Here is a 72,089-nt window from a genome sequence, read left to right as displayed (position 1 = left end):
GAACCGAGGAATAGAAGCCGAAAGAGGCAAGAATTTTCTCCCAGATTGGACAAAGAGAGCCTTCCCCTAGAAACTAGTGCCCTGAATTCAGACCTCTAGCCTCCCAAACTGTGAGAAAGCAGCCCTTGTGGTACAGTGGTTAAGTGCTCAGCTGCTAACCTAAAGGTTGGTGGTTCGAACCCACCAGCCTCCTGAGGAGAAAGATGTGGCAGTCTGCTTCCATAAAGATAAAAAAAAAAAACCCGGGCCGTCAAGTTGATTCCAACTAATGGCTATCCTATGAGACAGAGTAGAGCTGCCCCCATGGGGTTTCCAGTGCTGTAATCTTTACGAAAGCAAACTGCCATGTCTTTCTCCAGATGAGTGGCTGGTGACTTCGAACCACTGACTTTCAGTTAGCAGCCAATAACTTAATCACTGGGTACAGCCTTGGAAACCCTATGGGGCAGTGCTACTCTGTCCTACAGGGTCACTCTGAGTCGGGATTGACTCGACGGCAATGAATTTTTTTAAACTGTGAGAAAAAATAAACTTCTGTTTGCTAAACCCACCCACTTGTGCAGAGGCTCATCTAAGGTATGCAGGTATGGCACATGCCCTGGGCACCACTTGAAAGGGAGGGGGCACCACTGAGCAGTTTTGATTAACCATTTCAGTTTCCATTGCCAGCTGTGAGAGATTATTCAGCAAGTTAAAACTAATACTTTCATTTTTGAGATCCTCTGTGGATCAAGGCAGACTGTGTGATCTTGCTCTGCTGAGTGTAGAAAGAGAAGAAACTGAAAAAAATGACTTTGAGCACATCATAGACCAACTTTCATCAATGAAAGCAAGGAAGGTGCAGTTGCAATATTCATGTAGTGCCATAATGTGTTAAGTAAAAGGTGAATGAGCTTAACTTGTGTTTCGAGCTGATATTATGGTAAAATTATCTAAAAGATGGGTGTCAGATGTGTGGACAGGGACGCAATTTCTGTGCTTGCCATAAGCGCCATTTTCTGTAGATATGCCTCGGTACTTGTGGTATTTCTGTTACAGCAGCACTCATAACTAAGTTCTTCTGGTTACTTCATACTGTGTTTACCCTCAGTCTAAGGTCAACTGTTGAATTTAGCCTTTATGGTCTATGGAAGATCAAAGTCCTTTCTTGATGGGCAACAAATCAGCCCCTTCAGGCTTCTGGCAAAAACTGCTCTCCTGAAAGCCACAAGTTCAGTCAAATAGGCAGGAGTCCCCAAAACTGTTACTCTCAGTCCCCAGCTTTCATAAGACACCCTGTTTGGGCAACTACCACCCAACCCTAAGATAGCTCTCCTGTCCTCAACATTGAAAACGCTGGTTTCTAGTCTGTGGTCATTTCTCATCACTAATTATTTTTGTGAGAAGGACTTGTTTTTTTTAATTTCCCTTCCCCTAGAAAATAGAAAGGAGAGTCTTTGCGCCCTTCCCTACTGGATGTTCAGCTACAACATCTTGGTATGGTACAGTGTTCAATCCAGAGACAATACTGCTGCCTGACTGACAAACTGGCCAAAACCACTGAGAAAACAGATAAGGGCATGTTGAATTTCTTTTGTTGTTCTTTTTAATTATTATTGAGCCATAACATTGTATTATACAAATAAGTATCACGGACAATTTTCAGGGGGCACACTGAAATAATTTGTACTTCAACAGTTTATGCTTAAAGGTCTTAAACAGCCAAATTCTAACTGTTGCTCGTCGACTTCTAAATGAGGATCATGTATGTCTAATGGGTTTCAAAAGCAAAATATGGTAGCTTGTGCTAGTGATGTTCATGCTAATCCACAATACTTAGCACCCTCCCCTTCAGTAAATTTCGATTGGAAGACAGGAGAAAAGCTGAACTCTCCATTTTCATGACAAATAAATATTAACTAGCAAATGCCTGAATTTCCATGACACAATAGCACCCCCCATCCCATTCCCTTTCTATGGTTCTGATCTCTTGATGTGGAATAAAGCAAGTCAGCTGGAATGCTTTAATATAACTAAAAATGATAAACAGAACGGCAAAGAGGTGAAAGAGAAACAAGAAACCAAGGATTCCCCAACAATAAATTTCAGAGTCAGAACTATAACATCAGGAAAGGGAACACCCTGTTGAATAGTGCAAGATGGGACTGCCCTCCCCATGTTGTTATTTGTAGCAGGTATTCGGGGGGAGGACTCCACAGATTCAGACCACAACTGAATGACCAAGCCAATGCCATGATCAACTGCTACTCCCAGCCAGGTATCCTGAAAACTAAGTTCTAGCTAAATCATACTCCCGTGTCTTCTCTCAGTCACGGTGAAACAGTAAGAATATTGTGAGGAACTGAAAGCAATGGATTGGTCCTACCGATCCAGGAGATTGCTAATGCCCCTTGGAGAGGCTGGTGGTACATATATGGCTTAGTCCATACTGGGGGCGCTGTTTTCCTGCATAGTCTTCATTATCCAATCAATGTAGTTCTTCACCTTTGTGTAGATCCCGTAAGTCCCACACTGGGGGCCCCAGGATGTCAGGCCAGCTACATAGAATTTGGGGTCCTCTTCACTGGGGTCTTGCATAGCAAAGGCCCCACCACTGTCCCCTTCACAGCTATCAACCCCCTTCTCACCTCCAGCACAGATCATGTTATCAGTGAAAATGTACTTCCCTATATCCACTTTGGAATCTTTCCGCTTCACCTCCTGGCACTTTGCTAAGGAAGTTATGGGTAACCTTGCCTCTCAGAGTTGGATAACATGATTTCTAGACTCCGTTCGGCCCCAGCCTGAGATCAGTCCCAGGTATCCCACTGAGGGGCTATATTCTGGGGTAGTGCCTGGCAGACAGATGGGAGAGACAGTGGGTCCCATTTTCACTGGGTCTTTCAGCAGCACTAAGGCAATGTCATTGTCAAAATTCTTTCACTTTTCTGGGTCATCCAGGAATTCCCAGCCAGGATGAATAATCACACGCTCAGCAGTGAGCATCTGGGCATTTTCCAGAACTGAGGTATGCACTGATGTGGAGCCCATACATTACTGGGTCCTGGTTTCCCTCCATGACCTGAACGGTCGTCAGCACCCAGCGCTCGTCAATGAGAGCTCCACCAGCCCGTGGCTTTGGGAAGAAAACTTGCCAGGGGAAATTTTCAATCTTTGCTTCGGATCCTCCAAATATTCTCTGTATTCCCACAAAGGTCTCACTGGGGACTCGGCAGACTAGGAAGGAAAAAGAACAAGATGGGGAGTGAGCAAGAAATAGATGTTGACCTCCTGTAATTCCTCAAATCACTTAAATACTTTTACCTGCCAGGGCAGCAGAGCTCTCTTGCAAGATATAGCCAGCCCTGCACTTGGCCACCCATCTCAGTACCTGACTCATCCTAACTCTACCTAAGGACCAAACATCGCACTTCAGCCAATGCCACAAGCAGGCTCATGGGAGAAGCTAGTTAAACCAAGGCAGTGTGAATAACTGCATCCAAATAAGCTAGTGCCTGACACTGTTGACAGCTTCACTCACAGTCCCTCTAGAGGTACATTCTATCCTCAGGTTCAGCACATGAGTCACATGAGCATATGGGAGCCAGTGCTGGGAAGACAGTCCCTGGCAGCCCTTTCCTCACACAGATAGTGGGAGAGGTAAGCATTCCACCTTCTTCTGACGCCCACACCAAAGGCCTCATCACCTTCTTTTCTGAGTCCAATTTGCAGCTGAGTCCCTCCTCCTAACCCACAGATCAGCCTAAGAGGAGGGCAAACACAGGTGCTTTTTCTTTCCCCTTGGCCTCTGCTCCCCTTTGACTGGGTCCAGGTATGATCCCTTTGGTACTACCAAATATAACTGACACAGAATTTTATTTCAGTTTAAATTGGCTTACCTAAATCCCTCACTAGTCAGCCCGAGTGGACTCTGCATTGAACATATGGGACTTGGACTCAGACAGACCTAGGTTCAAAGCCTGGTCCTGCCCCGTACTAAACTCTGAGTACTTGCTTTAATTCACTCATCTCTAAACTGGGACTAATAACACCTCACAGGGCCATTGCAAGGACTTGATGGAGATAATCAACACAACAAATTAACTCAATCCCTAGTTCTCAATAGTATTTTTGCTACTACCAGAATCATTACTACTCTGGCTTTCCCAGTGCCTTCTCCTGTTCAACTCTGATCTGCCTGCAACCCCTCATTTCCTTTATCCCTCCATGTCATGTTACCATGTAGATTTTAATATAATAACTAGGCTATTCAGCTAGCTTTGTTTCTGAGTGTTGACTCTTCACTCTTAACTTTCATGCCCTGTTCTTAGTAATCCTGCATCCCCTTACCACATCTACATTACCAGACCCACTAGCCCTGACTCTGACACCAACTGTCACTGGCTGACTTTCCTCTTTCCTCTCAGTAGGCCTGACTCAGTGTGGTTGAGGGAATTCCTCAGGGCCCTGGCAGACCCACATCCCAGTGCTATCTCTACTTCATCAAGGTGGACTCTGATAGGCACAGAACTGTTAACTCCTTTCCCAAGAGGATTACAGCTACTTTCAGAAGGTGACTACCCCACTCACTTGCACCTGGGGCTATGGTCTCTACCCAACCCTAAGCCCTGATTACCTGGAACACATTTCGGCAGCTCTGTGCCCAGCACCGCATTCACCCAGCTTCCATTACCACTGCAGTGATACTCCCCTGGAAAAGCACAAGAGATAATCAACACAACCACCACCACATTTCTCTCTTCCTGTCCACCCTTCCTTTCAGACCCTCAGCTCCTCTGAGATTTGAGTAGGTATCACCAAAGCAGCTAGAAAATAATCTTAAGGATATCTCCCAAAAAAATCTCTCTAGCTTCTATCCTGTCCCTGGAGAGGAAGGAAGAGTCTTCAAAGCAGAAGGAAGAAGAAATATGGTAGAAATTCAGAAAGTGCTATGCAAGTGGGAAAAATAAAATAAAGGGAAGTAAAGAGCAATGTAGTGGGATATATTGTGTCTCATCCAGCCCTTCATCTAGCACCACCGAGGCCTCTACATCAAGAAAGCCAAGTCATCACAGCACTACGGTGACTTGAACCTGGAAGTATTGCTCCTATGGCTTTCACATGAAATAATTTGTCAAAAGCTGGTGACTACATGAAATGGATGTTGTAGTGAGAATTCCTGCAGTAGCTGTGAGGCTGAGCTAGGTGATCACTATGACCCACTATAGGTGATCCCAGAGAAACCACTCTGCCCCATATGAAAACCGTATCCTTAGACTAAACCAAGAGGATGTCCCATCTTCCTCATTTCTCCCTGAACTCTCTCAAACCCAGAAAGATCATACTATTCACCTCCATCCCCACCACCTTCTCTCTTGCTTTCTTTCATCTAGTAAAAGAAACTTACCACTTCCTTCATTTTCCATGTGGTAATATGGCTCCTCACAAGTACAGTGAGTGACAGAACCAAATAAAGTACCTTCTGGATTTTGGGCTTTACCATTCCAAATGGGTTCAGGAGTACCACAGTCCACAGCTACAAGAGGAAGGTAGGAGAGTGATGGTCTAGATAACCACTCCCTGCCAGAAAGAGTCATGGGGCCAGTTCCACCCTCCCAGCCTTGTTCCTCACTCCTTCCCTATACCACAACCATAAGCACCTGTGGGATGATCTCCCCATATCATCCTCCCTTTGGCCATGACCTCCAACTGGCATCATTCACTTCCCCAGCGCACTGAGACTTGCCAGTTCAGATGGCCCCTTCAAAGTTACAAGGAGGAACCTGGTTCTCAGTGATTGGTAAAGGCCTCTGTAGAGGCCAGGAATGCATCCATATGGGGCTATGAACTCTACCAATCCCATAGTTCTCTCTTTGGAAGAAACATGCTAGTCTGGCTGACCTGGGACCAGATAAGAGCTGGGACTAGAGAAGCCCCAATGACTGGATTCCCTTCAAAAACCCAGCCCATTCTCTCAAGAGTATAAGAGGAAACCTTGCATTTGAATCATGATGTGCCTACCTTTCAATTCCCTTTGAAAGAAAAAAAGAATCCCCACTTCGAAGAGATACATAAGTTGACATTTCAGTTTCGAATTACTCCACTTTCCTTTGCTTTGACAAGTAGAATAGAAAGAGGTCGAGCTAACATTTCTCTGGAGAATAGACATCACCTTTAACTTAGAAGGGTAGACATGGGAATTAAACCAAAAATAGAAACTATCTCTGGCTTTAGACCACTGAGGAGTCCTCACCTTAGCAGAGTGACCCAAAGCACACAGGATCTGGGGTTAAATGACATCTTTGCCCCACCATATCAGCTACCCATCCCCATCCCCAAGATCTCCATCCCCAAGAAGATGGAAGCAGAAAGAGAATCCCAAGCTGGCCAAGGAGCTCCGTGGCTCACAAGGAAGGACTGAAGACCCTCAGCTGCTCTGCTTATGGAAAAAATGCTATACCTGGCTCAGACAAGGACATTAAGTAAACAATTGGAAAACCCCAGTATGCTCATCCTGACCTAAAGCCAAGGATTGAGAACCCTTAATGGTACTTTACCTCCACAACTTCAAACCCATCCAGACAGGTTATCTTCACCATATTTTTTAACACGTATTTTGCCTTCTCAGGCTCCCAGACAGAACTGGCAATGAATTCTTTAGAACAGGGGATTGCTTGGAGAGGACACAAGTTGAAGAAGAAAATAAATAAATAAATACTTAGTACTTGGAGAATCCCTACTCTATTTACATCATTCTCACACTTTCTAAAATATTTCAGCTGCTCTCAATCCTGATGCCTTACACTCCAATATGGCAGATGTCTAAAATAATATGGCATTACTAATGAAAAAAAAAACCACCCCCAAATTGTCTGTACTCCCAGGATTGAAGGGTTCCTAAAGATTATGTCATTACTAGCAACCACTGATAGGTTTAGAGCTTTCTGTGAAGATGTAACAAAGGTGAAAAGTAACAAAGTAAAGTATTTCAGGATTCATATCCATACAATAGTTTTGATTCTCCGTTGTCCAGAGACTTTGGTACCACCAACAAAACTGCAACTTCTAGGTTACTCACGATCTCCATGGTAACGAAGTTTCCAGCCCTTTTTTTGCCCTTCCTGGTCAGTTCAGAAGATGATATTAAGAGCATTACTCTTTGTTTCAATATTTAGTGGCCCAGTGAATCCACTACCACAGTCAGGACCAAATTGCCGATCTCCTGCAACAAATTGAAAGGAAACAAAAAGATAAAATCAGAAGAGAGGCAGAAAGATTAAAGGAAAGAGGCAAAAAGGAGGGGATAAAGTAACAGACATAATAGATGTAATACAAAATAAGAAGAACAAAAAAAAAGAAATGAAGGGGCAGAACAAAAGATAATTTTGTCTTCAAGGAGAAATCTCTTCATTCGAGTTAGGGAAAAAATTAATCATCCATCATGCACAACCAAACTGTCGGGACAGTTCCCGTCTGAATCCGCTGGCTCCACATCAAAATCTTCTCTCCGCACAGTCACCACCACTTGGAACCCCTCCTCCAACAAAATCTGGTATTCACACCTTGAGTTCTCTGGGTATGGACTGGGATAATTGGGACTTGCAATCTCCCCAATCAGTGTAGTGAATACGTCCCCACTGCAATTGACTAAGAGAGAAAAAAAGAAAGGCAGAATCAAATGTAGGATCAAGCAAAGGACTTCCCTATGATTCCTTCTCCCGTGAACTGACAGTCCTCCATTCAAACTAGCCTGGAATTCATACCCTGACTGGAGACCACATGCAATTACACGACTAATACATATGCGTAGAGATAGCCAATGCCCATTGGGTTTCCATTACTTTGCTTGCGGCAGGGCCTTTCAAGGTTGTGAACAGTCCCAGGTGGACTCTTCAAGGGCATCTATCTCTCTCCTCCAATAAACTAACTTTACCACCTACCCTTGTCTTTTTTTCCTCTTATGGTACCCCCTCAGCTTGTGGATAACTTATAATAGATGCCAAATCAAGGCTGGCACTAAAATGGAAGGGTGGATAAAGCCCTCACTGAGGCCTCAAGCCATTCTAAATCCCAGAGAATGTGCAGCCCTCTTGATGCCAGGCTCACCTCCACAAGTTTTCGTGTCATCATGGAGGAAGTATTCCGGAGGGCAGGAGCAGAAGTAACCACCAATGAAGTTGTTGCAGAAGTGGCTACAAGGGGCATCTGCAAAATCTGTGCACTCATTTATATCTACAGAGAGTAAAGAAAGATTGAGGTTGAGGACAAATATCTAGAAGGAAGAAGAAGGTTAAACCCAAAACTACACGGGTAAGAGAAAGTAAGAAAGACTTGTTGCTTAAAGACCTCAAGGAGGCATTCTTCAGGATGGTATTATTGTCTATTACTCTTACATAATAAGGTTCCAGAGTTGTGCCCTACCATTGCACAGCTACAAGGGAGCTCTCAACACCAGAGACCCTTGATCTTCCTCACATATAGAGCATTCCAGCTCCAGAGACCACACCGTGTAGACTAAATATAATGTCTTCTGAAGGGAGGAAAAATTAGTACATCTATTACTTTGTATGATGTTGGTCCCTCTGTCCAGTCTAAACAATGGTTTTATAAAATCTTCTAACTTCATTTTAATGTGGAAATAAGTATAGAAGCACATGGAATTTGAAGGTTTAAATGCCCTATATTGAATAGGTTTGAATAACATACATTGCCTCTGTGATTCTTGGCAAGTTATTTAACTTTTCTAGTCCTCACTTTCCTTACCTTTAAATGAAGACAATAATACCTACTTTGAAGGGTTGAGAAGGTTGTGTTAACATAGGTGAAAGTCCTAATATAATTCAAATACATAGCAGTCTTCAATTAATTAATATTTATTATCTATTAAGCCATTATAACCATCACCACTAAGATATGATCATATGTTTGAATTTCACAGATGTGATTCATGGAGGAAGCCAAGCCTAATCAACGGTTTGTAAGAATTATAAACCCAATCTTCATTCATTGCATGGCTCATTGTTTTTCCTGCTTCTAACATTTTAGCTGTATCAATAAGGTAGAGACAGAAGGTGATCCATACCTACGGCAACATAGTATGCAGCAAATCCAGTGAAACGCTCTTCATTGGAGAAGTCTGATTTAAAGATCACCTGGAGTTTATTGTATGGGACTTGGAACTCTTCCACAATTGGGGAGTTGCGATTCTTGCTGGTCCTCTGTCCACAGAGTATCCCTTCTTGAAGGCCTCCTGACATTATCTAAGAGAAGAGTCAAAAAGAAACTAAGGGGTCACTGACCTTCTGTTTAGGGTGATAGAAAAATCTGGAAACAGGTAATGGTGATGGTTGAACAACATGACAAACATAATTAACATTACTGAAGTTACATGTACAAAATGTTAAAATGGCGGATGTTTTGTTACACATATATTTACCACAATAAAAAAAAAAGGTGAAATGAAAAAGAAATTAGGAAAGGCTATATTTTCGTATGAAAGTCAGGAAAAAACGGATGGAGACAGAAGAACAACATTTACAACCTGAGGACTATTTCGCTCCGGTTCATCACATACCTGTGGCACTCCATCTATACCCCTCTCATCCCACCATCCTGGCCCTGGTTTCCCATTTCTAATCTTCATGTGCTCATAATATACCTGCACTGAGTCATATGCACAGTTCTCTGAGAGCTCTATGTCCAGATGGGTGAAGTAGAGATGAATCCCGTACCCTTGAGGAACTTCTATATCCCAAGATTTCTCTATCTCATTGGGATATGCCTGAGGATAGTTAGGAGACAGGATCTCCCCATACATGGTAGGCTCAGCATAAACCCATGCCAAAAGGGAAAACAGGACAATGCACCTGGAAAAAAAAAGCATAGAGAGGTGAGTGACCCCCACATCAGTGGCCTAGTGCAAAGCTCTAGCATTGGTCATAGGGAGAAGGGAGGGGAAAGGAGAAGGGCAGCCAATGGGCCCTGGAAGAGAATCTTAGGTTGAAATAAAGCCGAAGGCCTAAGTCAAACTAAAATCCAGGCTTCAAATCTGAAAATTTTTCTCAAGAAGATGAAGGGAATGGCATGCATGTACATGTCTGTAGGCCCGTGATCACTTACCACATCTCCGGCGATTTGTCTGACCGTGGGGAGTAGTACGTCTCTTGGTTCTGGTCCTCTGCACCTCTGAACTTTGGAGCTACAGAGGTGGTAGGCCTGCCTGTATTTCTCTAACAAACACAGGCACCTGCTTGGTGGGGGAGGGGTCACTGAGCTTCAGTGTCACCTTCATGAGAATAACACACAGGTTAAGCAGACCCACAACACTATACATCACCATAGGACACACCTATCCTCTCAAAATCTCGATGAAATTTCTAGACTAAAACTTATCTTCCCATTGCTTCTCTGGACCTTCTCCCATCTCTTCTTGTTCTCCAAGGGTGTGAGGACATTCTCCCAGTTTCCTCTTTCCTCTGCTCTCCTCCACCTCAACTCTATCAGCCTCTCTACCACCCTCATATGAAAATATTCCCATTTCCACCCTGATTTTCAGGAATCTTTGCCCATCATCACCAGCCATCAAGGACAGTTCTCCCTTCTTTCTTGGCATTGAGTCCCCATGTCACTTCAGACCAGCTCCCTTTATGCTGTTTATGATTGCATGTGTTTCTGATGATGCTCCCATGACCGCTGGTAGAGGAAGAAGCAGTGGCCTTGAGACAAAGGCTATGAGGGCAGAAGCACTGCCTCCCATTGAGACAGGTTTGGGTGGGGAAGGAGAAAAGGGGCAGCTGAATGGTGAGAAGCATAAAAGGAAACAAAAGATATTCTCCCAATTCCCTACATTAATGTTCCAGGGTTGTTTTTTCCCCCTTTACTGAAAAGACAAGAGATCTTCCCACAGTTCCTAGAAAAGTCTTGCCAAATGTTTCTAACCCAAAAAACGATGGCAGGTAGTGGGATGATGTGGGAGTGAGTGGGGTCAACAAAAGAGAAATAGGTTCTCTTCATTCTGTTTCCTTCTTTTCTGCCATCTTTGCCCCAAACCTTCCTATGTGAGGTTTCCTGACTCTTTTTCCTCCATCAAAGCTCTGGCTCTTCGTTTTTAAGGTTTTTACCTTCAGAAGCTGATGGGAGCAAGTGGGCCAGTGGGCATGCTGGGTGACCCTGCCGGCTCCCAGGACAGCAGTGCGGGGCTTGGACGCTCCCTCTGCAGGCACCTCCACCAGCCTCCCTGTTCTGGTTCTGTGCAGATGATTCTCTACCAGCTGGGCCTGTCTGAAATTCCCTGACCTAAACAGAGGGGGGGCTCGGAGACCATGACTTAGGGAAAGGGTAACTCAGCCTTGATCTTGGAGTTCCCTCCGCTTTTGAAACAAAAACTGCATCCTCCTGCCGGACTGGAGATCCCGCTATCCAGGCCTACAGGGGGAGGGAGAAAGGAGGAATGGGGAATTTCACTGATTGCCCAATGCTCTTTTTCAGCCAAGGGGTGTGTTACAGAGTTTTCAGGGAAGTCAGGTGATTTGTGGGAAAAGGAGGAGATTAATAACATGGGGAAGAAGTGAAAGCCAAAAACTCCAACCCTCTAGCTGTGTATGAATCATGATCTAAGGGACAGTAGTTATCAGAAATGGAGGTCGCCTCTGCCTTTAAAATAAATGTAATGGTTCGACAATGACTTAAACCTAGACCCAGGCTGTGTGGAATGATACTGTTTCCTCCTCCCAAAACACCCTTCAAATTTCCAAACATCTAAATTCTATCCACCAATCAAGCCCCAATACAGATACAAGCCACAGCCCTTATCCATAACCCTTGGGACCAGATGTGTTTTGAAATTCAGAATTTTACAGATTTTAAAAACACAGTACAGTGCACTAACTTAACATAGGTAGCACGCCCTATCCCCTTCAATTTCCTGCCCAAAGGCTGGGACAACACTCCGTAATCGAACATTAATATTTCTGCAGCAACTAACAACAACGACAAAGTTCCTGAAGGCAGGTTCATCTTTGTATTCTTCACCCTGCCTAGCAGTGTCATACATACAAATAAGACCATTTGTCATTCTTACTGGCTTCCCAGCATTTGAACATCTTTACCACGTTTGCGGAGTTGCTTGTTGCAGGAGTCTTGGGAGCAGAGCCCGACTCCCAGGAGAGAAGTTCCAGGTACGGGAAGCACATCCCTCACCTCTCTAGTAGCTCTAGATAGGGTTATGGACTCATGCTCCATTCATCAGAGGCTTCTTCCCAGGCTTTGAATTCAGAGGTAATGACACCAAGAAGCAGGGACCATGGAGACTCTGAGGCAGTGGTGATTGCAGCAAGATGGAGGAGAAGGTGATGCTCACGGGAGCACCCACTGAGTGAGCATCACAAGCTAGAGTGTCTAGAGCTCAGCAAAGGCAGAGGCAGAGACAGCAGGCCTGTTCTGACCATTCTGTGACGCTTCTCTCTTGGCACTCCAGCTCTCCTGGCATTTTTGTGAGTCATGTAGGATCTCATTAATAAATTCCTCTTCTGCTAAAATCAGCCTGAGTTGGTTTCTGTTGCTTGTGACTAAGAACAGTGGCTAACACAACCTGCTCAATGAATACCTGAGAAATGTTTGGTTGGATGAATGAGTCAAGGTGAGTTCAAACCATTGACTAACCGCTTTTAGTTGTAGGACTTTAAAAAAGTTGCTTAACCTCTCTGAGCTCCAGCTTCATCATATGTAAAATGGGAAAAATATCATCTACCGCAGGCACAGCCATCATTGTCAGTGCCTGTTGTTGCCGTGATTAAATGAGATAAAGTGTGTTAAGCATTCAACACATGTCTGGAACTCAGTAAGGCCTTAATAAATAAGAAAAAACATTAACTTCATCCCCAAACACCAGCAGCAGCAGTAGCAGCTGCATATCCCTCAGCAAGATCTTCAGAGCCTGCTTCCGTAGACAGTGAGAAAAAAAAAGAATACCTTACCATATTTTCCAGGGTTCCTCTTTTTCCTTCCAAGTTCAACACTGCCTGATTTTGCCAGAAAATTTAGAGTGACTCTCTCCTACACTCACCTGTGTTTCATGTTCCTTTCTCTAATTTTGTCATCAACATGAATATTGTATTTGTCTCTCTAAGTCTCAAGGTCACAAATTACCTTGTAATGGCGTCTCTGGGCCCCACCTCCTTCCCTGGTTCAGCAAGAACTCAGGTTAAGACCTTATACGGTGACAACCTTGTAAGAGCAGGTGGTGTGTAACATAGTCTGTCCAGTACCGTGGGGGTTCACAAAAAACGATGGTGCTTATTATCACCCTCAGAGTCTTCTGAACCCAGTTGATGTGGATAATGCTGATATTCAAACCAGGAACTATGACCTTGTCATGGATTGAATCGTGTCCCCCAAAAATATGTGTCAACTTGGTTAGGCCATGATTCCCAGTCTTGTGTGATTGTCCTCCATTTTGTGACTTTCCTATGTGTTATAAATCATAATCCCTGCTGTGGTTTAAGAGGGTTAGCATGGGATGCCACACTCTTGGTCAGGCCACATCCCTGATCCAATGTACAGGGAGTTTCCCTGGGGTATGGCCTGCACCTCCTTTTATCTTACAAGAGATAATAAGAAAGAGAAGCAAGCAGAGTGGGGGACCTTTTACTATCAAGAAAGCATGCCGGGAGCAGAGCATGTCCTTTGGATCCAGGGTTCCTGCACAGAGAAGCTCCTAGGCCAGGGGAAGATTGATGACAAGGACCTTCCTCCAGAGCCAACAGAGACAGAAAGCCTTCCCTTGGAGTTGATGCCCTGAATTTGGATTTCTAGCCTACTAGACTGTAAGACAATAAATTTCTCTTTGTTAAAGCCATCCTCTTGTGGCATTTCTGTTATAGCAGCACTAGATGACTAAGACAGACCTTATATGTTAATATTGAAAGTAACAAACACACATAAATATGTATATAAATGTGAATTGGACACTTTAGAAAATAATCAGGAATGTTGCTTAGAGTCATAATTATCATATTCACAATCTTAGCGTCTCTGGGGGCGCTGAATAAATAGCATCCCTCTTCCCTTTACAAGTTCCAGACAAATTGAGAAATAACGCGTTAGCAGATGAAGGGCAAAATATACCCTTAACAGTGATAAAGGCTAAAGCAGAGGAAGTAGCTTAGTGCAAAAGCCAAATTGGGGGGGGGGGGGGAGGGGGGTACTAAGTGATTCCCCAGAATAGACAGCGTTACCCTCAAGACAAAGGTAATGCTGGACCAGGGAGACCCCAAAACGAAGAAAATATGCTCCCTATGGACAATTCGTTCCCCAGAGGAACAAAGGCCAAGCTGAGGAAAGCAGGCCCAATTATTTTTCCCATCTTTATTGACTAGGATAAGTGACTCTACCTCCCCAGGACAAAGTGACTGATGGAATGCAGAGGGTCAGAAGTGTCACATCATGGAGCTCTCACCATCAGTCAGATGTATCGTAGTAGGAAGGACACATTTCTCCCTAGTGTTCCCAGCTTTTTCTTCTTTAACCTCTTAGGTTTGACAAGTAAGCATATGATCGACCCAGGCTGGACTGTCTGCTTAGGGAGGAGATCAGTGGCCTAAATCAGGTCATCCTGCTCCCGTGTTCACAAGGCTGCTCACCCAATGACTCACACTGCTCCTTTTGGGTGTCCTCTGGCACTGCTGGTCAACTAAAATCCCAAAGTAATTCTAAACAATACATTAATATTAAATATATTCTATACCCAAGGCTGAAAAGTCAACTCCCATTCCATTTTCCATCTGAAATTTTATTAAGCTATGTTATCTAAGACGGCTATCAGGCTCTGTAATGAGGTTAATGATGATATTAAGATACTCCAGTAACGAAATGCCTATAATAAAGAAAAAAAAAAAAGAGGTGACTCAAATCTGAACAACAACCAAAAAAAGCTATACCAATATCAAACCCCCAAATTAAAAGTTCAAATCCCATTGTTAAATAGATTTCAAAGACATTAAAACCGAAAAAAAAAAAAAAAAAAAGCAAATTGGTTACTGTCAAGTCAATTCTGATTCATAGCAGCCTTATAGGATTGAGTAGAACTGCCCCGTAGGGCTTCCAAAGAGCAGCTAGTGAATTCGATCTGCTGACCTTTTGGTTAGCAGCTGAGTTCTTTATCACTGAGCCACCAGGGCTCCATCCAAAAACATTAAGTTGAAAGTTACTGAAGTCTGAAATCAAATTATCTTTCCCTTAAGTCCAGATTCTAAAATTCTTAAAGTCCCAACACCGACATTCCCAATTTTTATTTAGTTCAGTCTCACCTAGAGAGTTTTCCATCCCTGGGTAGAGTCTTGGTTCATTCAGTAGCTGCAACCTGAGCTGGAATGGGTTAGTTCCTCCAATGCTTCACAGATTATTAGGGCAACTGTGGAAAGGAACAGTCCCTGCTGCACACCCCCTCCCCACCCCAAGCTCAGCGTCTCCCATGGATGTCTGGACTCCAGGAGAGTGAAACTTCCTCTTTAAATAAATGCCAGAATCTGACGGATAATGCAGAAAAACCTCCCCGGCCAGGAAAACCGAGGTGCCCTGTGCTGGGCCCTTCCCGATGCAGGACAGCAGGTCGCAGCACTAACAAGGACTTCAGAAATAAAACCAAATCCCCAAAAGTTTATGCACTTCCTGCACTTACATCCATGCGCTCCCCCCCACTTTCCCACCTTCTCCCTGCCCTCTTAAAACTCTGAGGACTGTTGCCTCTCCCTAAAACAAACAAGTCTGTTGCCGTCAAGTCGATTCCAACTCAAGGTGACCCCATGTGTATCAGATGAGAACTGTGTTCCCTAGGGTTTTCAATGACTGTAATCTTACAAAAATGATTGTGACCTTTCTTTCACTGCACCGCTGGGTGAATTTCAATGGCCAGCTCCTCCTCAGTTAATGTGAAACAAATGTCAACTGTGCATAGGCCCGGAAGTGGACTTAGAAGGTATAAGTGAGAACGGGAGGGGATGGGAAGAATGGAGACAGTGGGATAGCAATTTTTCTTTAAGCAGAAGCTCACATTTATTCCTGGCAACAACTGAAGGCTTGCTTGCCCAGCTCCTCAAGACTGAAAGGATCTGTGCCTGGTCAAAAATCCCAGGACAGAAACCTTCTCCATTAATCACACGGATTAAAGATGCCCCCAGAGCCAGGGTCTAGCATCATTTTCTGGAGCCATGATCTCATTCTTCTAACCGTCTGGTTTACAAAGACCATCTGGTCACAATTATAAATACATTTATTCCTTAACTATTAAAGTGATTCAAGAACACTGCAGAAATTTTACTAAATAGAGAAACATTGTTTTAACCATCCATAGCCTACACACTAACACCATCACAATTATTTTAGATTCTTCTCGTAGATGTTCCCTATATTTGTGAACATAGTATACTTACAATTTTGTAGCATGTTTCATTTTCTTAGCATCCCTGGATCTCAGACCTCTTACCTATGTTTGAGAGCCTAAACATTGAGCAGATACGGCTTTTGCCCTTTAGGGGGTCGCATCTGAGTAAGGGAAAGGGGGCCCAAGTAAATGGTTGAAGGATTAGAAATAAGATGACCAACTGGCCTGGTTTGCTTGGTACTGTCCTGGTCTTAGGGCAGAAAGTCCTGCATTCCAGGAAACCCCTCAGTCCAGGACAAACCTGGTTGATTGGCCACCCTATTGGAAACAAGCCCCTCCCCCAATTAAATCATTTAGATATCAAATTTTCATTTTAATTTATATAATGAACTTTCAGCTATACTTCTTCGCCTTATTTTTAAGAGTATATAGCTGTTCTTAAAAATTATTGAGAACCCCAAGGAGTTTTTGCTCATGTGAGTTAATCTATTAATATTCACTGTATTAGGATTAAAACTGAGAAAACGTTCAGGCACAAGGGTGCACAGGCTCACATTCCATGAGTCATAAGGTACATAACCTCTGGCAACATCACTGTTTACTTGTGAGAAAATGAGAGTGAAAAAAGCAAATAATATCTTAATATTACAATGAAAATAATTTTGACCTCATGCCCCCCCACCGCCCCCCCACAAAGGATCTCAAGGACCCCCCAGGGCTTCCCAGACCACACATTGAGAACTACTGCTCTGTAGAGAACTGCTGCCCCAGGCATTACAGTATACACCCTTTCCAATCTTCTTAGAGTTAATATTGTACCTACCCAAAAAAAACAAACCTGTTGCCATCAAGTCAGTTCCGACTCATGGCAACTCCATGTGTTACAGAGCAGAACTGCTTTCTTGACTGTAATCTCTACGGAAGCAGATGGCCAGGACTTTCTTCCACAGCACTGCTGGGTGGGTTTGAACAGCTAACCTTTAGGTTAGTAGATGAGCACAAACTCTCTGTGCTGCCCAGGGACCTTCCACTTCATGTAACGTGAAGGAAACTTGCAGCCATACGAGTCCCTTTAACACCTCCTCATCCTTTATGCTTAGGTTTCATCTGCATATGTTATAAATACCACAATACAACATTATAATTTTTGCTTTAAACAGTTACATGCATCTTAAAGACATTAAAAAAGAAAAAAAAAAGCATCATTTATATTTACCTACAGATTTACTCTGTCTCTTTATCCCGCATGCTAGATCTGCTCTTCCATCTGGTTTCATGTTCCTTCAGCCTGAAAAACTTCCCTTTACATTTCTGACAGTGCAGGTCTGCTTGTGACAAATTAGTATTCATTTATTTGAAAATGACTTTATTGCATCTTCACTCTTGAAGAATGTCTTCACAGGAAAAGCAATTCTGGGTTGACAACTTTTTTTTCTTCCAGCATTTTAAAGATGTTATTCCACTGTCTTCTGGCCTATTGTTTTGGATGAGAAAACAGTGACATATAAAATGTTATTCTCTGTATGCTCCGTGTCCTTTTTCTCTACCTGCTTTCGAAATTTTCTCTTTCATCTCTGGTTTTTAGAAGTTAGATTATGATGTGCCTACATGGGCTTTCTTATTTTCAAGTCTGCTTTGGGTTTACCGAGCTTCTTGAATCTGAAAATTTATGTCTTTCACCAAAGTTGGGAAATTTTAAACCATTATTTCTTCAAAATTTTTCTCTGCCTCATTCTCTCCATCCTCTTCTTCTGTACTTCAAGGACACATATATTAGAGTTTTAATATTGTCCCACGGTTCCCTGAGGTTTTTTTCTTTTCTTTTCTTTTCCCTCTGTTCTTCAGATTGGATATTTCTATTTATAGATCTTCAAGGTCAATGACTGTTCTGCCATCTCCATTCTTCTATTAAGCCCACCCAGTGAATTTTTGATTTCCTATATTGTATCTTCTAGTTCTAGAATTTCCATTTGGTTCTTTGCTATAGTTTCTATTTCTCTACTGCTGTTCCCTATCTTTTTTTTGCTTACTATGAGCACGTTTTTCTTACCTCTTCGAGGATAGTTAGAATAACTGCTTTAAAATCTTTGTGTGCTGCTAACTGCAAAGTCAGGGTCATCTTGGGGATGGTCTCTGTTGATAGTCTGTTCTCTTGAGAATAATTTGTGTTTTCCTGTTTCTTCAGGTTTTGAGTAATTTCGAATTGTATTCTAAACATTATGGGTATTGATACACTACAAAGACTATGGATTCTGTGATATTCCCCGAAAGATTTTTCTTTTTAAGCAGACAGTTAAATTGGTTTAACTCAAAACTGCAAACTATCTTGAGAAGAGCAGTAACTAAAATCTATTCTCAGTTCTTCTAGTCTTAGCTAGGCTACTTGGAGTCTGCCCAGTATACGCATGGTTCAGGAGAATGGGAGTAGAAATATCTGAGATACTCAAGTAGTTTATAACGTGGTTATGAGCCAGACAGCACACAATGAGAGAACAACATGCCTATAGAGCCTGGAGCTCAGGAAGGTGGTTCAGAGGCTCAGAGGTTAATATACCCTAACACCTACTTGTGCTCTCAGGCAAAGGTGAGCAAAAGCCTCCAGTGATGATGAAGCTATGGAAAGGGTTCTGGTCTCTTTCTAACCTGTCCCTTTCTCTACCTCCCTACCGCAAAATGCCAATGAGTGTTATCCCAGTGCTAGCCCTGAAGAGCTCCTGTGTCCACACCTGTGCCATAATTACTTGGGTGGTTCCATCTGCTGCTCCTGCCCCGGCTACAGGCTGCAGTGTAACAGCTACTCTTGCCTCCCTGCCAGCCAGAGAGGAGGTCCCTGTGCAAGGGAGGTGGTGCTGAAAACAAGACGGGGGCACACCTGTCCTGCCCTAGCCCCACAGGGGACTTTGGTGGCTCACCATACACGGAACCATTAGGCTACTTCTCCAGGCCCAAGTCCCCCAGAAGCTTCTTCCCTGACCCAACCACACCCCAGGCCCCAACACACATTGCAGCTACAAATGGGACCATGGTAAACAGAGAATGTTTGGGGTAACCAGGGCTTAGATTGGGGCCATGACCACAGCAATTGGTGATGGTGAATGGGGCTAGTGTAGGAGAGCGACCTTGTGCAGCACAGTCACCATATTGAAGCAGCTGCAAAGTATCTGCTAGGATGACCTGGGGCCCCAACCAGGGAACTTTTGAGAGGGAAAGGGGACACTATTAATAATTACTCCAGGGCAACCAGTGTAAACTGGGACTGGTACAGCCAAACTGAGACATAAGATCGCCCTTACAATGACTCAAAATGAGAAGAAACAGCTGCAAACATCCATTAATAATCAGAACCTGGAATGTACGAAGTATGAATCTAGGAAAATTGGAAATTTTCAAAAATGGAATGCATAAACATTGATATCCTAGGCATTAGTGAACTGAAATGGACTGGTATTGGCCGTTTTGAATCGGACAATCATATAGTCTAGTATGCTGAGAATGACAACTCGAAGAGGAATGGTGTTCCACTCATCATCAAAAAGAACATTTCAAGGTCTATCCTGAAGTACAACGCTGTCAGTGATAGGATAATATCCATACACCTACAAGGAAGACCAGTTAATACGACTATCATTCAAATTTACACACCAACCACTAGGGCCAAAGATGAAGAAATTGAAGATTTTTATTAGCTTCTGCAGTCTGAAATTGATTGAACATGCAATCAGGATACTTTGATAATTAGTGGTGATTTTAATGCGAAAGTTGGATACAAAGAAGAGGGATCGGTAGTTGGAAAACATGGCCTTGGTGATAGAAACAATGCTGCAGATAGAATGATAGAATTTTACAAGGCCAACAACTTCTTCATTGCAAATATCACCAACATAAATGACAACTATACACAAGGACCTTGCCAGATGGAACACAAAGGAATCAAATTGACTACATCTGTGGAAAAAGACTATGGAAAAGCTCAGTATCATCAGTCAGAACAAGGCCAGGGGCAAGTTCAAGCCGAAACTAAAGAAAATCAGAGCAAGTACACAAGAGCCAAAATATGACCTTGAGTATATCCCACCTGAATTTAGAGACCATCTCAAGAATAGATTTGATGCGTTGAACGTTAGTGACCGAAGACTAGACAAGTTGTGAAATGACATCAAGGACATCATACATGAAGAAAGCAAGAGGTCATTGAAAAGAATGGAAAGAAAGAAAAGACCAAGATGGATGTCAGAGGAGACTCTGCAACTTGCTCACAAACATCGACCACCTAAAGCAAAAGGAAGAAATGATGAAGTAAAAGAACTGAACAGAAGATTTCAAAGGGTGGCTCAAGGAGACAAAGTAAAATATTATAATGACATGTGCAAAGAACTGGAGATAGAAAATCAAAAGGGAAGAATACACGCAGTGTTTCTCAAGCTGAAAGAACTCAAGAAAAAATTCAAGCCTCGAGTTGCAATAGTGCAGGATTCTAAGGGGAAAATATTGAACAATGCAGAAAGCATCAAAAAAGGTGGAAGAAATACACAGAGTCATTATACCAAAAAGAATTAGTCAACATTCAACCATTTCAAGAGGTAACATATGATCAGGAACCAATGGTCCTGAAGGAAGAGGTTTAAGCCGCACTGAAGGCATTGGCAAAGAACAAGGCTCCAGGAACTGATGGACTATCAACTGAGTTGTTTCAACAAACGGATGCAGCACTGGAGGTGCTCACTAGTCTATGCCAAGAAATATGGAAGACAGTTTCCTGGTCAACTGACTATTCCCAAGAAAGGTGATCCAACCAAATGCGGAAATTATAGAACAATATCATTTATACCACACCCAAGTAAAATTTTGCTGAAGATCATTCAAAAAAGGCTGCAGCAGCATATCAACAGGGAACTGCCAGAAATTCAGGCCAGTTTCAGAAGAGGATGTGGAACCAGGGATATCATTGCTGATGTCAGATGGATCCTGGTTGAAAGCAGAGAATACCAGAAGGATGTTTACCTGTGTTTTATTGACTATGCAAAGGCATTCGACTTGTGGATCATAATAAATTACGGATAACATTGCAAAGAATAGGAATTCCATAACACTTAATTGTGCTCATGAGGAACTTTACATAGATCAAGAGGCAGTTGTTTGGAAAGAACAAGGGGTTACTGAGTGGTTTAAAGTCAGGAAAGGTGTGTGTCAGGGTTGTATCCTTTCACCATACCTATTCAACCTGTATGCTGAGCAAATAATCTGAGAAGCTGGACTATATGAAGAAGAACGGGACATCAGGATTGGAGGAAGACTCAATAACAACCTGCGTTATGCAGATAACACAAGCTTGCTTGCTGAAAGTGAAGAGGACTTGAAGCACTTACTAATGAAGATCAAAGACCACAGCCTTCAGTATGGATTGCAGCGCAACATAAAGAAAACAATAATCCTCACAACTGGACCAATGAGCAACATCATGATAAATGGAGAAAAGATTGAAGTTGTCAGGGATTTCACTTTACTTGGATACACAATCAGCTCCCGTGGAACCATCAGTCAAGAAACCAAACGATGCATTGCATTGGGCAAATCTGCTGCAAAGGACCTCTTTAAAGTATTGAAAAGTAAACATGTCACCTTGAAGATTAAGGTGCACCTGACCTAAGCCATGGTATATTCAATCACATCATATGCATGTGAAAGCTGGACAACGAATAAGGAAAGCCAAAGAAGAATTGATGCCTTTGAATTGTGTTGGCGAAGAATATTGGATATACCATGCACTGTCAGAAAAAAGCCAGAAGAACAAACAAATCTGTCTTGGATGAAGTACAATCAGAATGCTCCTTAGAAGCAAGGATGGCGAGACTGTGTCTTATATACTTTTGACATGTTGTCAGGAGGGATCAGTCCCTGGAGAAGGACATCATGCTTGGCAAAGTACAGGGTCAGTGGAAAAGAGGAAGACCCTCAACAAAGTGGATTGACACAGTAGCTGCAACAATGAGCTCAAGCATAATGATTGTGAGGATAGCGCAGGACCCGGCAGTTTTTCATTCTATTGTGCATAGGGTCTCTATGAGTCGGAACTGACTCAACAGCACCTAACAACAACAACAACAATGACCCTAAAGGGGTGTTCTGGAAAGTTTGGTAAAGTTATTTCCATCAAAGCTACAAGGAAAAAGAGAGTCATTAGCCCTTGTGGATAAGGCACTAACAGTCTTGCTAGACCTGTCGGAATCACTCAGGGAAATGACAATGATAAAGAGGTAAGAGCACTCCCTCCTCTAAGAATTTCTTAAAGCTAAGTTAGTTGGGGTAGGTAAAGTAAATACAGAAGTTTAACCTCAAGTATTGTTAGGGCTGATAGATAGGTTAGATTGTTGTATGATGAAGGAGGAACTATAGTGAAACATACTCACAGAGGCAAAGAATACAACATGGGGCACCTAAACCTTGTGATCCAGTATCTCACCCTCCCAAGGCAGATCTCTGGGGGCTCATGTTATGGCCCATCTTCTTCATGAGCAGCTCCACCAGGTCCTGGGCTTTTACCTACAGGTATCAGTAGGAGGCTCCCTCTTCTGGGACTCCATTTGCCCTCCTCCACCTGTTACAATTGGCAAGAAGTGGCCCAACTGGACCACTAAGGGCCATCAGGCTTCCCTACCCATGGGCCAAAGCAGTTCACAGTCAGCCATTTTACACACTCTGACACTCAAAGAGAAGACAGGACCTCAGAAATTGGCTATAATGCCAGATTTCCAACCTGGGGCAGATTACAAGACAGAACCATGCAGACCAGGAGCTAAGGGGAAGCTTCATGCCACAGGGCAGGTTCTACACGCCTTCACCCAGGGTCTCCCTCTCTCTGCCACCTCATTTGATGAAGCCGGGCCCTGGTGCCTCTACATGACTACCTTGCCTCTTTCCAGCAAGCACATGGCCTGCAAAGGAAGAGCAGAGACAATGACAACCAGGGACTAGAGAGAGATTGGTAGAGAACCAGAAGCATAAGGAAAAGGAAAGACAGTCTTTCAAATAGAGAAGTTTAAAAAAAATGGACTGTCATCATGGCCCCCATAGAAATCTCCCTCAGCTTCTCCAAGTAAAGGGTAGGTATTGGTGGGTAAGAGGTCTTCCTAGTCTTATAGTTGTCAAGCGTCTAAGACCAGGAAGTAGGTAAAAACTATCTCTAATATTTCAGTTCTCCCAGAGTCAAACAACAGGTAATGTCTACTCTAGAGATTTTAAAAAGGACATGCTGAAAATGGCTATATTCCCAGTAACTTTCTCCTGCTACTGGGGCCTTCCCCGGTCACAGCCCTGTTCCCTAGCTTGGGCCATGCCCAAGTGAAGGGACCTATTTCTCAATTATAGATGAAAAGCATTATGTATTCCACATCCCATTTGTTAACTTTCTCTTTTCTTTTGTATGATTTAAGCTTCTCAGGCCTGCTTTTTTTTTTCCACTCTGAGTACTCTGTAATGGAATTCTAGTGCTTGGTTTTTAAAAGCAAGCCCCGCAAATGCTAATGAAAGAGCTCTCGAGAAGATGAGAAAATACTCCCACTTATCCTACAGTTGCAGAGACTCAGACATGATTCTGGTTCATAAAGTTGATTTGGATGAAGTGGTGGATCAAGAAAATGTACAGCCCTGTTCTACAGTCCATTTATATCATCTACGGAAGTACAATTTGTACAAAGGAATCTTTTAAGACACTCCAAGGATTATTGCTATATGTCTAGTGAAATGCAACTTATAAATCCTAGAAGTCTGCAACTCTAGTTGGTTGTGGATAACTTATTACTCTGGAAATAATATTTAAATTAGCCTCTTCATTTTCCAAAAAGCATAAATATATGTGAGATTGTTGTCTGTTGGTTAGATCAGAAGAATACCTTTGGGATTCTCTTCTCCTTTCAAGCATAAAGGTAAAGTCTCATTACTCTATTTGTTTTTGTTTTTTTTAAGCAAAAAGTTTAAGAGTTTTGATTATTTGAATTAACGGGAGGAATCCCTGCCCAGGGAACTACTAGGAAAAACAGAAGCGAGCCATGTGGGAAGGGCTAGAAGGGAAAACAGGGAGGAAATGGTCAGAGCCTGAGTTCCATTGACTCCGGGGGATTTGGAATTTGACTGTGGCCTATGACATCCCTTCCCTGGGGATGACCATAAGGGGACAAAAGTTCTGATGATGAAAACATAGCTGGGATATTTGGGGTTCCCACCTCTACTGTGGCCCTAATACTAGGTGGAGGGGAAGGAATAAAAATTCCCCAGCCCAGTGCCAAAAAGGAAGCTACCTACTCAAGTCAGAGGCTCCACCAGGAAGATGGAGCAATATGAGACTTAGAGGATAGGAAACTGGCAGACCTAACACTTGCGTTAAGGAGAAAGCTGAAGGCAAGAGAACAAAGGCCTGGAGAAACGAAGGAAAGTGATAGAGGAAAGGGACAAGTAAGGAAGGTTAAGAAGAAGGAGGAGAACATGCCACCTGGGACCTGAGCAGTTTGCTGTGGGCCCAGAGTAGAGATTGCTTCATGAAATGGGGAAAAGAGGGCCTGCCTCCCAAGATCTTCTTTGAGCTAGTAGAAATAAAGATGGAGGGTGGAAGCTCTAGGAAGGTGAGGAACCCAAAGGAGTGGCACTCGAGCAGGATCCAGATCACTTGAGAGGGGGGTGACTGCAAGAATGCATAGAAGGAGCTGTTTATTGCTGTTATAGCATTACAAAATGTTACAGAAGCTCACCATTTCCTTTTAGTTTATTTTGTATCTTTAGACCTTCTCACTCTGTTATTACATAGCTATGATGCAACTGTATCCGTTTTGTCACATGTATGTGGTGGGGAAAGGATCCTGCAGGAGCAGGGGAAGAGGGAACAGTCAGGTTCCCAAAGGGTGGTGGCAGAAAAGTACTCAGCAAAGTGCTAGTGAGGTGGAGAGTAGAATGGTTAGGGTAGGGGGGAGGAAGATTGGACAGCATGTATTTTATGATCATGGGTTAGGGACTGTACTAGCCATCAGTGGAGGTGAGCAAACTAGCATAGTCCCTGCCTTAATGGAGTGCTCTGTCTGGTCTAGTGGACTGTTTGGGAGTGTCCCTAAGGGTTCCAAAGAGCCTCTTGAAAGAAGAGGTGGACAAAGGAGACCTAGAGTGAATGAGGAGCCAATAAGCATATGGCTGTGTTTGTAGTCAGTAGAAAGGAGAGAAAAAGGGTGAGTAGAACTATTTGATGAAGCCACTATCAGTTATGACTTCTGAGCCCCAAAAGTGTGCAGACTTTCTAGAGGGGGCTGGAGTCCACACCCAGGTCATGACCCTGTAGCCACCCTTGATACAGAATTCACCCCACACCTGCCTGCCCCTCACTCCTCTCCTCACCTTTCAAATCACAGCCACTGGGACTGCTTCAACCCAGTTCTGTGGACACCAGGGCTCCCCACTGGGCAGCCCTCCTGGTCAGAGGGAGTTTGTGTGCTCGGGAAGGTTTCAGCTGACCTTCCGCACAGACGCCTCCTTGGAGAACAGGACCACCTGCCCCCACAGGGGCTTCCTGACACTCTACGAAGCTGTGGGTGAGTGTTCCTCCTGAGGGTACAGGGTGGGCAACCTCTTCCCCCAGCCATGTTGTTGTTGTTAGGTGCCGGCGAGTCGGCTCTGATTCATAGCGACCCTATGCACAACAGAACGAAACACTGCCCTGTCCTGCGCCATCCTTACAATCGTTGTTATGCTAGAGCTCATTGTTGCAACCACTGTGTCAACCCACCTCGTTGGTCTTCCTCTTTTCTGTGGACCCTGTACTTTGCCAAGCATGATGTCCCTCTCCAGAGACTGATCCCTCCTGACAACATGTGCAAAGTATGTAAGATCCAGTCTCGCCATCCTTGCTTCTAAGGAGCATTCTGGTTGTACTTCATCCAAGACAGATTTATTCGTCCTTCTGGCAGTCCATGGTATATCCAATATTCTTCGCCAACACCACAATTCAAAGTCATCAATTCTTCTTCAGTCTTCCTTATTCATTGTCCAGCTTTCACATGCATATGATGCAATTGAAAATACCATGACTTGGGTCAGGCACACCTTAGTCTTCAAGGTGACATCTTTGCTCTTCATCACTTTAAAGAGGTCCTTTGCAGCAGATTTACCCAATGCAATGCGTCTTTTGATTTCTTGACTGCTGCTTCCATGGCTGTTGATTGTGGATCCAAGTAAAATGAAATCCTTGACAACTTCAATCTTTTCTCCGTTTATCATGATGTTGTTCATTGGTCCAGTTGTGAGGGTTTTTGTTTTCTTTATGTTGAGGTGCAATCCATACTGAAGGCTGTGTTCTTTGATCTTCATTAGTAAGTGCTTCAAGTCCTCTTCACTTTCAGCAAGCAAGCTTGTGTTATCTGCATAACGCAGGTTGTTATTGAGTCTTCCTCCAATCCTGATGTCCCGTTCTTCTTCATATAGTCCAGCTTCTCAGATTATTTGCTCAGCATACAGATTGAATAGGTACGGTGAAAGAATACAACCCTGGCACACACCCTTCCTGACTTTAAACCAATCAGTATCAACCTTGTTCTTTCCAAACAACTGCCTCTTGATCTATGTGAAGCTCCTCATGAGCACAATTAAGTGTTCTGGAATTCCCATTCTTCACAACATTATCCATAATTTGTTATGATCCACACAGTTGAATGCCTTTGCTTAGTCAATAAAACACAGGTAAACATCCTTCTGGTATTCTCTGCTTTCAACCAAGATCCATCTGACATCAGCAATGATATCCTTGGTTCCACGTCCTCTTCTGAAACCGGTCTGAATTTCTGGCAGTTCCCTGTGGATACACTGCTGCAGCTGTTTTTGAATGCTCTTCAGCAAAAATTTTACTTGCGTGTGATATTAATGATATTGTTCTATAATTTCCACATTCGGTTGGATCACCTGTCTTGGGAATAGGCATAAATATGGATCTCTTCCAGTCAGTTGGCCAGGAAGCTGTCTTCCATATTTCTTGGCATAGGCAAGTGAGCACCTCCAGAGCTGCATCTGTTTGTTGAAACATCTCAAAAGATAGTCCATCAATTCCTCGAGCCTTGTTTTTCGCCAATGCCTTCAGAGAAGCTTGGACTTCTTCCTTCAGTACCATCGGTTCCTGATCATATGCTACTTCTTGAAATGGTTGAACATCCACTAATTCTTTTTGGTATAATGACTCTGTGTATTCCTTCCATCTTCTTTTGATGTCCTACGTCATTTAATATTTTCCCCATAGAATCCTTCACTATTGCAACTCAAGGCTTGAATTTTTTCTTCAGTTCTTTCAGATTGAGAAACACTGAGCATGTTCTTCCCTTTTGGTTTTCCACTTCCAGCTCTTTGCACATGTCATTATAATACTTTACTTTGTCTTATCGAGCCATCCTTTGAAATCTTCTGTTCAGTTCTTTTACTTCATCAATTCTTCCTTTTGCTTTAGCTGCTCGATGTTCGAGAGCAAGTTGCAGAGTCTCCTCTGACATCCATCTTGGTCTTTTCTTTCTTTCCTGTCTTTTCAATGACCTCTTGCTTTTTTCATGTATGATATCCTTGATGTCATTCCACAACTCCTCTGGTCTTCGGTCACCAGTGCTCAATGCGTCAAATCAATTCTTCAGATGGTCTCTAAATTCAGATGGGATATATTCAAGGTCATATTTTGGCTCTCGTGGACTTGCTCTGATTTTCTTCAGTTTCAGCTTGAACTTGCATATGAGCAATTGATGGTCTGTTCCACAGCTGGCCCCTGGCCTTGTTCTGACTGATGATATTGAGCTTTTCCATTGTCTCTTTCCACAGATGTAGTCTGTTTGATTTCTGTGTGCTCCATCTGGTAAGGTCTATGTGTATAGTCACTGTTTATGTTGGTGAAAGAAGGTATTTGCAATGAAGAAGTCATTGGTCTTGCAAAATTCTATCATTCTATCTCCAGCATAGCTTCTATCACCAAGGCCATGGTTTCCAACTACTGATCCTTCTTCTTTGTTTCCAACTTCCGCGTTAAAATCACCAGTAATTATCAATGCATCTTGATTGCATGTTCAATCAATTTCAGACTGCAGCAGGTGATAAAAATCTTCCGTTTCTTCATCTTTGGCCCTAGTGGTTGGTGCGTATATTTGAATAATAGTCCTATTAACTGGTCTTTCTTGTAGGCGTATGGATATTATCCTATCACTGACAGCATTGTACTTGAGGATAGATCTTGAAATGTTCTTTTTGACAATGAACGCAACACCATTCCTCTTCAAGTTGTCATTCTCAGCATAGTAGACTATATGATTGTTCGATTCAAAATGGCCAATACCAGTGGAACGCATAAACATCGATATCCCCCAGCCATAGCCCCTGGGTAACTGCCTAAGGGAGCTGGAGTGACTGCTGACCCTGCTGGGGAAGCAGCTTCCAGGGGCCTTGGGCAGGATTCAAAAGACTACCTAAGCAAATACCCCCTACCCATGCTCCGTGAGGAGAGAGAGAGAAGGAAGAGCTCAAGTTCATGGGTCACAAACTCCAATTTCTACAAGACATGGGCAGGTTACATCAATGAGTGGAGAGGGCCCAGTGGAGGGGTATGGCCAGATTAAAGGGACAGCCGCCATTCACAAAGAGCCATCCTACCATATGTGATTCATGCACATATAAAAATTAGTTTTAAATAGTATAAAAGAGTCAAGAGTCAGTGTCCTCCCACCCCTGACCTCAGAGACGGGGGTGATTTTGGAGATGTTAGTCTTCTAAATTGTGGTGGGTAAGCTATTCCTGAGTCAGGCAGCAGGTGGCGCCCAACCCAGAGAGTTAAAAAAAGGGAACAGTTAACTCATTTCCAGTAACTTCTTCTTTCCCCACAGGGCCTTCTCCAGCCCCACCTCCTGTACCCTGGCCTGGGCCAAGTCCTCTTGCAGGTCTAGATCCCGGGTCCCACACTGGGAAAACTATTTCTGGAGAAATCCCCACCCTGCAAGCTGCCCAGGCAAGATGTGAGTGTATTCCAAAGAGAGGCCTACAGGAGGAGGAAGAAAAGGGGAGGGAGAGGGGAGGGTGGGAGGGAGAGGGGAGGGTGGGAGGGAGAAGGGAGGGTGGGAGGGAAACACACACACACGCACCCTGGATTTGGAACTAAGTGTAGATAGGGTCCAGCAGCCTTCCATGGGTGGTCAGGAATAGGAGCAAAACTCTGAGCCAGGAAACTAATATGTTAAATGTCCCCCACTTTTACCACCATTGCTCCCTCAGATCCCAGGGTGGGGGTGGAATTTGCTAAAGCAGAAACCAGCCCCCTACTCTGGGTGAGACCCTCCACAGAGATGTGCAACAGTAATGTCTTCAGAGGGTGGGAAACTGACAGACCTAGAGCTCAGGCTAAGTAGGAAGCTGAAAGGGATTGAGGTGAGGGAGGGGCAATAAAGGAGTAGGCAGAGAAGATGCCCAGGCCTTGAGAGCTGAGGCCACAGCTGGTGACTCCAGCCTTTGCCAGGCCTCAATCCCTCAGCACCACCTGCCCTGCTCCTCATATTTCCATAGCCCCAGTCTGTATCTGTGTGGCTTCATCTTGCCCTCACCCACTCACAGGTGGTGGCTGCTCCTCTGTGGAGTCCTCCAGGCTTTCCCCACGCAGGGATCCGTCCTCGTGGCCCAACGGCTACCCCAGAAGCTGACATCCCCTGGGTACCCAGAGCCATATCTCAAAGGCCAAGTGAGCACCACTGACATCGAGGCTCCAGAGGGCTTTGTTGTGAGGCTCATCTTCCAGGACTTCGACCTGGAGCTGTCCCAGGACTGTGAGCAGGACTCTGTCACAGTGAGCTGGAGTGGGGCCCTGGAGGGGTGCTTGGGAGGGAGCCCTGGGGCCTGGAGCCTCCCAGGGGTAGTGGGAGGCGGCTCGGCCCTGACCACAAGGGAGGAATCGAAGAGGGTGGACGTAAAGCCCATGTCATGGGGCACTGGGGCTGGCACACAGCTTTCCATGAGTGCCTCTGTGATGGCTACCATCTAGACACACTACAGGGCAAAGGAGAGAGTCAGGACAGGCCCTGGCTTTTGAACTTATGAAAAGAAAAAAAAATTTTTTTTTTTAACTTATGAAGGGACACACAAATATTGTAAATCCATAGAGTGAAAGGGCAGGAACTCACACATCAGTCATTAAAAGTATATCATCAAATATTTGTTGAATGCCTGCTCTGTCAGGTTAGGAAGCTGGGCACAAAAAAATTAGGTAACCGTTCAAGTTTACCTTAAAGGAGATCTTTCAAGACATCTTACGACAAGGGCATTTTTCAGAAAAAGGGCACTTTAAAAACAGTTCTTTATATTATCTTTGGGTTTAAATTTTATTTATATCAAAATAATGCATATACATATTTTAAAAAATCAAAGCACTACAAAACTTATAATGAAAAACAGTAGTCTTCCAGCCTTCCCCTCCTTACCCCTAATTAAACCAAACCCCTTGCCGTCGAATCAATTCCTACTCATAGCGACCCTATAGGACAGAGTAGAGCTGCCCCATAGGGTTTCCAAGGAGCACCTGGTGGGTTCGAACTGCCGACCTTTTGGTTAGGAGCCATAGCTCTTAACCACCAGGTCATCAGGGTTTTCTACCCCTCATTGCTACTACCCGCCCCCAAAAAAAAAAAACTTGTTGCCATGGAGTTGATTCAGACAGTTATTTACAATTCATTTAGCTGTTTCATCTAATACTTACCTTCACCTGTATAAATAACATGCTTATGCTGTTACTTTATGTTTTTCATTTTTAGATATTATCTACTAATTTCCAACTATAGAAGATGACTAGCTTTAGCTCTCTGGTCTAAGGACCATATTTCCCTTCCCCCATCCTCCCAATTCACTTATATCATCATGTTTAGTTAAATCTGTATTCATTGTTTATTTTATTAGGACTGTAAAATATCACAAATATTGCACACAGAGTGCAATAACTATGGTTCTTCTCCAACTTTTGGTTTTCCCAGGAGTCAATAATTATATGGAGTTATTTGGGGGTTTTTTTTGCTTGTTCTTGTTTTTTCTTTTGTTTTGATTTTTAGTTTGCATGGTTCTCCCTGTAACTAATCTCCCCAAACTCTTAGCCAGAAGTGTAAATCTCCCACCGTCATATTCAAGCACAAATCTCAATCTATCAATCTTTCTTTTTATTGATGACATCCCTTCTTCAGATTCCCTTCTTCAGCTTGAGTTTTTCGCTCCCTAAGCGTTCACACATCCTGGGAGTTCCCTTCTCCCTCATTCTGGAGATTTCCTTTACCTATCCTGTGTTGGTGGAAACCCTGGTGGCATAGTGGTTAAGTGCTACAGCTGCTAACCAAGAAGTCAGCAGTTCAAATCTGCCAGGCGCTCCTTGGAAACTCTATGGGGCAGTTCTACCCTGTCCTGTAGGGTCTGAGTCGGAATCGACTCGACAGCAGTGGATCCTGTGTTGGACCTGAATCCCTTGTCTTTATCATTCTTAGTTTACTCCCAAATTTGGGAGTCCCTGGGTGGTGCAATTAACTCGCTTGGCTACTAACCAAAAAGTTAGAGGCTCAAGTCCACCCAGAGGTGCCTTGGAAAAAAGGCGTGGCAATCTACTTTGGAAAAATCAGCCATTGAAAACCTTACGACTAGTAAAGAATGTCTGCCTTGAGCATTGTGGCCTTTTAAGATCTATCTATATGGGATCGAATTGACAACAGCAGCTGGAAAGATTAGATAGGAGACTGAGAGGGCAGTGAGTTTATTAATGGGGGAGGAACAACTCAGAAATGGAGGGTGAGAATGGTTGCACAACTCAAAGAATGTAATCAGTGTCACTGAATTGTACATGTAGAAACTGTTGAATGGGTGTATGTTTTGCTGTGCATATTCTCAACAACAACAACAAAAAATAAAATAAATTATAAAAATAAATAAATAAAAACCAACCAAACCAAAGACGAAAACCCTATAGAGCACAGTTCTACTTTGACACACATGGGGCCACCGTGAGTCACAATAGACTCAATGACATTGGGTTATTTTTTTGTTTTGTTTTGTTTTCTGGAGGACCACATTCTCCAACAGCTTCCTCAGAAAGGGCAAATGGGAGGTGAATTTTAGAGGATCTTAAATACCCCTAACTGCCTTAGTTCTACTCTTACTGTTTGTGGGTGGTTTGTCTGGATATAGCATTCCCAGTTGGAAGCCATTTTCTTATAATTTTGATGGCATCGTCTTCTAGTTCTCGTGTTGTTAAGAAGTCTGATCCTTAGTTTTTCCTCTGTAGAAACTTTTGGAATCTATTCCTTATTCCCAGTATATCATTATAATGTGTCTTGATGCAGGTCATTTTTTCCTCGTTGTTCAGGGCTCTCGTAATCTAGAGATTCTTTTAATCTAGTCCTTCAATTCTGGGAAATTTCTTATTTCTTTAATCATTTCCAGACACCTGCTTTCTTTCCTGTGTCTTTCTAGAACTCCTTTAATTCAGCCATTTTATACTCTGTATGGATTTTCTAGTTTTGTTATCGCTCCTGTTTTATTTTCCATCTCTTGTTCCACATTCTGGGAGATTTCCCCATCTTTAAATCCCGGCCTTTTGATTAATGTTGTATGCCTGCTAACATTTTTTTCTTTTCCTGTAAAGGCTCAGTCTTACTTTCTAAATGTGCCCTTTTAAGGAACATTCTTCTTGTTTTACAAATATGCATTATGTTTTTTTTTTTTTCCCCTCTCTTTAGATATTAATTACATTTGGGGAATGTTTTTTAATTGTTTCTTCTGTCTCTGGTATTATCTCTACTTCATCCAAGTTCCTTTTTACTGTTTGCTTGCTTTGGTCTCTGCATTTCATGTTAGAGACTTTCCTGCAAGGTGCAATAATCCTTGAATGTCCGCTCATATTTAAGAGTGAAGCACTACGATGCTGACTAGAAGCTCTGCGAGGCAGTGATGTCACTAGGGTTGGTGTCACCCAGTGAGATCACTCGTGGTGTCATCCCCTCATGGACTTCCTCACGTACCAGACCACAAGGAATCCTTAGTAATGTTTATTATTAATTTTAATTATAGAGTAATATGTGATAATATAGTTGTAAATTGCTTAAATGCATATTGCTTAGGCTCTATGAATACTAACAACAAAACTGCCTTGTAAAATCTCTCTACATTGAATAACAACATTATTTAAAAAAAAAAAAAAACCCATTGCCGTCAAGTCAATTCCTACTAATAGTGACCCTAAAGGACAGAGTAGAACTGCCCCATAGGGTTTCCAAGGAGCACCTGGTGGATTCAAACTGCCAACCTTTTGGTTAGCAACCGTAGCTTTTAACCACTACACCACCAGGGTTTCCACGATGTTATTAGTTACAAACTAGTAACCAAGTGGAAGCCTTTTTTATTTTTCTCTTTCTTTTCCTTTAATTACTACTTCATTCACCAAAAAAAAGTTTTTGATATAGGTTCACAAATACTAATTACCACAATAATTACCGCCAGAAAATCTGACAAAATCAGTGACTATAAGAACACCAGCAGCAATGAAAACAACGGCACATCTTATAGCACGTGGAGATGAAAACACGTGATTCGAAGCATCCTTGTAACTGGCTAATAAAGACAGCTCTGATCAGGAGTGCATTAAAAGGTTCAAAAAGTAAATTAGCAGAGTTTTAGCTTTGTAGGTGTATTGATACATGTAAGCTGGGCTTACAAAAAATGTTTTTGTTGTTATAACTAAGGGATATTTTTATTTAAAAAATAATAATATATTTCTGCAGAAACACTGCACAGAAATTTTATAAACAGTCATTTTGGTGTCACCCCCACTGACAGTGTCCTCTGTTGTGCTACACACCCTCCGCACCCCTTTAGTGATCCCACTGCTGTGAGGAGAGCTGAAATGTGCTGAATGATAGGCTTGAAGATAGGGCTGTTAAGGTTGCCTGTGTGTGCTATTGGGGACCTCCCAAATGTCAGTATTTTCTTTTGGGACAGTCAGTTTCCCCAGAGAGGAATGCTCCAGTCTCCTGCTCAGAGTTGCCAGCATTCTGATAAACCAGCAGGGAAAGGGGCTGGAGATTGGGGGGGTGGGGGAGAATGGTGTATCTCACTGTTTGGTATGTAGACTTTCACTTAATCCTTCTGTCTTCAATACTGGCTTTCACCCCCTCTTTCAAGTGTGTCTGTGACTCCAAATCCAGGATTCCTGGTTCAAGCTCAGGTCTCCTGCCAGAGTGGAGCAGAGGGAGTTGTCTGAATGCACAGGGGAACTAGGGTCTGAGGTCTCTCTACGTAGGCTTTCTGCAGTCTTCTTCTTGTCAGCCTTCCCTCATCCCCAACCTCAGGAGTTCTTGGCTTCTTCTATTTCTGAATCTTTCTAGGATTCTTGCTTTGTGTGGCTTCCACCCTTGCAGACTCAGGATGCCCCTTGTCCATCTCCATTCTATCTTCCAAAGTGTTGTTGATATCTCCCATCTGCTCTCATCTCTTCTCACCTGTTTGTCTTTGATTATGTATGCCTTTTTATCATTTTGCTGTTGTATTAGGGGGTTTGAGGCAGAAGAGGGGATAAATTTATGTATTTATTGAATCAGGTTTAACCAGAAGTCAGAACTATATTCAAGTCAGCCTATGTCTGTCAAGCGCCTACCCTGAGCCCTGTTCCTATCAGTCCTGGAAAATTTTAATGCCAGCCTCACTCTTTCCTTGTCAAGCTATGGAATAGGATTCCTCCCTCTTTTCTGCTGCCAGAGCTAGTCACACACACACACATACCCCTCTAGAATGCAGAATTTACCATGTTGTAGTCTATTCATGTTTTACTTCTCAGTATCCTCGGCCAGACTATGTGGGCTCCTCGGTATCACAACTGTGTCTTATTTATATTTGTATCTCCAGCACTTAGCACAGTATCTCCCACGTAGTAGGTAATCAATAAACATTTGCTGAATAAATGAAGGAATGGATGAAACCCGTGCTTGCCATGTGTGCACGACAAGAATGAATTTTGAATGAGTGAGTATTTTTTTTTGGGCACTGCTCTTGGTGCAGATACTGGAGAATTCCCATAGGACATTGTGTTGTCCTAGCTGGAAGAGGCCCTGCAGACCGTTTTATAGGAGGTCTCATTTTATGAGGGAAAACTGAGATCTGCAGCAGTTAAGAAACTCCCAACATCACACAGAGAGTTAGGAAAAAAGTCTGAAATTTAACATAGGCTTATGACTCTCAGTCCTGGGTTCATTCTACCTTGCTAGTTAAGCTAAGCTTTGTATCCGTTTCCTAGGGCTGCAGTAACAAAGTACCATAAACTGGGCAGTTTAAAACAACAGAAATTTGTTGTCTCCCAGTTCTGGAGGTTACAAGTCCCAAATCAAGGTGCTAGCAGGGCCATGCTCTCTCTGAAGACTCTAGGAGAAGATCCTTCCTTGCCTCTTCATAGTTTCTGGTGGTTCCTGGCAATTCTTGGCTTGTAATCACATCACTCCAAACTCGGCCTCCATCATCACAGGACTGACTTTGCTCTGTGTGTCTCTGTGTCTCTTCTCCTCGTTTATAAGGACACCTGTCATATCAGAGGGGAGCCTACCCTAATTCAGTATTACCTCATGTTAACTAATTACATCTGCAAAGGCCCTATTTCCTAACTCCAGGGCTTAGGACTTTCACATATCTTTTGGGGGGGACTCAAAACGACACATAACAGATTCCTCAGTGATTTTATTAGATAACAATTCACAAGGATGATTTAAAAAAAGAAAACTTGAAAGTTTTACAACAGAGTACATCAGTAAAGGACATTTTCCTGTAGCAAAATGTATCTTCCCAATATGTATGCTTCTTAAATGTAGGGAGTTACATTTGTTAATGCTCTCAGGAAAAGAACAGTATTGGGACGTGCCCAAGCAAGGCATTTGGGGTGATTGAGAAATCTTCTTCATGCCAACTTTTAGCCAGTTAATGCGATCACAGTGAGATGGGCTACATGGAGTCTTAAAGGAATGAGATTTAGGGAGAATAAAGGAATGAAGAGCTAGGAAGAACCCAGGGTGGGTTAATATCAAAGTCACAAATAAATGAACTGAGCAGTGAGCTGTGTGCCTGGAATAGAAATTAATCCTGAAGCATGGGCCAGGGGACACCTTCTTAGTTGTTCCCCTTGGTGGCTCAGAACCACAGGAAAGGATTTAAGCAGAGCCAGGCAGTCAGAAGGAGATTGAGACTGCGATAGCCTGCTTTAAGACCTTACCAAGTAAAGCAATAGCCATTGTACCATACTGTGTACATTTAGTGCTCTGAGATTCCTGCACAATCTGAGGGCTTCATTTATAGTTCATGGGGTAAGAGGGGGGAAACACCCTATCTTAGTCACCTCGTGCTGTTATCACAGAAATACCACCAGTGGATGGCTTTAACAAGTCCAAATTCAGGGCATCAGCTCCAGTGGAAGGCTTTCGCTCTCTGTTGGCTCTGGAGGATGGTCCTTGTGATGCATCAGTCTTCCCTTGGCCTGGGAGCATCTCAGCGCAGGAACCTCAGGTCTAAAGGACACACTCTGCTCCTGGCACTGCTTTCTTGGTGGTATGAGGTCCCCATGTCTCTCTGCTTGCTTCTCTTGTTTATATCTCAAAAGACTAGACACTGTCTAATCTTGTAGACCTCATCAATATAACTGCCACTGATCCATCTTATTGCATCATAGTGTTGGGATTTATAACACATAAGGAAATCATCACACCAGATGATAAAATGGTAGATAATCATACAGTCATACAAGGAATCATGACCTAGCCAAGTTAACAGATATTTTGAGCGGACACAATTCAATCCATTACAAACCCCAAAAGAAGAATAGGAAAGGTCAGGAACCCCAGGGACTCAGGCCTTTCAAGAGGGTCTCCTTGCTTCACAGATATTGGCCATAGGAAGTTACTTAGAGAAGTGGAAGGTGATAGAGAAGGGGGAACCAGATGGGAGGGGCTTATGTCTATATATGATGAGTCAATGATGATTCAAAACTCTGGTGCTGTAGGCACCATGTTGAGCATGAGGGGCTCAGTCATGAGCAAAAGAGACGAAGTCCCTGCCTTCTTAGAGTTTACGGTTCAGTGGACTATTAGAGGAACCCTAGGATTCACAAGGAGCTTCTTGAAAGAAGGCAAAGATGGTGGGCTTTATAATTATGATAGGCTAAAAAAAAAAAGAGATAAAAGAGATAGGCTAGGTGTGAAATGTCTGGAAGAACCTTGGGAGTCAATATTGGAACAGTAAGGTACTTAAGGAAGCCGCCACAGGGTATGGTTTCTGAGCCCCAGAGGTATGCAGACCCTCTAAAGGGACCTGGAGTCTATACTCAGGACGTGACCCTGTGTCCACCCTTGATGCAGAATTCACCCCACACCTGCTTGCCACTCACATCTTCCCTTCTCTTTCAGATCACAGCCAGTGGGACTGCTCCAAGCCGGTTCTGTGGGCAGCAGGGCTCCCCGCTGGGCAGCCCTCCTGGTCAGAGGGAGTTTGTGTCCTCAGGAAGAAGGTTGCAGCTGACCTTCCGCACAGATGGCTCCTTGGAGAACAGGACCACCTGCCTCCACAGGGGCTTCCTGGCCCTCTACCAAGCTGTGGGTGAGTGTCCCTCCTGGGGGTGTAGGGAGAGCAACTGCTTCCCCTAGCCATGGCCCCTGGGTAACTGCCTAAGGGAGCTAGAGTGACAGCTGAGGCTGGGGGCTCAGGAACCCCTGGGCTGGACCCCGTTCCTCCCCAGCCTGACCCTGCTGACCAAGCAATCCCATTAAAGGGGCAGCTACTGCTCAACTCCAGCACCCAAAACAGACCCATTGTATGCAGATCATCTCGTTTTTCAAGAGAAGCCAAAAATCCTGATTTATAAGTGAAATTCTAGATTTTCAAGTGGCAACTCAGATTTTTTTAAGATAATACATGTACACGATAAAAAATGTTAAAAAAAAAAAGAAAGAAAATATCATTTAAAAAAGTCTCTCTGATCTCTGACCCTTAGTCCCCTGTTACTCTGTCCAAAAATTACCCTATTCTCCACTTCCTGAGTATTCTTCCAAAGACATATTGTGTCATTCAAATATAAATATTGTGTGCGTTGCATATTATACACAATGTACTAAACTTGCCATTTTTCACTCAATAATGTTTCTTAGAGATCACTTCATATAAGTGTGGTTAGCATTGCCTCATTTTTTTTAATGACCGTATAATATTCCTTTGATTAATGTGTCATAATGCATTTAATTAGTCCCCCACTGGTAGATAAATTGTTGCCACAAACAGTGCTGCTGTGGATATCTTTGTATATACATCTTTGAGCACATGTGTAAGAATATCTTTAAGGCAAATTCTTAGAAATGGAAATGCTGGGTCAAAAAATGTTTACATTTTTTAATTTTGATATTGCTAAATTTTCCTCCAAAGAGGTTTTGCTAATTTTCATTCCTACCATCCCTGTATGAAGGTACCTGTTTCCCCATACTTATGCTATTTTCAGACTTTTTGAGCATTGACAATCTGACCAATGAAAAACAGTTAAAGTGTTTTTTAAGAAAACTGTGCAGGCCAGGCTAAATATGACCCTGGCCAGAGCCAACACCCGGGTTGCCAGTTTGCAGCTCTGTCCTACGTCCTAATGACTGCTATCTTCCTATAGGTGTGAATGATAGTCAGCCCATCAGCCAGGCCAATGGGATCTATGAGGCCATTAGCACACCTGGAGACAACGCCTCCAAGATCCAGAGCCATTGCCAGAAGCCATATTATCAGGCAATGCCAGCAGGTGAGTACCCACCTGCTGAGGTACCAGCTCCCATGTGCCACACTCCCACCACCAAAAGTCCTGAGGCCCCATGGGAACCTACTCCTTTAGCCCAACACTTCCTAACTGTGAATCTTTTCCTTTGCTTTTCCTCATTTCACTCCTCAGGGACAACCCAGGCAACCTGGAAGGACAAACAGAATAGGGAGGAGGCCCCTCAGTGTGTCCCTGGTGAGTAGTGACCTGTCCAGTGCTGTCCTTATGCCCGTTTCCCAAACAAGGCTCAGCTGTAGCTGGGGCCTGTGAGAATTGAGAATAGGAGAGGGGGAGAGAGATGGGGTTAAAGGAAAGCCTTGGGATAGAAAACGGACATATAGACAGAACATGAGAAAGAAAAGGAGAATCAAGAAGGCCCAGAGAAGGAGAGGCGAGGAGCTTGTCCATTATTCTTCAAGGGTTAAGAGACATCTGAGAAAGCTGAAGAATGAAAGAAATTAATTAGATACAAAAGTGAAGAAGGAAGAGGGACAGAAGAGTTGAAAAGAGAGAAAACTCCCTGTTTTTATGGTCTGCTTTAAGGATATACACACAGCCTCTCTGCTTCCAAAATATCTCCCTACCTAAATGCCACAGAGCCAGAAAGTTAGCTTCAAAAAAAAAATTTTTAGTTGAGATAAAATTCATATAACATAAAATTCACCATTTTAACTATTTCAAAGTGTACAATTCAGTATTTTTAGTATATTCAGTTTTGTGCCACTATCAGCACTAATTCTAGCACATCTCCATCACCCCAAAAAGAAACCCTGTACCTCTCATTCTCCCCTCCTCCATCCCCTGGCAACCACTAACCTACTTTGTGTCTCTATGGATTTGCCTGTTCTAGACATTTCATATAAATGAAACCATACAGTGTGTGGTCCTTTGTGACTGTCTTCTTCCGCCTCACGCAATGTTTTCAAGGTTCATCCATATTGTAGCATGTCAATAAATGCTTCATCGCTATTTATGGCTGAATAATATTCCATTGGGTGGATATATCACATTTTGTTTATCCATTCATCAGTTGGCGGACATTTGGGTTGTTTCCACTTTTTAGCTATTGTGAATAATGCTGCCATAAACATTCTTTTAGATACTTAGGAAGGTCTCTAGGTGATGCAAATGATTTACACTCAGCTACTAACCAAAAGACTGGTGGTTTGAATCTACGCAGTGGCACCTCAGAACAAAGTCCTGGTTATCTGCTTCTGAAAAGTCACGGCTATTGAAAACCCTATGGAACACCGTTCTACTCTGATACAGCAAAGGGTTGGGTTTTTTTATATACCTAGGAGTACAATTTTTGGGTTACATGGTAACTCCATGTTTAATATCTTCAGACACTGCCGAATTGTTTTCCAAAGTAGCTGCACATTTTACATTCCCACCAGCAATGTGTGAGGGCTCAAGTTCACCGCTCTTTAATCCTTTTTTTTTAGTTAAGCATTGCCTTCCTAACCCAGGCGGAGTAAATTTCTCAGTTTTTACATATGGTCCACAGAAAGCTTTCTGGGCAGTCTGAAAGCTCCTAGTGCTTTGGGAGTGGGTTGGAGGGTGGTTGGTTGTGGGAGATGTTGTGAATGAGGAAATGACACAGAAAACAGGCAAGAGGCACTGAAGACAAACTCTACCTGCTGTTTGATTTTGCCCAGGAATGGTCACATCAAGTGTCTAAAAGAGTGGCTTAAAGACCGGTGAGGAGGCAGGAGGGGAAGCCCAGCAGGGCCAGCCCTAAGCATGTCTTCTGTGCTCTCCACCCCTCAGCTCCCTGTCCTGAGTCCCATGCAGGACATGCACCCAGTACCGTCTGACTTGATTAGCTGTTCATATCTGTCCTTCTGACCCACACCTGTGAGTCTGCTTGAGGGGGTAGGGTCCTTCTGACCCAGTGCAGGGCCATACGTGGGACCTTCCTAGTGCAACCTACCTGGACTGCACTTCACAGAAAGAGGTCTTTAATAAATGCATCCTAATGCAGCCATTGACTTTTCACCGTTCCCTCTCTTCTCTTCAGTGTGTGGACGACCAGTCTCTCCCATCACCCACAACCAAGAGGGCCTTGCTTCTTTCAGAGCTAAGTTGGGCAACTTCCCCTGGCAAGCTTTCACCAATATCCACGGCCGCGGAGGCGGGGCCCTGCTGGGCGACAGATGGGTCCTCACCGCTGCCCACACCATCCATCCCAAGGACAGCATCTTCCCCCAAAAGAACCGGAGTGTGGATGTGTTCCTGGGCCACACAGACATAGATGAGATGGTGAAACTAGGAAACTACCCTGTCCGCCGGGTCATTGTGCACCCAGACTACCGTCAGAACGAGCCCCGCAACTTCGATGGTGACATCGCTCTCCTGGAGCTCCAGCACAGTGTGCCCCTGGGCCCCCACCTCCTCCCAGTCTGTCTGCCCGACAACGAGACCCTCTACCTCAGTGGCCTGTTTGGCTACATCAGTGGGTTTGGTATGGAGAAGGGCTGGTTAACTACTGAGCTGAAATACTCAAGGCTGCCCATAGCCAACAGGGAGGCCTGTGAGGCCTGGCTCCGAAAGAGGCAGCGAACTGAGGTTTTTTCTGACAACATGTTCTGTGTAGAGAATAACATGCAGCAGCAGAGCGTCTGCTATGGAGACAGTGGTAGTGTCTATGTGGTGTGGGATGACTGTGCCCATCACTGGGTGGCCACGGGCATCGTATCCTGGGGCATCGGGTGTGGCAAGGGGTATGATTTCTACACCAAAGTGCTCAACTACGTGGACTGGATTAAGAGAGTAATGGAGGAGGAGTGACCCTGGGGCACCTCAGCAGCGACAACCAGTGACCAGCACTCTGGAGGCCCCATAAAGAGAAAGTGGTCTTAATTGCATTTCATTTCTAAAACATTATGAGGCCCCTTTAGTTTGAACTTTAAATTTCCAAGCCATTGGCTTCACCACTTACCACAACTTCTAGATCCAAGTATAGTAATAGCTCCTTCTTTTTTTTTCTTCCACATCTTCTATATGCCAGGTGCTTCACATATGTTGGAAACCCTGGTGGTGTAGTGGTTAAGTGCTATGGCTGCTAACCAAGAGGTCGGCCATTCAAATCCACCAGGCACTCCTTGGAAACTCTATGGGGCAGTTCTACTCTGTTCTATAGGGTCGCTGTGAGTTGGAATCAATTCTATGGCAGTGGGTTTGGTTTTTTTTTTTTTTTTTTTTTTTTTGGTTTTCACGTATGTTATTTCGTTTAATCCTCACACCAAGTTTGCAAAGGGTGTGTTATCATCCACATTTTACAAATGAGGAAACTAAAGCTCAAGGAGAAAAATGACTTGCCCAAGTTCCACAGCTGGTATGTGCCTGCAAAGGCCACTTTCTTTCCCCTATGCCATGATACCTCAGTTGTCCTCAAGACCTACTATATCTCCCGCTACCCTATTTTCCCTTCCAGCTCCCCACATCCTTACAGAGTCTCCCTTCATGGGAATTGCTGCTTCCATGAAGACAGCAACACCTGACTCACTCTATCCCTTCAACAGGCCTCCTACATACACACCTCAGTGCTCCTGGACACCTCAGTCTGTGCTTCTGTCAGTGAACTCCTTGACCCTGTCATCAAGGGGCACTGCTACACCTGAGAAGACCAACTGTGAATTTTCAATGAGAACTTGAAGTGATTTACAATGAAAAACACAAACCAAATGATGCAACCATTCAAGTGGAAATAGAAAACGAATACCCTAAAACAGATAGATCAAATTTTGTTAGCCATGAGCATCAAGTTAGCTACTATGATTAAAGGATAAATGTATCTTAAAAAAAAAAATAGGGCTCAAAATTGTACATACTTGTGCTTCTATTTTTTAAACCTATGCACAATAGACTATAGGAAAAACTCTCAAAATCTTAAACAGAGGTTGTTTTAGGTGGTATAGTTTTGACTGCTTTGTTTTCCCCGACTCTTCTTTATCTGTCAAACTTTGTTTAAAGGGCATGTATTATTTTATTATTGAAAAATAAAAACCAATTTTTTAATTAATAAAAATTAATTTTTATTAATGAGCAATAATATAATTATTTTATTATTGATAGGAGCTTCTCCCTGCCCAGGTTCTATATAGACATATATTTCACAGAGGGAAACCTAGAATCACTTCCAGAGAAAAACTTTTTTCTTCCTAGAATCAAATCCTAAGAGGAATGACCAGTATAGCAGACAATGTCTTCAGAACCAGTGGTACGGAGGAGCAATCTTTATATGGCTGTTTGTTCTTTCTGAGCTTGGTATAAGTCAAGGGCATGACAAACACATATAAGTAAGTGTTCTTTTGAGTGATTAGACGGAGTGGGGTCTGGCCTGGTTTGTCAGTTTGCAGCCACATTGTCTGATACCAGGACAGAACTGAGAACCCCTGGGATGAATGCGAGGCTTCAGCTAAGACTTACCTTCTTGGACCACCACCTCGTTACCTCTGCCATCCTGCCCTGTTCTGTACACACACACTCGCACACACACGCACACACAATGCAGTCAGGATGATAATGTGCAATTTGTTAGAGAAAATTCTCCTTCCTTCTCATCTCCTGACTGAACCTTACCCTCTCCCCTATCTTTTGTCTTTCTTACTCTGACATGCAAATCATGAATCAGCCCTGCCATCAGCTTCATTCCTCAGCTATGACACATAAGCCTGCTGGAGAAACCCTTAGTTGATCTTGTGCCTTCTCGTTAACTACGCTCAGAGTCACTGCCCATTTTCCCAAGTCCTTGCAATCCACTGCCTGAGAGAGTGTCTGGTACACTGTAGGTAGCCTATAAATGGACGAATGGGTGGGTGGACAGGTGGATGGGTGGACAGATTAATCTGATAGGGAAAACAAGCATGGCAGCCTATGAAGACATAAGAATTCAGAAGGCTGCTCTGTAGCCTGAGCCTTCCCACGGGGTAAAGTGCCATGGAGTATTTGGGGTCATGGAGAGTTGATCAAAAAAAGCCACAAGAAAGAACCAAGTTTTAAAACAGGACAGTATGGCCTGGTGGACAGAAGAGACAAGAGCCCCTACTCCCTCCCAGGGGCTGGGCTTCCACTTAGAAAAGCTGGGTCCAGAAAGAAGCAAGTCTCTGTGGGTCCATATCCACACCCTCTACTTAGACCAAGGCAACTGCAACCCTCAGGGGCTCAAAGTCTGGACCGGGTGCTGAGGAAAAGGGGATGTTTCTACCCCTTCCTCACTGCCCTTGCTTCTCTAAGAGCCAAGTATGTAGGCCTGAGTTCACTGAGGTGGGAAGGAGGGTCTCAAAAGAGACTGCTTTAGGGTTGCCCTGACACAGCAATTCCTGTTCGACATCTAGGTGTCATTCAAGAGTAAAGCAGGCCAGTGTCTCAGTGCAATTAAACTCCATTTTCTTCTGTCCACCCCCAAGCTACACTCCCCAGCCCCACTGTTACTGTCATCTCATCCTGGGCACTGAAACCCTGGCCATTCCCAGGCCAGGGCCTCTGGGTGGCTAAGGACAGGAAGGACAGGGTAAGTGGGAAAGCACAGAGTCATTATTCATCCTCCTCAACCTGTGATTTCCCATTACCCTTTTTTTTTTTTTTTTTTTGTAGGAACCTGGTACTCACAGCAACAGTCCCTACGAAAGTCCCTGGGGAAAGGGAGAATTCAGATCTGGATTTAGAAACCAAGCAGTCTGGGCCTTCAACCAAAGGCTTCCAGTCCCAAAAAATTCAGACCCATCTCCTTAGAGCTTCCCCAAGTAAGCCAGCAGGTGGCACCACCAACAGGGACTTCAAAACCAAAACTAAATTACAGTGGAAACTGAGATTTTTTTGTTTACTCAAAGAGTTCATTCCCCACAACATTCTCCCGGGAATGGTCCCCCCTCCTCCACCTCCAGTCATTCCCTCCGCCTTCCCTGCTCTGCACGACAGCTCTCTCCCTCAACACAGAGCGCGTGAAGACACTGACAGGAGAGGCGAGGATCTAAGCACAAGCCTTGAGAAATGTGAGTAAGGCTAATGGGGATCAAGGAGGGAGTGAGAAATCAAGGGGGAGAATCATGGGCACAGAAGGCCACCCCGCTCCCAAATTTTGACTCGGGAAGACAGGGCTACCCTTCTCCTCCCCATATACCATATCTATTCCAAGGTGCACTAGGGTGCACACACACAAACACAAACCCCCATCCCTCCTCAGAACAAAAGGAGACCTTAGACATGTGAGGGGATGGCCACATTCCCTGCCTTCCTCCAGGTCACCGCAGGGAGCAGCAAGACAAGGGGACCCACTCCACCCAGAAGGAGTATCCTCTGTGTGTGTTTCCCATACTCCACAGGCAGTTTCTCCCAGAGGCCTTTGCTAAGTCTTTGGGAGCCCTCTCAAAGCGCCATGACTGGAAACCCTCACCTCAATTAAACTGGCCCCAAGCCAGTCCTGTTCCAGGAAAGGGCCACATCTGGGAGGGGAGGGGAGTGATGAGGCAGGGGAGGAGGGTGGAGAGTGAAGTGAAAAGAGTGTGTTGACCGCTGTACTGGACTCTGCCCTGTGGAGGAACATCCAATGTCACAAGCTGCACAGACCAGCCTCCCCTCCACCCACCCCCACCTGGAACATTGAAGCAAGGTCTAGAAGGGACAGAGAGGAAAATGCTGAGTGTTGTAACCATACCATCCCCCGGCCTAGCCACTCTCCAAACAGCGAGGGAGCTGTACCCCTCCAGCCCTACAAATACCCTATTTCTTTTGGCAGGTGGCTCTCTTACCTCCTAGTGGTGCTCCTGTTCTGCAGGGTGGGAGGCTCCATCTTCATCACTCAGAAGCTTTTTGGGGAGGTGACTTCCCCTCTGTACCCCAAGCCTTACCCCAACAACTTGGAGACAACCACTGTGATCACAGTCCCCCAAGGATACAGGGTGAAGCTTGTCTTCTGGCAGTTTGACCTGGAGCCTTCTGAAGGCTGTTTCTATGACTATGTCAAGGTAGGGAGCAGGTTGGGGTGCAGAAGGGAGAGTAAGATGGGTTAGCATGGAATACAAGGTCTTGTGCTCTAACAGCCCCGTACAGCCCTCCCCACCCATGACAAGACCCAAGCTAGTAAAGCTGGTGGCCGAGTGGAGTTCTAAGGCTGGTTGATGTCATGAATGGGGCACCCACTGGTTTTAGAGACTCTCAGGGAGCACTGAGACGAGAAACGAAGAGAAGGAAGGTACAGGCCCCACTCTCAGGAAATTCACTGTCTATAAAAAAAAAATTGTGTCTATAGGAGACAGAAAAATCTTCCCCACCTGCTTACTTGCTGAGAGTCTTTGGGAAACCACTGTGCCTCAGTTTCTCTCTTTCCGTGAAGAACACCACCATGGCTGCCTGTCTGAACAGGAACATGGGGAAGAGAAATGTGATGTGTGTGGTAGCAGCTTGAACATAGCCCTCATCAAGGACAGTGGGCTCAGTTCCTCACTTCTGTAGCAACCTGGGTACCTTTCCAGTCCCATCTTTCTGTATCCAACAAAAATGACAGTTCAGATTCAGGATTTAAGTAGACCCTACAAATATCCAATAAATGCCATTCTCAGAAGGTTTTTCTGGAGGTTATGAGAGAGAAACATGAAAATGGCACATCTTCCTGGACCAGAGGATTTGGAAAGTTTGTTATTTTTTCTTTCGTTTTTGTCTTTTTTCTTGGAGGTGGGGAGGGCCTTGGTGGTAGGAGTAGAGAGGAGTAGAGTGGGATGGGAAAATGCCTTCTTCTTTTGAGGGATTGAGGAATCTGCGGGATAAAGAGTTAAGAGATGCTAGATTTGCTTGCTGATGTTAAGGCTGGTGAGTCTCAGAGTTTACCTTTAGCTGAACATATCAGGAGGCATGGCTGGGCATGAATGGTTTGAATAAGGTGAGGTAGAGTAAGAATGTAGAAAATAAAGCAGGCCAGTGCAGACACTAGGAAGAAAGGAAGGATAAAGGGTGGGTAGAGACAACCAGGATTCCAGCAGAAGAAGGAAATGAGAGGTGGTGGGAATGAAGGAATATCTGAAACGTGCTTACCAAAACCAAACCAAACCCACTGCCATAGAGTCGATTCCCACTCATAGCAACACTGTAAGACAGAGTAGAATTGCCCCATAGGGCTTCCAAGGCTGTGAATCTTTAAGGAAGCAGACTGCCACATCTTTCTCCTGCAGAGCAGCTGGTGGGTTTGAACCACTGACCTTTTGGTTAGCAGCAGAGCATTTTAACCACTGCACCACCAGAATCCTCAAAATGTGCTCAAGGGAGCACAAAAAGGAAGGGGTCATGTACCAGTCTCAGAATAATATATGAACAGTCAGTGGGAGACTCAAGGAGACAGATGAAAGTCACTTGGGGAAGTTTGCAACTGGCAGAGTGCAACAGACAGTGACCAGCTGGAAAACAGGATTCACTCTTGGGGACAAAAGAGAGGGAACCTTCATCAACCTCCCACTGGTACCCACTGACAGCACTTCTTCCTCCCGTTTGTCCTTCCTCCACCAGATCTCAGCCGACAAGAAGAACCTGGGGAGGTTCTGTGGGCAACTGGGTTCCCCACTGGGCAACCCCCCTGGGAAGAAGGAATTTCTGTCCCAAGGAAACAAGATGTTGCTGACCTTCCACACAGATTTCTCCAATGAGGAAAATGGGGCCATTATGTTCTACAAGGGCTTCCTAGCCTATTACCAAGCTGTGGGTGAGTGGTCCCAAGTGGAAGCCCTTTCTTCTGGTCTCAGTCATACTTAATGGGGGAAGGTAAAACAAAAGCTTAAATCCAAAGAAGCTGGAAGCCTGGTCTTCCTTGTCTTTCCCTCAAGAGAGCTTTTTTCCAGAAGTGACCTGCCAACTTGGGCTCTGTTCCCATTGGGTAGTTCCCAGGGGTCCAGGTGCCATGAGGCTGACTTTGTCTTTAGGCCTCTGGTGATTGACCCCTCTGAGATCAGAACCACCACAGAAGTCCCCTGATAGGAATCTAACGCTTCCTTCCTGAATCCTTTCCAGACCTCAATGAATGTGCTTCCCAGCTCAACTCTGTTGAGGAGGATCCCCAGCCCCGGTGCCAGCACCTGTGCCACAACTACATTGGTGGCTACTTCTGTTCCTGCCGTCCAGGCTATGAGCTTCAGACAGATGGGCATTCCTGCCAGGGTAAGGGCGGGTGGGTGTGGGAGGAAGGCAGGGACTGAGCAAAGGCTTGCTGGACCAGGTGGACAGCCTTCCTGTGACTCCTGTCCCGCTTTGTTCTTCCAGTGGATTGCAGCAACGAACTGTACACAGAGCCATCTGGCTACATCGCCAGCATGGAGTACCCCCGGCCCTACCCCTCTGACCTGCGCTGCAACTACAGCATCCGGGTAGAGCGGGGCCTCACCGTCCACCTCAAGTTCCTGGAGCCCTTTGAAATTGATGACCACCAGCAAGTACACTGCCCCTATGACCAACTACAGGTACATCTTACCTCCTGAAAGACCCCTTCCTCTCTTTTCCATGCCCACTTGGTTTTTCTCTTACCTACTTCCTCAGGCCAATTGGGGACAGGAAGGACCAACATCACACATGGGCTAGACAAGTTCCCACCCAACTAGAACTGGGTCCTGGGAGTTCCTTTCCCCCTTAAGCTGAAAACACACATAAAGCAGGATTCCCACCACCACTACCATGACCCTGGCCACCAGGTGAATACCCAGTTGGCCTTGTGAGAAAATGTCCGAGTACGATCAATGACCCTCCTTCCTCCCCCACCAGATCTATGCCAATGGAAAGAGCATCGGCGAGTTCTGTGGGACACAGAGGCCCCCTGACCTTGACAGCAGTAGCAATGCCGTAGATTTGCTGTTCTTCACAGATGAGTCGGGGGACAGCCGGGGCTGGAAGCTGCACTACACCACCGAAAGTAAGTTTGTCTAGAGGCTTCCCTTGCCAGCCAGCATTGGGGCAGGATCAGGTGGAAAGAAGCAAAGACAAGAGACTCTGAGATAAACATACCCTCTGATCTGCCCAACAGTCATCAAGTGCCCCCAGCCCAAGGCACTAGACAAGTTCACCATCATCCAGGACCTGCAGCCTCAGTATCAGTTCCGTGACTACTTCATCGCCACCTGCAAGCAAGGCTACCAGCTCATGGAGGTGAGGGCCCTGGGCTGGGGAGAGAGAGCCAGCCCAGCATACAGGGAGTCATTCAGATGGGATAGGCCTACAGTGGCTTAGTCTCATCCCCAACTAGAATCATAGATGTTTGAGCTCAAAGGGTCACCTGTCCCACTGGTTCTCAACTTGGCTGCACATTGGAGACACTTAAGGAGTTTAAAAAATACTGATGTCTGGGTCTCCTGCTAGAGTTTCTGACTCCATTGGCCTGGAGCATAGCCTGGGCAACAGAATTATCTGAAGCTCCCCAGGTGATTCTAATATGCAAACAAGTTTGAGAACTACTGACCTAGTCCAATAATTCATTTTGGAATTAGGAGCTGAAAAGGCAGGGGTGGAGAAGAAGGCAAGGAATAACATGCTCAACATCACAGAGTGATTTTGCTGCACAACAGGGACTAGGACCCAAATCTCCTGCCTCTTGCTCCAGGGCTCTCTTATGAACGTTGGTAGTCTATTTCAGGCCCACCATCTTGTTCTCAGCTTTGCAGACTCAGGAAGGAACTCGGGTCTATCATTTGGCCAGTCCCACAAAAGCTGGGAAACTAGAATGCTAGTTTTGAAAGCATACAATTAGAGTTATCCCTGGCCATGGACCCAGGATTGAACACCTCCACCTTGTTTAATAGATCCTCTTGGAAGACTAATCAGAATCAAAGAAGAGACTTGTAGTATGTCTTTAAGTGGTAGTTAATTCATTCAACAAATATTTTAAGTGTCTACTAAGTGCCACGCTGTGTTCTAGATGCTGGAGGTACAGTATAAAAAAACACATATGTTCACACATTCTTAGTGGAGTTGACATTTGAATGTCTCATCAAGCCAAGTTAGCCTGTTGAATTGCTCCTTACTACAGGATGCTTCCAGCTGCACCATGAAGACCAGGCGTCCTGGTCCCAGAAGGCTGAGGACTAACAAACTCCTTGCTCCTTTTCCTATGCCACCATCACATATATAATTTAAAGCAAGTCACATAGTTTATCTCACATTACTTACATTTTGCTCAAACATTCTAGTTCTCATAGACATTCTCTTTCAGCCTTCTCTAGGGCTTATTCTCTGGGATGATTTTCAGTCTTAATAAAAACTCATTCATATTGTCCAATTACTTTTCATTCCAGACAGTGCCATTTTTTCTCCCTGTCCCTGATATCTACTTGGCTAAAATAGCTCTTAGTCCACACCATCATCACAAGCATCCTTGGAAGGGGCTAGAGGCACTAGTATTTTGGAAATGGCCTGTGCCCTTAAGAAAACTGTAATATAGGAAAGCTAAAGTGATACAGGCGTAGACTGGCAGGACATTCCAGAGGGAGAGAAACATGGCTCTGATTCAGAGCAGGGTCTTTTGTTTCCATACGGAAGACACATAACCTGTCTTGGTTTTTTTGTTTGTTTGTTTTAATTACAAATTGTGTTCAGCTAGACCTCAGTGGAAGCAGGCAAGAGTCTAGAGAGAAGATTATTGGGTCTAATAATTATCCCTTGCTTGGTGTGTCACTCAGTGCTCCCGTCTGTAAATCTGCTTGGAGAGGGCTGGCTGGGGAGAAGGACACACCCATAGGGGAGCTGAGATCTGCGAGCTTGAGGGAAGTCTTTGCATTCCCTACTGTTCCTGTGTGGGTAAGAATAGGGAGGGGGCCACAGTGCCCCTTTCACTAACGGTACCTCTACCTCTGTTCTCAAACAGGGGAATAAGGCGCTGCTGTCCTTCACGGCTGTTTGCCAGGATGATGGCACATGGCATCGTGCCATGCCCAAGTGCAAGAGTAAGTTACAACTCAGGGATGTGTCCATCCCTGAGGATCTCTCAGGCCCAGCCTTGGGGATCTAGGCTGAGAAAGGAAGATGGGGGCAGGGCCCAATCTGATCCTCTTCCCAAGAGATACCGTCACCTATTTTCCTTCAAAGCCTATGGCCCATCTCAGGAACAAGTGAGTCTTTATCTCAGCAGATTCTTCTACCCAGAACTGAATTTCACTCTGTTGAATTCCCATCCATCTCAAGTGCTCTCCCCACTGATCATGTTTCTCTAAGGTTCTTAACCTGTAACCTGTTCTATGGACAGGCAACTCACATTCCCCTGCTGAGGTTCCAGTACAGTCACATTCACTCTCATATAACTCTGTGTTCTCTCCAAGTCAAGGATTGTGGGCTGCCCCAAAGCCTGCCTAATGGGAACTTCAATTACATCACCACAAAGGGGGTCAACACCTACCAGGCTTCTATCCAGTACTCCTGCCATGAACCGTATTACAAGATGCAGACGAGGGCTCAAAGCAGTGAGTCCACACAAGGTAGGGGCCATTGAAAATGGCAGTCTTCCATCTTCTCAAGACATCCTCTGAGATTTCTTCTCAATTCCTAATCCCTAGGGAATATGTATTAGTGTATTTAGCCAGGACACTGGCTTTAGAAGCCTAAACTACAATGCAGCAGGCATCTACTAGAGTTGAAGAAGGAGGCACCTGAGTGGATACAAAGAAAGATCTGAATCTCATAAATAGTTTTGCATTACCACCACCATCATCTTTACCAACAACACAACTACCATCACCATCACCACCACCGTTACCACCACCATTACCACTATCCCCACAACCATCCCACCACCAACACCAATAACAACATCACCACCACCACTAGCAGCACAATCACCACCATTACTTCCACCACCATCACCACTGTCACCACCACCAGAACAATGTCAATGGGACTGCCAGCACCATTCTCAGGCAATTCTATTGTAATTTCTTGCGTTTAGGTTTACTAGCTTACTCTCAAACTCATCAAGGGATATCTTTAAAATCTTTTTTTAAGATAAGAAATTACATACATTGTGTAGTTGAAACAAGTGAACAAAGGAAAAAATATGGGGTATATATGGTATTGGTTAAGAGCTGGGCTTTGGACTTAGACAACCCTCTTTGTTCTGGCACTTAGAAGTTACTTGACCTTGTAAAAATTATTTCTTTCTTCACCTACAAAATGAAGATAATAATACATACCTCAGAATGTCGGTGTGGATATTAAATGAGATCATGCAGATAGTGCTTAGCATCGAGCATGGCATATAGTCAGCCATCAGAAAATGTTAGCTACTATTATAATCTCACTACCAAAATGCAAGCACTGATAAGATTTTGCCATGTTTTTTCAAGTTTTTATGTCTACTTTCATGAAAAAGGATCACATCTAACATAGTTATGTATTCATATATATGTATGGAACTTCTTAACACTTTCAATAGTCTATCCTTGTATATTTGTACTTTCCACTTTGATCCTTGTCCATGTTCATTCCTTATCTGCCATCTCCTTGTACAATACACTCAGTGCTGTACATTGAATTTTCTTACCCATCACCTTCCTGGTCAATCATATCCTTCTTTCCCCTCAGGGTTGTATACCTGCACAGCCCAGGGCATTTGGAAGAATGAACAGACAGGAGAAAAGATTCCTCGGTGTTTGCCAGGTGAATGGAAACTTCCTGGGGCCATCCTCAATGTGTTAGAAGAAATATGGCACAGTGAAAGGAGACAAAGGGGGGAGAAAAGTCAAAGATAGAGATGTGGAGTAAGGAAAAGGGAGAATAGAAAGTCTCAGAAGAAAGGGAGGGGGGTGCAGAGAACTGGGCTCAACCCTGACATTCTGGTATTCTCACTGAACAAACAGGAAGTCTGCTTTCTCCCCTAAAAAAAGAGCAAGGAAAATGTAGGAAAGAATAAACAAGAACAAGAGAAGAGGTTGACAACAGACCAAAGAATCAAGTGTGGGAACGGGAGGAGAGAGAGGGGCCAAGGCCAAGAAGAAAGGATGAGAGGGGAACTGAATGACCACAGAGAAGGAGGAGGTGCAACACCGTGAGCTGACCTGTCTTTTCCTTTCCTGTCTCTCCTCTCCAGTATGTGGGAAACCAGTCAACCCTGTGGAACAGAAGCAGCGTATCATCGGAGGGCAAAGGGCCCAGCTGGGCAACTTCCCCTGGCAGGCATTCACCAACATCCACGGGCGAGGTGGGGGAGCCCTGCTGGGTGACCGCTGGATCCTCACGGCTGCCCACACCCTCTACCCCAAGGAACACGACTCACAAAGCAATGCCACTGTGGATGTGTTCCTGGGCCACACAAGTGTGGAAGAGATCACAAAACTGGGAAACCACCCCATCCGCAGGGTCAGCATCCACCCAGACTACCGTCAGGATGAATCCAACAATTTTGAGGGCGACATAGCCCTTCTGGAGCTGGAAAATAGTGTCACTCTGGGCCCCAACCTCCTCCCCATCTGCCTGCCCGACAATGAGACCTTCTATGACAATGGCCTCCTGGGCTATGTCAGTGGTTTTGGGATAACGGCGGAGAGGCTTGCTTCTCACCTCAGATTTGTCCGTCTGCCCGTAGCTAGGCGAGAGGCCTGTGAGAAATGGCTCCAGGAAAAGAGGAGGAACGATGTGTTTTCTCAAAGTATGTTCTGTGCTGGGGACCCCAGTCTAAAGCAGGATTCCTGCCAGGGGGACAGTGGAGGGGTCTTTGCTGTGAAAGATCCAAACACTGATCGCTGGGTGGCCACAGGCATTGTATCCTGGGGCATCGGGTGCAGCAAGGGGTATGGCTTCTACACCAAGTTACTCAACTATGTGGACTGGATCAAGAAAGAGATGGAGGAGGAGAGCTGAGCCCAGGATTCAGTAGGTCTGAATCCAGAAAGCAGTGTGTAGAAAAGAATTATCCAACCAATTGTTGATAACCACTAAGAGCCCATATTAAAATCACTGATGCAGAAATACACTGTGTGAAATACTCTCTTTTCTAAAATCTCATCCACATCCTTTGCCTGAAACAATGCAAAGGGCACCTTTTCTCCCTCCAAGGATTCCAGAGGACATATTTTTACAATCTCTAGTTATCATTTTCCTTTTCCATTCTTATCCCACTGGGTGGTTGAATAAAACTCTTTCTCCAAATAAAAATTTATGAGAAATTCCAGTGTATTAAATAAATAAACCAGTTTATCAGTTGCCATCAAGTCAACTCCGACTCATGGTGACCCCGTGTGTGTCAGAGTAGAATTGTTCTCTAGAGGATTTTCAATGGCTGATTTTTCAGAAGTAGATTGTCAGGCCTTTATTCCGAGTCGCCTCTGGGTGGTCTCAAACCACCAACCCTTCAGTTTGCAGCCAAGTGCATTAACCGTTTGAACCACCCAGGGACTCCAAACGAGCAAAAGTGGCATTCAATTAATATACAAATATTTAATAAGGCCATATTTAAAATATTTACTTAGGAAGACAATGAGAATAACTCAGTTTATACACACGTTTACAATTAGGGTCAGGAATAACAATTTATCTCAGTATTTTGTTTTGATCGTACAATATGAAGAAAATTCTGATTTTCTCATATACATAGTTGTAAATATAACAATTGTTATATTGTTAACTGCTCACCTTCCAAACTCTAAATATTCATTAAGAGAGGAGTGCTATGAAATTTTTGTTTCCAATTTTAATCACTAATGATATTTTTAAATAACTTGTATTCCTTAACATACATGAAAAGGTCAGGGAAAGACTCAGACTTTGAAACAAGCATTGCAAACATTTACAACAGAATGTTCTCATGATGTTATTGCACAACTGATTGTTCAGGACTTATTTGAACAACTTTACATGAGCCAACACACACAGGTCTGAATTTAAGAAGACCAGAGTTCAAACCTTTCCAAGTAATGGCAAGTTTAAAAGTCTAAAAGCAGGTCCACAATCCCTTATCAGAAACCCTCAGGGCCAAGTGCCTTTTAATATTCAATATTTTTACAGATTTTAGAAATGTAATATGCTGCTATGTAATGTCTTTCCCCTGTAATAAAGCAGATGGATAATTCTTCAGAAAAAATATTCACATTAAGTAAAATAAAGACTATAAACAGCTGCCCATCAGTTCAGGTCAGGTTTGCCACTAAATAAGTTTTGGAGCCAAACTTATAAAAACATTTTTAGAGCATTTTGGATTTCCTGATTGTGGACCTGCGTATGCAGAAATGATAGAAGAAAACATTTTCTTATGGTCTACACAAAAGCATACATAAATGGTGTGTAATATATTCGAAGAGTGTAGTTTTCTTACAGTTTTTTTTAATGGGCAGAACTTTGTTAGAAACGAGGCGCCTCCAGGATTCCACTGGAAATGGAAGTGGAGGCAATGGAGGTGTTAAAAAAAGACAGAAAAACCTCGAACTGTATTATTTCTAAGGTCCCTGGCAATGTTAAGATTCTGAGCACCTTATCCTCATTATAATCCACAGCTGTTTCGACTACACAAGTCCCTAGAGAGTCAGACGGCTCTTCTAAATCCCCTGTTCCCACCCCCCTTTCCCAAAGACATGTGTCTTCTCCTTCACACACACTGGAGTAGAAAGATAAGGTTAAAAAAAAAAAAAACTTTTTGAAAGCAGTTATTCAAACAAAAACTTATGTACTATTCACAGTAGCCAAAAGGTAGAAACAGCCCAAATGAGTGGATAAACAAATTGTAGTTTTTTAGTATATACATATGTCTTAGTCATCTAGTGCTGCTGTAACAGAAATACCACAACTGGATGGCTTTAACAAAGAGAAATTTATTCTCTCACAGTCTAGTAGGTTACAAGGCCAAATTTAGGGCACCAGCTCCAGGGAAAGTTTTTCTGTCTCTGTGGGCTCTGGAGGAAGGTCCTTGTCATCAACCTTCCTTTGGTCTGAGAGCTTCTCAGCTCAGGAAGCTCCAGTCCAAAGGACAAGCTCTGCTCTTAGTGCTGCTTTCTTGGTGGTATGAGGTCCCCCTGTTTCTCTGCTCACTTCTCTCTTTTATATCTCAAAAGAGATTGGCTCAAGACACAATCCAATCTTATAGATTGAGTCCTGCCTCCAATCCCACCTCATTAATATCATACAGGTAGGATTTATAGCACATAGGAAAATCGCATCAGATGACAAAATGGTGGCCAATCACACAATACTGGGAATCATGGCCTAGCCAGATGGATGTACATATTTTTGGGGGACATAATTCAATCCACGACAACATACAATGAATATTATAATTCAGCTATAAAAAAGGAATGAGGTACTAATACATGCCACAAAGTAGAACTGGAGAGGCGGAGCCAAGATGGCGGAATAGACAGACGCTTCTGTCAAGCCCTCTTTACAACAAAGACCCGAAAAAACAAGTGAAAGGAGTATATTTGTGACAAGCTGGGAGCCCAGAGCATCAAAGGCAAGCTTAGACAGCGAACTGAGGGGCAAGGGAAGGAAGAGACCATTCAGAAGCGGAGAGGAGTTGCTGGACCTGAATCGCAGGGAGCCCTCAGGCACCATTCCTGGAGTGGCTGCCGCAGCGGCAGCAGCAACAGCAGGCTGGTCCTAGCGTTTGGCCACAGTTTCCTCAGGGAGAAGCAGCCAGCCACACAGCCCACTCACACCTCCGGAACCTGAGCAGAAGGGCGCTCTCAGCAAAAGCTAAGTACTTGCGTATATTTTACCGTGCCCCACCCCAACCCCAACCCCAACCCAGCTTCAGCGGCTGAATCCCTAGGCCTGAGATAGACCCTGGTGAGCACCTGGAGCCGTCCTCCCAGCCTGGGGAAGGAAAAAATTTCCAACTGGGAGGAAAAGACAATTTGTTAGCTCCATTAACTGGGGGAGCTCAGGACAGAAGCGGCTCCTGTCCAGGCATAAACCGTCCAGGGACCTTGAGCACCTTTCCTTTCTGCAAGGACCTGTGTGGGCCTATTTCGAGAGAATAGGCCCTTGTTGGCAAGCTCCAACCATTTCACAGTGCGGTAGAGAGGTCGGTGTTTGACGTTTGACATTGCTTTGCCTATTAAACAAGGTTCTCACCTACCCACAACAGGGACCTCAGGACTGGTGGCTCCACTTGGGTCTCCCAGCCACCTGCGACAGGGGCCCAGGGATAACTGGTACCTCCCAGTCCTTACAACAAAATCTTTGGGTGCCCACAGTCCCTCTGAAGAGCCCACCCACCAGCACGCTTTACGGAACAGAGAGGCGTTTTCCTCAGAGACACTTGGGGGTCGGTTCTCAGCCCCCTGCCTTGTTCAGAGCATTACCCCCTGCTGCAATCAGATATGGGTATATATGCCAATCACCACTGCCCCCCCAAGACTGTGGGACAGAGCCTGTACCACACACTTGATATCAGCTACCTGGAAACCTGAGCTGAATTCATAAAAGAAAACTGAATGGACTCCTAGACTGATATACCTGATAACAGCTCTAGCCAGCTGGGGACAGGACACCAGAGCTCCACAGGTGAAAATAATCAAGCTAGCTCACTCAAGCAACCCATAGGGGTATACCAGAACAAAACAAAGCAGGCAGATACGACACAGTAAGCAAGCATAAACTAATACAATAACTTATAGATGGCTCAGAGACAACAGTCAATATCAAGTCACATAAACAGTCCATGATCACCTCAACAGGCTCTCAAAACAAAGAATCCAGGGACCTTTTAGATGAAAGTGCATTCCTGGAACTACCAGATGCAGAACGCAAAAGTTGAATATACAGAACCCTTCAAGACATCAGGAAGGAAATGAGGCAATATGCAGAACAAGCCAAGGAACACACAGATAAAGCAACTGAAGGACTCAGAAAGATTATTCAGGAACATAATGAAAAGTTTAATAAGCTGGAAAAATCCATAGACAGACAGCAATCAGAAATTCAGAAGATTAACAACAAAATTACAGAATTAGATAACTCAATAGAAAGTCAGAGGAGCAAAACTGAGCAAGTAGAAGCTAGAATTTCTGAACTCAAAGATAAATCACTTGGCACTAATATATTTGAAGAAAAATCAGATAAAAGAATTTAAAAAAATGAAGAAACCTTAAGAATCATGTGGGACTCTATCAAGAGAAATAACCTACGAGTGATTGGAGTACCAGAACAGGGAGGGGTAATAGAAAATACAGAGAAAATTGTTGAGGATTTGTTGGCAGAAAACTTCCCTGATATTGTGAAAGATGAGAAGATATCTATGAAGGTGAAATGAAGACATTTCCAGATAACCACAAGTTGAGGGAATTCCTAAAAACCAAACCAAAACTACAAGAAATACTAAAGGGAGTTCTTTGGTTAGAAAATCAATAATATCAGGTATCGAACCAAGACTAGAACACTGGGCAGTGCATCCAGAAGTCAACACAGACAGGTAAATCCAAAGAAAAACAAAGCAAGATTAAAAAAAAAAAAAGCCCAACACAGGGTAACGGCAATGTTATTACATAAAAGAAGACAACATTAAAATAAAATAATGAAGAGGGACTAAGAAATGTGATCATACACCTTCCATATGGAGAGGAAGATACAGTGATACAAAGAAATAAAAGTTAGTTATAAATTTAGAAAAATAAGGGTAAATAATAAGGTAACAAAAGAGACAAACCTACTCATCAAAATAAAATACAAGGGAAAAATAAAGACTCAGCAGAAACAAAATCAACAACAACAAATATGAGGAAAGGACAATATATAAAGAAAATCTACTGAGTACATGAAATCAAGTGGGAAAAAGAAGCTGTCAACACAAAAAAAAGACATCAAAATGATAGTACTAAATTCATACCTATCCATAACTACCCTGAATGTAAATGGACTAAATGCACCAATAAAGAGACAGAGTGTGGCAGAATGGATTAAAAAACAAGATCCGTCTATCTGCTGCCTACAAGAGACACACCTTAGACTTAGAGACACAAACTAAAACCCAAAGGATGGAAAAAAATATATCAAGCAACAACAATCAAAGAAGAGCAGGAATGGCAATATTAATTTCTGACAAAATGGACTTTAAAGTTAAATCCATCAGAAAGGATAAGGAAGGACACTATATAATGATTAAAGGGACAAATACACCAAGAAGATATAACCATATTAAATATTTATGCACCCAATGACAGGGCTGCAAGAGACATAAAACAAACTCTATCAGCATTGAAAAGTGAGGTAGACAGCTCCACAATAATAGTAGAAGACTTCAACACACCACTTTCAGTGAAGGACAGAAAATCCATGAAGAAGCTCAATAAAGACACGAAAGATCTAAATGCCACAATCAACCAACTTGACCTCATAGGTATATGCAGAACACTCCACCCAAAAGCGGCAAAATATACTTTCTTTTCTAGTGCACATGGAACATTCTCTAGAATAGACCACATATTAGGTCATGAAGCAAGCCTTAGCAGAATCCAAAACATTGAAATATTACAAAGCATCTTCTCTAACCATAAGGCCATAAACGTGGAAATCAATAACAGGAAAAGCAGGGAAAAGAAATCAAACACTTGGAAACTGAACAATACCCTGCTCAAAAAAGGCTGGATTATAGAAGACATTAAGAATGGAATAAAGAAATTCATAGAATCCAATGAGAATGAAAACACTTCCTATCAGAACCTTTGGGACACAGCGAAAGCAGTGCTCAGAGGCCAATTTATATCAATAAATGCACACATCCAAAAAGAAGAAAGGGCCAAAATCAAAGAAGTATCCCTACAACTTGAACAAATAGAAAGAGAGCAACAAAAGAAACCCACAGGCACCAGAAGAAAACAAATAATAAAAATTAGAGCTGAACTAAATGAAATAAAAAAAAGAAAACAGAAAATCAATTAAAGAATTATGATCAAAAGCTGTTTTTTTTGAAAAACTCAACAAAATTGATAAACCTTTGGCCAAACTGACAAAAGAAAAACAGGAGAGGAAGCAAATAACCCGGATAAGAAATGAGATGGGCGATATTACAACAGACCCAACTGAAATTAAAAGAATCATATCAGATTACCATGAAAAACTATACGCAAACAAATTTGAAAACCTAGAACAAATGGATGAATTCCTAGAAACACACTACCTACCTAAACCAACACAAACAGTGGTAGAACAACTAAATAGACCCATAACAAAAGAAGAGATCAAAAAGGTAAACAAAAAACTCCGGACCAATAAAAGCCCTGGTCCGGACGGCTTCACTGCAGAGCTCTACCAAACTTTCAGAGAAGAGTTAACACCACTACTACTAAAGGTATTTCAGAGCATAGAAAAGGATGGAATACTACCAAATTCATTCTATGAAGCCACCATATCCCTGATACCAAAACCAGGTAAAGACAGCACAAGGAAAGAAAATTATAGACCTATATCCCTCATGAATGTAGATGCAAAAATTCTCAACAAAATTCTAGCCAATAGAATTCAACAACATATCAAAAAAATAATTCACCATGACCAAGTGGGATTCATACCAGGTATGCAGGGATGGTTCAACATTAGAAAAACAATTGATGTAATCCACCACATAAATAAAACAATAGACAAGAATCACATGATTTTATCAATTGATGCAGAAAAGGCATTTCACAAAGTTCAACACTCATGATAAAAACTCAGCAAAATAGGAACAGAAGGAAAATTTCTCAGCATAATAAAGGGCAGTTATACAAAGCCAACAGCCAACATCACCCTAAATGGAGAGAGCCTGAAAACATTCCCACTGAGATCGGGAACCAGACAAGGATGCCCCCATCACCACTCTTATTCAACATTGTGCTGGAAGTCCTAACCAGAGCAATTAGGCTAGATAAAGAAATAAAGACATCCAGATTGGCAAGGAAGAAGTAAAAGTATCTCTATCTGCAGCTGACATGATCTTATACACAGAAAACTCTAAGGAATCCTGCAGAAAACTACTGAAACTAATAGAAGAGTTCAGCAGAGCATCAGGATACAAGATAAACATAGAAAAATCAGTTGGATTCCTCTACACCAACACAAAGAACATTGAAGAGGAAATCACCAAATCAATGCCATTTACAGTAGCCCCCAAGAAGATTAAAATACTTAGGAATAAATCTCACCAGATATGTAAAAGACTTATACAAAGAAAACTACGGTACACTTCTGCAAGAAACCAAGAGACTTACATAAGTGGAAGAACATACCTTGCTCATGGATAGGAAGACTTAACCTTATAAAAATGTCTATTCTACCAAAAGCGATCTGTGCATTTAATGCAATTCCGATCCAAATCCCAACAACATTCTTTAATGAGATGGAGAAACAAATGACCAGCCTCATATGGGAGGGGAAGAGGCCCCGGATAAATAAGGCACTACTGAAAAAGAAGAACAAAGTAGGAGGCCTTACTTTACCTGATTTTAGAACCTATTATACCGCCACGGTAGTCAAAACAGCCTGGTACTGGTACAACAACAGATACATGGACCAATGGAACAGAATTGAGAACCCAGGCATAAATCTACCCATATATGAGCATCTGATATTTGACAAAGGCCCCAAAACACTTAAATGGGGAAACAATAGTCTTTTTAACAAATGGTGCTGGCATAACTGGATATCCATCTGCAAAAAAATGAAACAAGGCCCATACCTCACTCCATGCACAAAAACTGACTCAAAATGGATCAAAGACCTACATATAAAATCTAAAACGATAAAGATCATGGAAGAAAAAATAGGGACAACGTTAAGAGCCCTAATACATGGCATAAACAGTATACAAAACATTATAAAGAACGTAGAAGAAAAACTAGATAACTGGGAGCTCCTGAAAATCAAACACTTACGCTCATCCAAAGACTTCACCAAAAGAGTAAAAAGACTACCTACAGACTGGGAAAAAGTTTTAAGCTATGACATTTCTGATCAGCGCCTGATCTCTAAAATCTACATAATACTGCAAAAACTCAACTGCAAAAAGACAAATAACCCAATTAAAAAATGGGCAAAAGATATGAATAGACACTTCACAAAAGAAGACATTCAGGTATATGAGGAAATGTTCACCATCGTTAGCCATTAGAGAAATGCAGATATAAACTACAATGAGATTTCATCTCACTACAAAAAGGCTGGCATTAACCCAAAAAACACAAAATAATAAATGTCAAAGAGGCTGTGGAGAGATTGGAACACTTCTACATTGCTGGTGGGAATGTCAAATGGTACAGCCACATTGGAAATCAATTTGGTGCTTCCTTAAAAAGCTAGAAATAGAACTACCATAGGATCCAGCAATCCCACTCCTTGGAATATATCCTAGAGAAATAAGAGCCTTTACACAAACAGATATATGCACACCCATGTTTATTGTAGCACTGTTTACAATAGCAAAAAGATGGAAGCAACCAAGGTGCCCATCAGCGGATGAATGGATAAATAAATAATGGTATATCCACACAATGGACTACTCCACATCGATAAAGAACAGTGAGGAATCTGTGAAACGTTTCACAACATGGAGGAAACTGGAAGGCATTATGCTCAGTGAAATTGTTGCAAAAGGACAAATATTGTATAAGACCACTATTATAAGAACTTGAGAAATAGTTTAAACTGAGAAGAAAACATTCTTTTGTGGTTACAAGAGGGGGTAGGGAGGGAGGGTGGGAGAGGGGCATTGACTAAGTAGATAGTAGATAACAACTACTTTAGGTGAAGAGAAAGACAGCACACAATACAGGGGAGGTCAGCACAATTGGACTAAACCAAAAGCAAAGAAGTTTCCTGAATAAAATGAATGCTTCGAAGGCCAGCGTAGCAGCGGCAGGGGTCTGGGGACCATGGTTTCAGGGGACATCTAAGTCAATTGGCATAATAAAATCTATTAAGAAAACATTCTGCATCTCACTTTGACGAGTGGCGTCTGGGGTCTTAAACGCTAGCAAGCAGCCATCTAAGATGCATCAGTTGGTCTCAACCCACCTGTAGAAAAGGAGAATGAAAAACACCAAGGACACAAGGCGATTACGAGCCCAAGAGACAGAAAGGGCCACAGGAACCAGCGACTACATCATCCTGAGACCAGCAGAACTAGGTGGTGCCCGGCTACAACCGATGACTGCCCTGACAGGGAACACGACAGAGAACCCCTGAGGGAGCAGGAGAGCAGTGGGATGCAGACCCCAAATTCTCATAAGACCAGACTTAATGGTCTGACTGAGACTAGAAGGGCCCTGGTGGTCATTTCTGTTGGCCCAGGACAGGAACCATTCCCAAAACCAACTCTTCAGACATGGATTGGACTGGACAATGGGTTGGAGAGGGATGCTGATGAGAAGTGAGCTTCACGGATCAGGTGGACACTTGAGACTATGTTGGCATCTCCTGCCTGGAGGGGAGATGAGAGGGTGGAGGGGGTTAGAAGCTGGAGAAATGGACATGAAAAGAGAGAGTGGAGGGAGAGAGCGGTCTGTCTCACTAGGGAGAGAGCAACCGGGAGAGTGTGGCAAGGTGTACCTGGGTTTTTGTGTGAAAGACTGACTTGATTTGTAAACTTTCACTTAAAACACAATAAAAATTATGTCGATGGACATTTAGGTTGTTTCTACCTTTTGGCTATTGTGAATAGTGCTGCAATGAACTTTTGGTGCACAAGTCTCATTTGACATGGTCTGTGATTTTTTACAAGGGTGTGAGTCTATCTGATGGGGAAAGAAGAATCTCTTCAATAAATAGTCCTGGTAAAACTGGATTTCCACATGCAGAAAAATGAAACAGTATCCACGTCTCACACCACACACAAAAACAAATTCAAAATGGATTAAAGTCCTAAACTTGCAAACTAAAACCATAAAATCTTTAGAAGAACAAGCAAGGGCAAAGCTGTCAGGCCTAGCTTTCAACAATACCAACAATACCAAAAGCACAAACAGCAAAAGAGAAAATAAATAAATGGGACCTTTTGTAATTTTAAAAATTAAAAACTTTCATTCATCAAAAGATTTACCAAAAAACTGAAAAGACAAGCTACCAACTGGGACAATATCTTTGAACCATATATCTAACAAGATCTAATAACTAAAACATACATAAAACTTTGACAACTTAACAACAAAAAGACAACCCAATCATAAAGTGGGCAAAAGGCTTGAACAGACATTTCACCAAAAAGGACATTCGAATGGCCACCGAACACATGAAAAGATGCTTAGCAACATTAGCCATCAGAAAGGTGCAGATCAAAACCACAATGAGTTGGAATCGACTGGACGACAATGGATTTGGGTTTTGTTGGTTAGGATGGCTAAGATAAAAAAAAAAAAAAATTAAAAAACCAGAAGCAGAAAACAACAAATGTTGGTGAGGATGTGGGAAATGGCAAATTGGAACCCTAACCAATTGCAACGGAAATGCAAATGCAAAATGATACAGAGTTAAGGAAAACAGTGTGGTGGTGCCTCAAAAAACTAAAAATAGAAACCATACGACCCAGTAATTCCACTTCTGGGAATATACCCAAAAGACTTGAAAACAGAGCCTCGAAAAGAGAATTGTACACCAATGTTCATTGCAGCACTATTCACAATAGCCAAAAGGTGGAAATTACCTAAATGTCCATCAAGAAATGAAAGGATAAAAAATATATATATGGTACATACATACAAGCGAATACTACTCAGACAGTAGGAGAAATGAAGGAGCTTAGAGACATTATGCTGAGCAAAATAAGCCAATCACAAAAGGCCAAATATTGTATGACCTTACTTATATAAAAAAAAAGCAAATGTATAGAGATCAAAGTTTATTAGTGGTTACCTGGGGCTCCAGGGAGGAGTAAAAGGGGAGTTAACAGTGGTGAAAAAATCACATTGATTAAGGGTATTGCACAGCTGATTATTACAATTACTGCCAGTAAGTTGTACACCTGTAAAAAGCTGAGTTGGCAAAGGTTTGTGTGATAGATATATTTACAATGACCCCCAAAAAAAAAAATTGCTGTGAGCCTGCTTATTTACAAGCAAACACCTTGTGGGATTTGGTTCCTTGGTTTGGAGGCTTAGGGTCTTGGTTTCATGGAACATCCCAGTCAATTGGCTTAATAACGTGTTTAGTCCTTCTGTTCTGCCTCCTAGTTTGTTGCATAGTGCCTGAGATCTTAAAAGCTTGCAAGTGGCCATTTAAGGCATGACAATTGGTCTATATTCACCTAGAGCAACGGAAGAAGGAGAATCAGGAATAAGAGGAGGATATGGAATGTGTGGCTAATTGTCTCCATGAACAACTACCTCCTTTGCCATGAGACCGGAACAACTGAATGGTGCCCAGTCACCATTACTGAACATTTTGATCTAAGAGTCCATAGAAGAATCCTGATCAAAAGGGAGAAATGCAGAACAGAATTTCAAATTCTCATGGACTTCAGACTTCCTGGAGCCATGGAGTGTGGAAGAACCCCTGAAATTATTGCCCTGAGATAATCTTTAAACCTTAAACCAAAAATATCCCCTGGGGAAAGAAAAAACTGTTGCCATCCATCTTCTTAAAATCAAACAATAGTTTAGTTTAACTAGTAAAAAAAGATCTGCCTTGAACATTATGTTCTTTTAAAACGATCTATATGGAATCAAACTGACAACAGCAACTCGAAAGACTGGATAGGAAACTTAAGGGGTAGTGAGTTTATGTTAATGGGGGAGGAACAACTCAGAAAAAGAGGGTGAGAATGATTGTACAACTAAAAAAAAAAAAAATTTTTTTTTTTTTTGTACAACTAGAAGAGCATAATCAGTATCACTTAATTGTACATGTAGAAAGTGTTGAATTGGTTTAGGTTTTGCTGTGTCTATTCTCAACAACAACAAAATTAATTAAAATTATTAAAATAAATAACACTGACATAGAATTAGCAGTCTAGCACATTAAAACAATCATCGGAACTATATTCCAGGTGTCCAACAATTTAAATAGATACCTATCACCCAGGGAGAGATGCTGAGTAGGCTGTTTGATGTATAAATTTGGAGTTGAGGAAATTGGACTTGATATACAAATTTGAAGTTGAGGAAAGAGGTCCATGCTGAAAATATAAATTTAGGAGTAATTGGTAAGCATATAAATGGGACTTTAAAGTCACAAACTTGGATGAGGCTACCAAGGCCGTGAACTTGGATAGAAAAGAGAAGACTTAGGACTATGCCCTGAAGCATGCCAGCATTAAAAATCTGAGCTAGAAAGGGATTGGACTGGACTATAAGATAGAAAATGATACTGGTGAGGAGTGAGCTTCTTGGACCAAGTAGACACAGGAGACTATGTTGGCAGCTCCTGTCTGGAGGGGAGATGAGAAGGCAGAGGGAGACAGAAGCTGGCTGAACGGACGTGGGAATACAGGGTGGAGAGAAGGCGTGTGCTGTCTCATTAGGGGGAGAGCAACTAGGAGTACACAGGAAGGTGTATATAAATTTTTGTATGAGAGACTGACCTGATATGTAAACTTTCATTTAAAGCACAACAAAAATTTTTTAACTTTTTTTTTAAAAATCTGAGAGAACAGGAAGAACCAGGAAAGGAGGCATAGGATAAGTGACCAGTGATATAGGAAGAAAATCTGAAGAGTTCATTATTTTGGAAGCCAAGGACAGAAAGTTCATCAAAGAAGACAAGTAATCAGTTGATCAAATGTGGTTATAAGTCAAGACAAAGACTGAGAATTGGTCTTTGGATAAAGCAATGTCAGAGTCATTGGTGATCCTGAAAAGCATAGTTTGGTGGAATGATGGAGGAAAAAATCAAACTGGAGTTGAAGAAAGACTAGAAAATAGAAACAGAAAGTAATCAATTGTTTTAAGGAATCTGCTGCAAAAGGGAACAAAGAAGTGTGGCAAGCTGTTGGGGAATGCAGGGTGAAGAGAAGGTTTTTTTTTTAAGATTAGAGAAATAACAACATGTTTGTATCCTGATGGGAATTACCCAATAGAAAGGGAAAATAATGACAATGGGCAGTGGGGGTGGGAATGGAATCTAGTTGGAAGCATGGATGGTTATCTATGGCAACAGGCAGGAAGGCAGAGTATAAGGGAATAGATTCTGGTATTTCAGTAGATGAGGTGGTAGAAGTGTCTAGAAATTCTCTTCTAATTCTTCATTTGTCTTGTTGAAATAGAAAATGGCTAACAGTGAAGATGGAGAAGGATTTAGGGGTTTGAGGAGAGAGAAGAAGGAATGAAATCATCTAGGAGAGTGGGAGAGAATGGACTAGGGAATTTGTGTGTGTGTGTGATTTAGGTGAAAGTTTACAGCTCAAGTCAATTTCTCATACAAAAATTTAAATACACATTGTTATGCAACACTACTTGCAATCCCTGCAGTGATAGAACACTCCCCCTTCCCACCCTGTGTTTCTTGTGTCCATGCAACCAGTTCCTGTCCCTTCCTGCCTTCTCATACTGCCTCTGGGTAGGGGCCGCCCATTTGGTCTCATGTATCTGATTGAACTAAGAAGTGTACTGCTCACGAGTATTATTTTCTGTTTTATGGTCCAGTCTAATCTTTGTCTGAAGAATGGGCTTCGGGAATGGTTTTAGTTCTGGGTTAACACAGAGTCTGGGACCATAGCTCCTCCAGTCTCTGTCAGACAATTAAGTCTGATCCTTTTACACAATTTTGAGTTCTGCTCCAAAATTTTCTTGCGCTCTGTCGGGGAAACTCTGTTGTGTTCCCTGTTAGGGCGGTTGTTGGTGGTAGCCAGGCACCATCTAGTTCCTCTGGTCTCAGGCTGAAGGAGTCTCTGGTTTATGTGGACCTTTGTCTCTTGGGCTAATATTTTCCATGTGACTTTGGTGTTCTTCATTCTCCTTTGCTCCAAGTGGAATGGGACCAATTGATGCATCTTAGATGGGCACTCACAAGCTTTTAAGACCCCAGACACCACCCACCAAAGGGGGATGCAGAACATTTTCTTCATAAACTTTGTTATGCCAATTGACCTAGATATCCCCCAAAACCATGGTTCCCAGACCCCTGCCCCTGCTACTCTGTCCCTTGAACTGTTTGGTTTGGTTCAAAGCCTTTAGTTTAGTCCAGTAGTGCTGACTTTCCGTGTATTATGTGTTGTCCTTCCCTTTACCCAAAATAATACTTGTCTACCATCTAGTTAGTGAATTCCCCTCTCCCTTCTTCCCCATTCTCGTAACCATGAAAGAATGTTTTCTTCTGTGTTTAAACCTTTTCTTGAGTTCTTATAATAGTGGTCTCATACAATATTTGTCCTTTTGAGACTAATTTCATTCAGCATAATGCCTTCCAAATTCATGCATGTTGTGGGATGTTTCCAGGGTTCATCATTGTTCTTTATCGTTGTGTAGTATTGCATTGTGTGTATGTACCATAGTTTGTTTATCCTTTCATCTCTTGGTGGGCACCTAGGTTGTTTCCATCTTTTTGCTATTGTGAACAGTGCTGCAATAAACATGGGTGTGCATATATCTATTCATGCAACGGATCTTATTTATCTACGATATATTCCAATGAGTGGGATTGCTGGATCCCATGGTAGTTCTATTTCTAGTTTTTTAAGGAAGTACCAAATCGATTTCCAAAGTGGATGTATCATTTTACATTCCCACCAGGAGTGTGTAAGTGTTCCAGTGTCTACACAAGCTCTCCAACATTAATTATTTCTTGTTGTTTGGATTAGTGTCAGCCTTGTTGAGGTGAGATGTTATGTCATTGTAATTTTGATTTGCATTTCTCTAATGGCTAATGATCGTGATCATTTCCTCATGTATCTGTTAGATGCCTGAATGTCTTCTTCGGTGAAGTGCTTGTTCATACTTTTTGCCCATTTTTTAATTGGGTTGTCTTTTTGTTGTTGAGATGTTGCAGTATCTTGTAGATTTTAAAGATTAGACCCTTATTGGATATGTTGTAGCCAAAATTTTTTTCCCATTCTGTAGGTTCTCTTTTTACTCTTTTGGTGAAGTCTGTTGGTGAGCATAAGCATTCGATTTTTAGGAGCTCCCAGTTATCTAGTTTCTTTTCTGGTATTTGTGCATTGTTAATTATGTTTGTATATTATGATACTGAGCTTCTCCACTGTCTCTTTCCTCAGATGTAGTCAATTTGATTCCTGTGTGTTCCATCTGGCAAGATCCATGTGAATAGTCACCATCAATAGTCCCCAAGTATAGTCCACTGGTCTGTGTCATACTGTGGGGGCTTGTGTGTTACTGTGATGCTGGAAGCTATGCCACTGGTATTCAAATACCAGCAGAGTCACCCATGACAGACAGGTTTCAGCTGAGCTTCTGGACTAAGACTAGGAAGAAGGACCCGGAAGTCTACTTCTGCAAAGATTCAGCAAGTAAAAACCTTATGAATAGCAGCAGAACATTGTCTGATATAGTGCCAGAAGATGAGTCCCTCAGGTTGGAAGGCACTCAAAATGCAACTGGGGAAGAACTGCCTCCTGAAAGTAGAGTCAGCCTAAATGATGTGGATGGAGTAGCTTTTGGGACCTACATCTGCTGTTATGGCACTACTCAAAATGAGAAGAAACAGCTGCAAACATCCACTAATAATCGGAACTTGGAATGTATGAAGTATGAATATAGAAAAATTGGAAATCATCAAAAATGAAATGGAATGCATAAACATCGATATCCTATGCATTAGTGAGCTGAAATGGACTGGTATTGGCCATTTTGAGTTGGGCAATCATATGGGCTACTATGCTGGAAATGACAACTCGAAGAGCAATGGCGTTGCATTCATCCTCAAAAAGAACATTTCACGATCTGACCTGAAGTAAAATGCTGTCAGTGATAGAATATTATCCATGCACCTACAAGGAAGACCAGTTAATACAACTATTATTCAAACTTACGCACCAACCGCTAAGGCCGAAGGGGAAAAAATTAAAGATTTTTACCAACTTCTGAAGTCTGAAATTGATCAAACATGCAATCAGAATGCATTGATAATTACTGGTGACTGGAAAGCAAAAGTTGGAAACAAAGAAGAAGGATCAGTACTTAGAAAATATGGCCTTGGTGATAGAAAGGATGCCTGAGATCTCATGGTAGAATTTTGCAAGGCCAATGACTTCTTCATTGCAAATACCTTTTCTCAATAACATAAATGATGACTATGCATGTGGGCCTCGCCAGATGGAATATGCAGGAATCAAATCAACTACATGTGTGGAAAGAAACAATGGAAAAGCTCAATATCATCAGTCAAAACAAGGCCAGGAGCCAAATGCTGAACAATCAATTGCTCCTGTGCAAGTTCAAGTTGAAACTGAAGAAAATTAGAACAAGTCCTCGAGAGCCAAAGTACAATCTTGAGTATATCCCACCTGAATTTAGGACCATCTCAAAAAATAGATTTGACGTATTAGACACTGACTAAAGACCAGATGAGTTGTGAAATTACGTCAAGGACATCATACGTGAAGAAAGCATGAGGTCATTAAAAAGACAAGAAGAAAGAAAAGACCAAAATGGATGTCAGAAGAGACTCTGAAACTTGCTCTTGAATGTCGAGTAGCTAAAGCGAAAGAACTGAACAAAAGATTTCAAAGGGCGGCTCCAGAAGACAAAGTAATTATAATGACAGGTACAATGACCTAGGGATATAAAAACAAAAGGGAAGAACGTGCTCGGCACTTCTCAAGCTGAAAGAACTGAAGAAAAAATTCAAGACTTCAGTTGCAATACTTAAGGATTCTACTGGGAAAATATTAAACAACACAGGAAGCATCAAAAGAAGATGGAAAGAATATACAGTCACTATACCAAAAAAGAATTGGTCAGTAGTCAACCATTTCAGGAGGAAGCATATAATCGGGAACCTATGGTATTGAAGGAAGAAGTCCAAGCTACACTGAAGGCTTTTGAGAAAAACAAGACTCCAGGAATTGACGGAATACCAATTGAGATGTTTCAACAAAGGAATGCAGTGCTGGAAGTGCTCACTCATCTATGCCAAGAAATTTGGAAGACAGCTTACCTGGCCAACTGACTGGAAGAGATCCATATTTATGCCTATTCCCAAGAAAGGTGAATCAACCAAATATGGGAATTATCATTAATATCACACACAAGTAAAATTTTGCTGAAGATCATTCAAAAGCAGTTGCAGCAGTATATCAACAGGGAACTGCCAGAATTTCAAGCCAGATTCAGAAGAAGACATGGAATGAGGGATGTCAGATAGATCTTGGCTGAAAGCAGAGAATACCAGAAGGATGTTCACCTGTGTTTTACTGACTATGCAAAGGCATTCAACAGAGTGGATCATAACAAATTATGGATAACACTCCAAAGAACGGGAATTCCAGAATACTTAATTGTGCTCATGAGGAACCTGTACATAGATCAAAAGGCAGTCATTTGAACAGAGCAAGGGGATACTGTGTGGTTTAAAGACAGGAAAGGTCTGTATCAGGGTTGTATCCTTTCACCATGTTTATTCAATCTGAATGCTGAGCAAATAATCCAAGAAGCTGGACTATATGAAGAAGAATGGGGCATCAGGATTAGAGGAAGACTCATTAACAACCTGCATTATGCAGATGACACAACTTTGCTTGCTGAAAGTGAAGAGGACTTGAAGCATTTACTGATGAAGATCATAGACCACAGCCTTCAGTATGGATTATGCCTCAATATAAGGAAAACAAAAATCCTCGCAACCAATGCGCAACATCGTGATAGTTGAAGAAAAGATTGAAGTTGTCCGGGGTTTTGTTTTACTTGGATCCACAATGAACACTCATGGAACCAGCAGTCAGGAAATCAAAAGACACATTGCATCAGGCAAATCTGCTGCAAAAGACCCCCTTAAAGTGTTGAAAAGCAAAGATGTCACAGTGAAGACTAAGGTGCGTCTGACCCAAGCAATGTTGTTTTCGATTGCCTCATATACGTGTGAAAGCTGGCCGATGAATAA

The 72,089-nt window shown here is 43.0% G+C and overlaps 3 protein-coding genes across 3 annotated transcripts; 2 read left to right on the top strand and 1 right to left on the bottom strand.

The window, feature by feature from the left end:
- Positions 1 to 1,554: 1,554 nt before the first annotated feature.
- LOC126076232 (complement C1s subcomponent-like) lies at positions 1,555 to 10,270 on the bottom strand. Its single transcript, XM_049884811.1, is given in 13 exon segments — positions 1,555 to 3,028; positions 3,030 to 3,216; positions 4,616 to 4,690; positions 5,387 to 5,515; positions 6,055 to 6,133; positions 6,537 to 6,652; positions 7,058 to 7,212; positions 7,428 to 7,626; positions 8,086 to 8,211; positions 9,062 to 9,239; positions 9,638 to 9,845; positions 10,099 to 10,208; positions 10,265 to 10,270. Coding segments are annotated over 13 exon segments (2,178 nt in total). The 3' UTR covers positions 1,555 to 2,418.
- A 15,579-nt stretch (positions 10,271 to 25,849) lies between these two features.
- Positions 25,850 to 43,160, top strand: C1RL (complement C1r subcomponent like). Its single transcript, XM_049882359.1, has 7 exons — positions 25,850 to 25,926; positions 29,236 to 29,364; positions 29,957 to 30,185; positions 37,804 to 37,993; positions 39,045 to 39,170; positions 39,318 to 39,380; positions 41,206 to 43,160. Coding segments are annotated over exons 2-7 (1,380 nt in total). The 5' UTR covers positions 25,850 to 25,926; positions 29,236 to 29,362; the 3' UTR covers positions 41,976 to 43,160.
- Positions 43,161 to 45,024: 1,864 nt separating this feature from the next.
- C1R (complement C1r) lies at positions 45,025 to 54,147 on the top strand. Its single transcript, XM_049882349.1, has 11 exons — positions 45,025 to 45,181; positions 45,925 to 46,153; positions 47,685 to 47,877; positions 48,183 to 48,329; positions 48,432 to 48,628; positions 48,927 to 49,074; positions 49,186 to 49,307; positions 51,019 to 51,097; positions 51,470 to 51,625; positions 52,728 to 52,802; positions 53,233 to 54,147. Coding segments are annotated over exons 1-11 (2,118 nt in total). The 5' UTR covers positions 45,025 to 45,179; the 3' UTR covers positions 54,003 to 54,147.
- The last annotated feature ends 17,942 nt before the right edge of the window (positions 54,148 to 72,089 follow it).

Source organism: Elephas maximus, chromosome 4 (assembly GCF_024166365.1).
Source record: "Elephas maximus indicus isolate mEleMax1 chromosome 4, mEleMax1 primary haplotype, whole genome shotgun sequence".
NCBI lineage: Eukaryota > Metazoa > Chordata > Mammalia > Proboscidea > Elephantidae > Elephas > Elephas maximus.
The sequence above is the reverse complement of the archived record's forward strand: the minus strand, read 5'-3'. Positions and strand labels throughout refer to the sequence as shown.

What these genes read in the sequence shown, in the direction of transcription:
- C1RL (XM_049882359.1), top strand. An exon ending in GTGAGCAGGACTCTGTCACA is followed by an intron (nt 30,186 to 37,803) that starts GTGAGCTGGAGT and finishes CTTCTCTTTCAG; the next exon opens with ATCACAGCCAGTGGGACTGC. An exon ending in GGCCCTCTACCAAGCTGTGG is followed by an intron (nt 37,994 to 39,044) that starts GTGAGTGTCCCT and finishes ATCTTCCTATAG; the next exon opens with GTGTGAATGATAGTCAGCCC.
- C1R (XM_049882349.1), top strand. An exon ending in GTTTCTATGACTATGTCAAG is followed by an intron (nt 46,154 to 47,684) that starts GTAGGGAGCAGG and finishes TTCCTCCACCAG; the next exon opens with ATCTCAGCCGACAAGAAGAA. An exon ending in GCCCCTATGACCAACTACAG is followed by an intron (nt 48,629 to 48,926) that starts GTACATCTTACC and finishes CTCCCCCACCAG; the next exon opens with ATCTATGCCAATGGAAAGAG.